The 72,089-nt window shown below is 38.2% G+C and overlaps 1 protein-coding gene across 2 annotated transcripts; it reads right to left on the reverse strand.

Annotated features, from left to right (window-relative positions):
• Positions 1-24,584: 24,584 nt before the first annotated feature.
• CNR1 (cannabinoid receptor 1) lies at positions 24,585-50,604 on the reverse strand. Of its 2 annotated transcripts, XM_088138387.1 has the most exons (3): positions 50,473-50,604; positions 50,048-50,228; positions 24,585-32,541 (listed from the first exon to the last, which is right to left on the reverse strand). In XM_088138387.1, the coding sequence occupies exon 3, from the start codon at positions 32,491-32,493 to the stop codon at positions 31,072-31,074; it is 1,422 nt and encodes a 473-aa protein (XP_087994513.1). In that variant the 5' UTR covers positions 32,494-32,541; positions 50,048-50,228; positions 50,473-50,604; the 3' UTR covers positions 24,585-31,071. The 2 variants fall into 2 exon arrangements, with proteins under 2 accessions (XP_087994513.1, XP_007436076.1); XM_007436014.3 differs by lacking the exon at positions 50,473-50,604 and having other exon boundaries at positions 50,048-50,454.
• Between the last annotated feature and the right edge of the window lie 21,485 nt (positions 50,605-72,089).

The raw sequence follows: 72,089 nt of genomic DNA on the forward strand, positions 1-72,089 counted from the left end.
AAGTGAGTCCCTTACAGCACATTACAGATAAAAGAACATTCTTGGTCTGGCAAATGTGAAGGAAACTATACTAAATTAGAGTCTGCCCGAAAACATAAGATATGATTTATTGTATGCCAATGAAGATAGGTGAGCTCACACATGGATTCTTAATTATTGGTATTGCAAAGGAAAACCCACAACATTAATTTCCCATATCATTTTATAGCAGATATAAAGCACATTTTTTAATGAAAGTGGCAATTCATAAATAAAAATGAAAGTAATCTGATGATGCGATAACTTTGTAGAGATACATATACACTCGTTTTAAAGAAAGCAACTTTCTTTAAATTATTTAATGCTAAAAGTGCTTTCCTGACAAGAAATTTGGACAGAAAAGCTTAACAACAAATAAACAAAGGGCAGAGAATAAAACAAAAACAAAAAACAAAGCTGTTCCTATATTGTGATCACAGGGGAAGTTTATGTGACAAATGTGGCCCAACGACAGAAGATGATACTGGCGACTCAGCATTTTGAAAACCATTCTGCTTATTTAGGTTGCAACAAGGCACTTAGGATTCTAATTTTAGGCATCCACCTTCTAAAATCTAGGTCTGTTTTGGCATTGGCTTATCGCAAGCCAATTGGCCTTTGTCCAATTTCAAACCTGTTTCATAACAGCCCTGCAGATGTAGCATTTGTCATTCGGAATGCTAGAAGCCTGAGAGGTATCTTTTTCCCCCTTTAATTTAAAGCAGGAACAAGGCTTATTTCCAATGCTAGAGTCCAAAGTTACAGCTTTGTGCAAGTTTCCCATCATATGTTGCTCGACAGTGCAGCAATTATGCTCATTGTTCATGAACCAGAGAAGCATTTGTGGTCAAATCCATTCTTCTTCATCAGCATGGAAAATAGTTTTGATGTGGTTGGTGCAGATATAAATAATTAATTCCACCCTGGATTCTGTTCAGCTCGAGATTCTTCCTTTCTTATAGTAAGAGAGAGGTCATTCTGCTTTCCCAAAGAGCTACAGGGGTGGCTGTCATGTTGAACTGGTTCCATTCTGGGATACCCTTTTCTGTGGATAGTTTAGAGCAGTGTTCCTCAAACATGGCACCTTTAAGATGTGTGGACTTCAACTCCCAGTATTCCCCAGCCAGCCATGCTGGCTGGGGAATTGTGGGAGTTGAAGTCCACATATCTTAAAGGTGCCACGTTTGAGGAACACTGGTTTAGAGCAATCTTCTTACACACAGATCATTTAACTCTCAAATGGCTCCAGTGAGATTTAAGCATCCTGTGTGCAGAATTCCAGCCAGGTTACACACAACCGGTCTTTTCTGCAGCCCAGCATAACAGTCTTTCGCCCAACTGTCCAATACAAGTTTGCCATATTATGGGAGGAAGCAGAAAATAATGAAAAAAGAAGGATTAATCTCTGCCATGTGTAAAACAATGGTAACACAAATGAATGGAGGAAAAGTCACTACTGTGCAGTTTTACCAGGCTTTCAGCTCTAGTTGAAGGTAGTTGAAAACCAAGTTTTATTAGCATCCATCTTGGGGGAGGGTTAATTCATTTTGGTTGATTTCTTGTTATTATTGCTTTTATAATTTTGATTTATTTTATAGTTGCATTTATCATTTTAACTTGTAACCTGCTCAGACCCTTCTAGGTTAGGCTGGCTATAAAATTTGCAAAATAAATAAATTCATCTTTTCATTTATTGCAGCATGTGCATCTGTAGTTAAAAATGCAATCATGCCAATAGCTGTAAGAAGAAGAGGAGGATTGGTGTAGCAGCAATCAATGTCACAAAGACACTTGCTCCATTCCCATCTTACTGAAATCGAATTTTTCACCACATGGGTGCTCCAGTTAAGCCCTGTCCCCATCAATATCCCTTAATGCTTGGAAAAAAAGAAATCTTGACTGGTCAAACTGTACAGTTGTTTGCTTTCTTACAAGCCAGGACTCTGTGTGATCAGAGCAGAGTCTTCTTACGGACAGAATTACTGAATGTGTGACTATCCCCAGAATGTCAATAATGGGAAGGAAAGTGTTGTCTGGAATGCTTACATGGTGAACACTCCAATTTTGGCAACATGCTCCAGCTGTTTATTTTAAAATACACGCTCTAACATTATAAAATATCATAATCTTCCAGTATCCATTTTCCAAAGAAAATCCATGTGAATTGTGTGTGTTTGAAACTTCTCACTGCTTGGGGAGAAAAAGTGGTGTAACAATAGTATACAAAATTGACAGACTTATTGTGTAAAACTCTGTCTCTGCCTGCCTGCCTGCCTGCCTGCCTGCCTGCCTGCCTGCCTGCCTGCCTGCCTGCCTATCTATCTATCTATCTATCTATCTATCTATCTATCTATCTATCTATCTATCTATCTATCTATCTATCTATCTATCTATCTAAGTATACAAAGAGGAAGCAGACAGCTTTACCTTGAGTTACTACATAGCCGAAAGAAACAAATGTCACAAAAGCTGGAACTGGAATTCATTCATTACAGAGATTTCTTCCCACATATCCAGGCTGGATTTATACAATATGAGAAGTAGTGGTTGGCTACCTTGTTGCTATGTATGTTGTGCAAACCCAGCTACTACCATTAATTTATGGTTCAGCATGTTATGCAATCCCAAGGCAATTGGATTATTCCTGTATACTATGAATTAATGTGCTCTGCATACTTAGTCACAATAGTATGAAGGCTGCTTTCTCATGTTACAATGATTTTGCAGTACATATAAATATTAGTGAACTTCTTTAGTGAAAGTGATCCAGGCAACAACAAGGGAAATGGATCTCATTCCATTGCAGGAGTATTTGTCAAGCTCATGAACACAACTCTGATTTCTAGTTGTATACCAGAGTTTTAAGGTGGAGTTGTTTTGTCTTGATAGCCAATTTTGGAAAGAACTTTCTGATTAACTGAGATATACAGTAGATTGGTAAAACATGGCATACCAGAGAATTTGGAAATGTTATTTCAATGTTGCATGATAGTTGATGGCAGATTGGAAGAGTTGAGTCATGGCAAGAATAACAGGGAGATGGTTTCACAGCCTTTTGTCCCCCCACCCCTTCTCTCTGTTGGCTCCTTGGATTCCAGCAGTGTGAAGCCCATGCAGACAGAAGCAATGAAGAGATCCCTATCCAGACCAGAGAAAGAACAAAGGTGAGATTGTGTTTTTACTGCAGCACACAAGGACCCATAAGAGTAGCTTGCCCTGCTAAGCTTTCTTGTTCAGAGTCAGCTGGAAAGCACTGCGTCTGTGGAAATGTAGGTCACCTAGGAAGTAAATGAGCAGACCACTCCAAAATTTTGTTTTTGGGAATCTTCACAGGCCCCCCTTCCCAATGCTCCACAGGGGGGTCCTCAGACAATTAAAGACAGCTCCAACATCCAATACCAGGCAATTGTAGTTTATTATCTCTGTTACTATCCACACCCCCACAGGTTCAAAAATCCAGCTCTCCACTCTTCAACTTCACAATGGATGAACCTATTGTGTGACAGTTTCACTTATCCACACAACAGCTGGAAAAGCCTATGCAAGTTGAGACAATCAAGGGCAGACTTCTGAGGTCAGCCCCTCTTCTGCAACACATGACTCCTCTGCAACTGAGGATATGGGACCACACAAAATTTGGGGGAAAGAAGCAGCAGCTGCTACTATTGTGTCTCCTCATAAGGACTGTACCATCAACTCAATATATGGAGCCCAGATCCTAGCTAAATGACAATATCCCATGTCTACCCAAGAGTCAGCAACTTTAAAAGGGTTTCTAGATAACAATCTAAAGAAAGGATTCATTTGCTATTCCTCTCCTGCATCTGCACCCTCATTTTTTATTAAAAAGAAAGATAATTCTTTTTTGAAATCTGTCTCTGATTATACACTTCTAAACTGTATGACCATAATGGATCACTACTCAAATGCCTCTTATTTCAGATCTACTGGACCACCATACACATTTCCACTAAATTGGACTTGAGAGGAGCTTACAATTTAATTGAGATGAAAAATGGACAGGAATACTTAACAGACTTTGACACTTGATATGGCAGATATGAATACACAGTAATGCCCTATGCTTTAGTTAATTGCTGTACCAAGTCCTCCTGATTAATGAATGAAATATTCTCAGATATTTTGGACAAGTATTTAATAGTTTATCTGGATGTCATTTTGATTTTTTCAGAAGACCCTTATTTACATTCTACTCATTCAGGAATGTGTTTCAGTGCCTACACAAAAACAAACTCCATGCTAAATTAGAAAAATGTGTATTTGATCTTCCTCAATTTGGGATACCAGATCTCTACAGAAGGAGTACAGATGGATTCTGCAAAAAATTATGTACTGAATTTATTTAAAAGATTTATATGACTACCCACCTTATATAATATAACCCCGTGTGACTAACAACATAGAAAAATAAAACAAGAACCCCACAGAACTGAAACCATCACACACAATTAAGGTGACATAGCACTCCCATGCCAAATACACATATGCTGGGCTCAACTCCCATCCTGGCCCAGTGTCTTGGCTTCAAGGCCTTCCAGAAGGCCAAAAGGGGAGAGGGTGTTCCATAGGGCAGGCACTGCAATGGAGAAGGCCCAGCTCCTAAATGTTCCTTCCTAGGATGCACCAGATGGCATCATTTAATGGAGGGGATTTGGAGCATACCCACCCTATCTGATCTGATGGGATGGGCAGATACCCTCAGGTTCAATCCATGCAATTTCAATTCATATGTGTATGGCAGGTGCCTAAAACTTTAAAGCTCTTAAATATTTTCTGGGCTTTGCCAACCTTCTAAGAAGATTCATCCCTGATTTTACAGAGTGCACAAGGCCACTAACTCAGCTTCTGAAGGTTGTCAATTTAAATGATCTACTTAAGAGCAAGCTTCCATCCCAGTCAGTACTCAGACATTCAAATCCCAGCTACTCCTTTGTTGTGCAAACTAATGCCTTTAACTCTGCTTTGGGGAGCTGTTCTTCTCCAGGGTTCAGTGGAAGTAGGGAGAGGACTTCTGAACATGAACTTTTTACTTGGGAATCCTCCTGCCTGAATGGAACTCTCATATCTTCAGTAAAGAGTTGCTGGCAGTAAAAACAGCATTTCAGCAATGGAGACAACTCTTCAAAGGAACATCCCATCTAGTATAAGTATTTGGACCACCAACAGAAAGCAGAGACCCTCACAGAACATCAATTCAGGTGGGTGCAATTTTTCTTACACTTCAATTTACATCGCTACTCACCCATGTTCCTGGCTTACAAATTAAACTACTGAATGTCCTACTGAACAAGTCTGAATTTGATATTCTTTAGTCATTCCATCCCCCCAATCTTGGTAATTTTGACCTCACCCCCCACAAAAAAAGAGACATTCCAAAGAACTTAGAGGTAGGGAGACAGGCAGTAGATCTGCTGGATCAGATCTGCTTACAACAGCAAGGCCCATATATCAAGGCTCAAGCGTATTACTTCCAGGGAGCCCCACAGATTGATTCTCTTTCTCTGCAGCTGAAGGAAAACTGTTTCACAATGTTCCTTTATATCTTCCTTTTCCTCTCAGGAACGACGTTCAGCAACTTTGCTATGACATTAAAACTGCGGAACATGGCCCAGTGTTCAAAACATTGCACCTTTTTCTCAAAGAGTTCTGGTGGCCAAGAGGTTAAGGAAACAGCCAGAAAATATTGCCAATGTTGTCATCTTGCTGGACCAAGGAAACGTGCCTTCTCTGTCATAGCACCTGTGCTACAGATGGCTCCCATCCTCCAAACATTCCAGAAGTCTCTTAAGACCTAACCTTGTTCCGAGGCCTGGGATTAGGGTGTCTGTGAAGTCACTGGTGATTTTTGGTTATTATTTGAGTGGTTCTATCTGGGTGTTCATGTTTTACTTCTTATATTATGTCTTCATTTAACATTGTAGGCTGCCCAGAGTCTTTTTAGAATTGGGCAGTTTCAAAATCTAAGAAACAAGTGAATAAATTAATAAATGAGTTATTGATCATACATTTTGGAATGTAATGCTCTGTCAGTTCATATTTGGCTACCTAAAGCATCCCCAACAGAATTATTAGCCACTTGAAATCAATAAGCATAAATTAGGTCAGAGTGCCCCAAAACACACCGACAGACCATGCAAACATTTTATAGCTTATATCCCACTCTTTATTTAAGGAGACAGAGTCAATAGACATGCAATACTTACCCATTTTCCGACCCTGTTTACCGACGAAACAGGAAAGCCCTGCTTAGGACAAAAGGCTCTGCAACAGTACCTCATTTTACCAAGTGGTAGTGGAAATATTTGGGACCCATGCTCTGGGACCAGTGAAACCAGTAAAGGTCCCTGTCACTTATGCACCCTGCCTAAACTTTGGAAAGGGAACAATGGGTCAAACTCCTTAACTTATACTGGCAGGGTTCCTCTTTTATGCAATGCCAAACTAGAAGGCTGGTATTAGTTTAGTGTGATGTGTGAATCCAGCCATTAATGGCTTTTAATGTTGGTTTATGCCTAATTTATTCATGCCTTGGCCATTATATCTTAGTGACCAAATCATGGTTAAAAGAGTAATGGCATAGCCTGAGGGGAAAACCTGCATTCAGCATTAAAAATAAGTTTCTTTGTTAATGTTATTAAAGGAGACATAACAGTGTAGGCAGAACTTTAAAAGTTAGAAAAGCAGACCAAAAATGTCAGTAGGACCAACTGCAAAGTGCTGTGAAGTGGAGTATTCCTGAACTATTCTTTCTGATGTTTTAGGTTCCTCTTCTTCCTCTGAGTATCTGTTAGCCCTTCAAGGTAGTCCAGATAAGAAGCACAACTATGAGTACTAACTCTATCTTTATTGTAAGGTTACATTAATAGAATCTTTGCAAGACTGAAGGTATTTCTCCCTTCCTTTCCTTTTACTCTCCGGAAAACTAGGGAGGGTCCCTTCTGAGATGTTTCTTACATCCTTTTGCTTCTGTGGGCTGAGATACCTTTTGCATGATGGTTGTCTAGTCTGCGGCTTTCCTCCTGTCTCCCAAGGTCATTCTCACATACCATTACAGTATCTGCCCATATAGACCCATGCTGGGTCTCCTTCCTTCCCAGTAGCTCCAATGCCGATTCCTCTTCTCTGGTCTTGAGTTGCCCCAGAACTTGCATCTTTTCAGTAGCCCAAGACTACCGAATGTCATCTTTGCTGGCTAGCCATTTTTTCTTTTTTCCCTTTCCAGCTTCAACTCAACTACCTCCTGACAGATTTTTCACTCATTTCAATCCCCTCCCTCCCATGACAGTCTCGTTCTGTATGTGACAGATCCTTGTCTGCTCTTCTTTCAGTTATTTCCCAGACTCAGGTGATCAACCACAAGTACAGTTGGTACGTCAGGGTAGCCCCATGACAGGATGGCAGACAGTGTTGGTCTTTTCCATTCTGTCCTGTAATTCATTCCATTTCCCCCTCATTCCCCATTTTCTGCTTGCTACCCCTCAAATAATCATCAAGCATTTCAGAACTGCTAAATAGGTTCGCTCCAAACTGGGATGTTCTTAAGGTCTGCCAGTTAGCATCATCTGTTTTCTTTCTCTTCCTTATGCCTGTATAGTGCCATTTTACAGAGTGACATTACCAACAACACTTTCCTCGGAAAATGAGAAACAGAGCTAAGAAATCTGCAGTGCCGTAAGAAGACAGAGAGTACATCCAGGCAACTGGTTTAATGAGTTTTCCTCCAGTCTACAAAGCAACCCAAAGTATGTCAGGGTAAATATAATCTCTACATGGCCAATTTCTAAGTCTTCCTCATGAACAGGTCTGGTCAGTGGGAGTGCTTTAAAGTTTATTGTGGTGAAGTTACAGGGACTGCTGGATTCCCCTGTCAGCAGGAAAAACACCCACCAATCACTCTCCTAAATGTAGGGTGGGATTGGGGAGGAGCTAAATTTTGACAGATGGCTAGAGTAGTGGGCTGCTGGTGGAGCCCACTATTGGAGGCTTTTCACTCCTGCATTGTCAGGAAACCCCCAACAACCCTGTGGATCAGCTGCTGGGAGATTGAGAGGAGAGGAGAGGAGAGGAGAGGCTCTCCTCTCCTGCTTTATAAAGATCCCCTACCTCCATGTGGATCACCTGGCAGCCTCTGTCACCCCACTCTTGTGGATTTGGTGATGCCCAGGGTGGGGACGTTCTCACAGGCAGACCTTGATCAGTGGGGCACCTTTGCTGCTGATAGCTTGGACAGTGCACAAGATGCACTGTCGATCAACCTGCCTGTCAAGGCTTTTATTTTCCACAGGGGTTGACCTGTACAGAAAGAAAAAAAAAGTCCTGCTTCAGGGCAGTGCAAGTTGCTTGCCTTGTGCCTTCTGCACAACCTGACAAAAGTGCCCACAAATGGCCGGGCAGACCTCAGCCCCCACTGGATCCCCAGCACTGTTATTGCCAAAGCAAGGTTGTATCAGCAAAAGGGAGAAAATACACCTTTCAAACTGGAAAAGAAAATTCCAGTTGGCTGGCTTTAGCCATGGGCTGAGGATGAGAGGAAGGCTGCATCCTGATGATGGGACCTTAAACAGTGGTTTGGGAAACAACCTCAACCTGAAGTTAGACGGATGTGTGGCTGTGCCCATAAACTGAGAAGACAGTAGCCAGAATGTTCCTCAGTACAATGGCAAAGTTGGAGATACAAGTGACACAATAGAGGTCAGCAAGATCATCACCACCACAATCACCGCCATCATGTTTGATTTAGATAAATCCTGAGTGACTCCTAATTAGTAGCAAAACATTTTGTAACAAGTTAAGCCAGTGTCCTGATAGCATATTTAAGAAAAAAGACAATTGCTGGGGATAATGCACCAGGAAGGTCACCTCAGGGCTACGGATTTCACCATTTGTTGTCACATAGGCTGCTGACAACAGGACCTACCTTTGTGCTCATTTGTGACAGGTTTAGCTGACAGCAGCATGCAGTGAACGCACATGAAAACAAGAAAGGAGGCTGTAGGGCTGCAGCAGTGCCACAACCCATCTGTAGACAGAAGCTGGGGACTGAAAGGTTAAGAGAAATGGATGGGGAATTTTTAGCAAGAGAGTAGGAGGTGGCTGAAGACAAAATGAGGAGAAGAAAGGAGAAAAAGGAAAAAAGCCAATCATCTTTTGCATGTGCCTGGATGGCAATCTGCAAAATCTTAAACATCTTCACTCATCAATGCACCAATAACTGGCATAAGAATCTCTTGAATTTCTTTCTTTGCCAACTTTCTCTTCCTGCCTCCTGAACATTCCATTCTATTACCATTAAATTTATTATCATCCGTCAAGAGATTCCCATGGGGGATCTCCTTCATTCTAGATTTATTTGTTAATAGACTCATGACAGCCGATGATGGCTCTCTATTTTTGTGAGATTATTAATTACTAATGCAGTTTTATCACTGCAATCACAAAGTTGCCAAACATGTATTCACTTCTTTTGAAAAGCTCCAGGCTAAATTACAGCTTCATCATCCAAGTTTCCATGGGAATAGAGAATACCAATATAATCAATAGAAAATAATGGAAGGCCATAAACTTAAGTATTGTGTTTCATCATTTTGGATGAGTCTGATCTCTTCATGTGGACCAGTTCTCCTTCTTCCTTGGATTTTTGCACACTCATTCCTCCTCTCCCTAGATTTATAAAAATAAGGCCATGCTTTTGGATCAAATTCTTTCTTATCGATTAAGCCTATTAACTTAAAAAATCACTCCCTTATTGCTTTAATCAAGAGAAGCTGAACATGCAGACTTCTAACCTCATGGCCCAAACACACCTTGGATGTGTTTATCTCAATGGATTTTAGTCCACCACAAATGTTATGGGACAGGATTTGTGACGGTTGTTGCATAAGGGCTGTTGTGCCTTTCCCTCTTTCTCTGTGTGTTTGTGTGCTGGGTTCAATTGTATTTTGGTGGCAATTGGGAGAAGTGTGAGCTTCCTGCTTTAAGCCTAGAGATGTATGTGTACAGAAAGGGGGATATTTCTATCAATGGAGCTGTTCTTCCCTCTTCTCAACAGTACACACAGGAGCCCTGAGCTCAGTCAGTCTCTTCCTAATTATATGTTGTGTTTTAACATCTTGAGGCATACATACTGTGGATTTCATTATAGTTTAATAGTTTTATAATAACACTTCATTTAATTGGTTAATTGACCACATGCTTAACTTTAAATGCATAAGCTGCCCTACAGGGAACACTGAGAATGATCTTAATGGCTCATTCTTCATATTGTTCACATATATATTAAACTTTCTGCTTTTGCTCCTGTTCTTGATTCTATCCCAGCTTCACTTCTTTACTTTTGTCCCAATGCACAGAACTTCATCTTGAATACAAATAAGGCCAAACCAGTGGTAAAACAATGCCAACACTTTTCTGTTCTCGTTAGAAATACAGTGAATTTCTAGGAGAACATTTATCTTCATTGCAATTATGCAAACAGTCATTTTCAGCTGCCCCAAATCTGAAATCCTTATTTGTAGCTGTTGAATTCTCAGTTAATAATAAACATCTTTATTATCATTATTCAATGTATCAGAATTTTATGTTGGCTAATTCTATGTGTGTTATATGATCACATTCATAGCAAGCAAGTAGCAGTTGATCTTGAAAAAGCTAAGCTGGGTAGGACTTGGTTAGTGCTTGGGTGAGAAACCACCAGGAAATCCCAAGCTTGTAGGGGAGATTGAGAAATAAAATACAATAAAACAAAAACAACCCTTCTGGAAGAAGACAAGGGCAAAGCATTTTCCAGCTCTCTGGCAGGCAGTTCTGTGCAGACCCTGTTAACTCTGTGGCGGTGTCTACAGGATCTTTGTCCTATGGTTCCAATTGTTTGGTGTCAGGGGGTCTCTATATTGAAATTGGAAGTATTATAAAGGAAGTTTGTTTTTAGCATATTTTAATTAATTAATTAATTAATAATTCTCTATTTTAATTCATGTTTATTCTATTTTTACTGTAAACCACCCACAGTCACTCCACAGTGAGATGGGCGGTGACAAATTTGAAATATAAACAAATAAAGATGAATAAAAGTAAATAAACAAACAAATAAATAAACAGTTGGCACTGGGAAGCAAACCAGGCACTGAATAGATTTGCTGCCAAGCGGGGTCTTTCTAGGGGCTGGTCCCAGTTGTCACATGGATTCACTGAGGCCCTTCAAGTAGTGCAGTGCTAGAAACAATTCCTGGAGCGCTGGTGGAAGACGATGAGAAGTGAATCCAGCCAAGCGCGGCTACATACCAATGTTTGAGCCTCCACAGTGGCAACAAAGTAGGTAAATGGGCCTACTTCTCCCTCCTTATTGAATCGGCAGGCTGTCATCCATACTGTGCAATAGTATGAAAGCAGTAAATTGTTTGTTACAGCATGCACTAAGATATTAAACAGAATGAACAAACACATGCAAACATACACATGCACATATAAACACACGTATATGCACATACATTTGCACATACACATTGACAGTTTAAAATTACTCCAAGACAGACAAAATAAAAATTAAGTTGTGATCAGTGAATAATCAAGTAGCCAGTTCACAATGTTACCTTGTGCTGGACTCTTCAAGATACTGTACAAAATGTATTGGCATTCTGTGTAACTGTCTGGGAAAATGCACCAGGAAGAACGTAAGGTGCTCGATTTGGTAATCTCTATAACAAATACGCAGATTAAGACAGGACCAGCTTTAGGCTAAGACCAGGTAGGCACTAGCCTAGGGTGCCAAAGCTTAGGGGGTGCCAATGCCATCACTCCTTCCAAATAAAAAAATCTCAACAGGTAGAAGTGGCACCATCAGTCAACGTGGCCTAAGGGTGCCCTGTGTCCATGAGCCAGCACTGGATTAGAGATAGGCAGCATTTCCTGGCATTCCTGATCCACAAGGGCAAATGCATGCCATATAAGGATTGCTCAGAAATCTACCCTGTAGTACTACCAATGGGATTTTTATATGTTCACAACATATGATATGCCATGTTATATGAGAAGCAGAGCAATGTGTTCCCAGTAAATGTGCAAAATCCTAGCTAAAGGTATTGGCTAAATCAGCCTCAAGACCAATCACCTGAAAAATTCTCCTCTTTCTTTCTCTTCAGCTGGAAAAATCCATTTTCTTGCCGTTTTTAGCTGCCTACTAGGGTTGTTTCCTGACTCAGCACAACCTCAAACCTGGTGTCCAAGAGGGTGAGTCAATGTTGTTACTGACTCACTCAAGCCATAGGATGGGGGTTCCCCACTTGCTCTGTCTTTGATTCATAATCCATTTTAGAGCTCTGCTTTTGAGATGCACTTCAGGAGCTCAGCATGCTGGAAAGTGTAGTGCATCGCAAGGCATCACACTGTGTGTGTGTTGGGGGGAGGGTAGTCCTTGGACAGGAGACCACCAGGGAGACTGTACTAAGCTGGGCAATCAAAACAAACCAACAAACCACCCTCAGAGAAGACATTTGCAAACCACTCCTATATTATTGCCAGAAAAACTACTTTGACATATCTGTGGAATTGGCAGAAGCTGAGCTTGATTCAAAGGAAACTTGATTTTACGACTATGTGCACTTGCTCACACAAGGCAGCAGTGAGAGGGAGACACACTGGATTACAGCGTGATCCTGGGAGAAGATGCACTTGGCTCCAGGTGATACTGTTAGGCTCTGCGTGAGAATTGATGCACTTCGTCCCCTTGACTCCAAAGTACTGTACAGCCCTAGTGGTTTGTTTATTTCCCTTTTCATTCCCCTTCTTTTTTTCCCCTTCCTTCTGCAACATATCCCAATATTTTGTTTGGTTGAAAAATATTTTTCTGGTTTATTTTACTTAGTCCTCCTCCATCATTCAGTTATCCTTCCTGAAAAGAGCCCTTACCTGTTATCAGCATCTATTTTTCAACTGTATCAATACATCTATTGGCTGTGTCGATCCTCTTTCTGACTTTTGTCCTTGTAAGGAGTATTCTCTCCCTAGTTCTGCCTCATTCTGGCTTTACCAAGAGGTATATATGTTAGAATGTCCAATAATGTGTCACTGGAGATATTGAGAATGAACAGGCTGATGATATCAGTCAAATTGTGCTGGCAAAAATTATTGAGAATGCAGTCTAAGCAAGCATTCACTACTGAAAGACTATTTATCCTAAAAACCCTGCACGGATTTCTATGAGATCTGGATTCTTCATCCTGTTTTGGAGAAAAACAAACATATAATACCATAGGTTCTTTCATAACTCAGGTAGTAGAAGAGTGTAAATCAAAGACTCCTGTACTGATTTCTAAGAAATTAATCAAACTTCATTCATTCATACTTGTCTAACATTCCTGCCAGTTTAGTTCCAATTCAAATCACTGGGTTATCAATTCTGTTCTGGGATGACTGGGAATGAGTTGGGATGAGTTAGTTGGGGTGCTTCTGAGCTGTGGATCCAAATGCAAAGCCAGCTGACTAGTTTTAGTTCAGTTCTCTACCATCTTCTAAAGCTCACATTGGAGTACATTTCTGTATTGCTACTAAGTATAGTAATATAAGGTAGGTGTATCTGACAGGTAAAATGGAGTTAATGATTGCAAGATAGATAGATAGATAGATAGATAGATAGATAGATAGATAGATAGATAGATAGATAGACAGACAGACAGACAGACAGACAGACAGACAGACAGACAGACAGATAGATTATACCAAATAGAAGAATTTTTGTGCCTGAATAGAATGTTTATCAAAGATGGAAAAATGAAGAAATATCAAGATGTGCAAATTCTAGAAGAGCAGTAGTGGATACCTTAGATAGGCAAGCTTATAAAGCTTGCTTGTATCTAAATATGATGTTAGAGACTGATGCTTTGTTTTGTAGCAGTGCCAGCTAGCCATTATTTTTTAAAATTAAGACATCTTAAAAAATTAAAATCAAGTGTAATAAGGATTTGGTTGAAAGTCAAAAAAGATGCTCACAGCAACATATCTGTAGCAAAGCAACAGTGTCGCCAAAATGATGACATGCATGCAATGACATCATCAACATAATGCTGTCATTGCATACTTGCCTCCCTACATCTGACACAAGCATGTAAGTCATGGCAATTGCATGAGGTCATGAACATATTGCCATTTACTCCCTCTTCCCCACCCACAAACACCCATGATCCACAGAGACAGTGCTGTTTATTCCTGGTTGCCCTTTTAATCAGGGCAAAAGACAATTTCTCTCTCAAATTTAGTTTTTGTTACAAATTTTCTGCAGATTCAAATAAATGAAAAAAAAAATCCCTCTAATAAAACAGGCATCTATGGGATAAACACTGAACAGATTTAACAGAAGTAAATATATGGAAAGCAATGTCTACAAACTCCTCCACAAACACTTGTTGAGGACAATCACCCTACTTCTCAAGCATATCACCAGCAACTATGATTGATATCTGCTAAGCTTGTTTTAAGCCAAAACCCATCATCACGTGCCATTTGCTTCTTCTCCTCATAACAGGGAACCTGTATCACTTCCAAGTTGTATTTATGTACAAGAAGTGCCTTTCATTGTGGCAATCTCAGAAGTTTAAATGTGATATCTACTAACAAAGCTAGGAGTGCTATTCTCAGAATGGAATCACATAGCTAATTTTCTCACACCATATGGTGATTTTTTTCCCCAGTCACCCCATGCTGATTGACTGTACATTGCCCAGTTATGCATGAAACCAAAGCCAGCTGCAGTATGAACTAAACTTACTTGGAATTAAATTCCAGTGAAATGATGAGACTTGCTTCCCAGTTAAATATGACCAGCAAGGGGGTAAAAGCCTCAATGGTCACTTCACAGATGGCACAGTACTACATTTTTTGGGGGGGGGGGTTTCACTTTCGGTGTTGCTACCATTATTGTGTTATTGCTGCTGCTGCTGCTACTGCTGTTGGTTACTTTATTTATTTATTATATTTATCATGTTTATATAGCTGCCCATCTCACATGGTATATTTAATGATGGATTTATCCAAGCATATATAAGAATATGTTCTAAAAAGTGTGTCAACTCAGCATCTTTTCCTGATTGTTAAGTAACTTTCTGGAGTGAAAGAGAGTAATCCCAGAAAGCTGTCTCAGAGGTAGTTCCAACATGGGAGGCTGGCCTGTGAGATGCAAGGCTCCCTCACGATAGTCCATACCTACCAAGTTGGTGGCTTAGAATGAAGAGCCACAAGACCCAAATTGTAGGACTTTTACTCCCAACACAGAGAAACCTTATCTGCTCTGCAGCACTTTACACCAGACCCTGATAACTCTGCTGGTTTGAAGATGGTTCTTAGTGTAAAGGTTCCTGAACCTTTTAATGCAAGGCATCCAAGAGAAGACAGCAGCTGCAATATTGAATTGATGATCAGAATTTGTCCACTTGTGGAAGTCATTAGGAGAAGAAGACACTGAGGGCAGAACTGGACAGAGGAACAGGCCTACCCTCCTCCAATGCCCTTTGCTAGGAGAGCGACTGAACTCTCTCCAAGGTACTTGAAGATTTTTATGGTTGTTATTTCAACAGGAAGTTGACCTGCACTTCTTGGAATACAGTTGGAATACAGTCCTGACCTGAGTTTGTTCTTTTTTCTTCAATAGAATTTATCTGATATTATCTGTTGGTTTGTTTTTATTTTGATTTAGTTCTGGTTTGCATGTTTTTTGACCCTTGAAAAACATGTTGATCATTCATAAGCTGTCTCAGATGCCTCATATTACCCAATGCTCTGTTCCCTTTGTTTCCGTTTTTCATCTTCCTCCCTGAGGCAATAAGAGTATTGTCAGAGAAGCCAAAAGGAGACTATAGCAAAAGCAGAAGTTTACAAATTTGTAAAGAACTCATTGTATGGGAAGATTACAGCATCTTGTGGCATTTACATACCCTAGTGGGTATAACCCCTTCTTATAATAGCCAGATGAATTTCTGAGATTATAGAATTTTGTCCATTTGTTCCAAGACTTAGGGAAGATCGTATATCCTTATTGTTGTGGTGTAAAGTATTCTGCAGGGCTTTTTGGATGTAGAATGTTATGCAGTCTTTATACTGTTTGTCTGATTCTGGGCATTAGGGAATTTGAGCAATACATGGCTTCATACTGAGAATGTTTTGCTGCAAGCTCAGCCATTATAGCTTTGGGCAGATGGAGTACTTCCTCTTGTTTCCTAGCCTAAATTCCTAAGTCCTCCTACTCTACAAGGTATCTGTAGTTCTCTTCAATAATATGCAGATGAATAATTAACTTTCAAAAATTATTTGTAGTCAAGGGTTGCAGGATCAGTACAGACAATGCGTTTAGCCAAGGAATGGGTTATGCTCTACATCCCCACAGATGCTGGTGGAAGGTTGCTTTCAAACAATGCACTTTGCTGAGAGAAAGAACTGTAAACAGGAAAGCAGATGGAGATGGAAGAGGAGGAGGAGGAAGAAAAGGAAAGGAGCAGCATAAAACTGGACTTTCAGAGTAGAAAATGAAATGCTGGATGTAGAAGTTGGTAGTTAATGTGTTTACTTTCTGCAGGGTTTGTTGTAATATACAAAAAAGCCCAAGGAACTCATTTCACTTTGCATGTCTCCTGGGGCATGTCCATAGTGCCAGTTTGCCCCATTGCGAGCCTGGGTCATCAACAGGTTCTGGCTTTTATTATAAATTCTTTTTTATTTTCCCATGCTCTAGTTTCCCGATATATAAATCCTTGTTCTTGTTTTTAAATCTCAATCCAGGATATTGCCAATGAGTTTAGCCTAATCTTTCCCTTTCATTAATGACTAAAGAACAAGTTTTAATTAGAGACCAGTTTATCTAGAGTGTAAGATTGGATATCAGAAGTACTGATCGTTCATTATCAGCAAGGTTTGAAAGACTAGGAATTAAAAGGGATAGCACATGACGGTGAACACTAGTGCTGTCTTTCTTTTCATCCAGCCAGTTTTATACACACCTACATGCGCGCACATGATTAGGCATAGAAGTTCCGTTTCCGAGTCTGCATGATTGTTAGAGGAAGCTCTAGAAATCTCTAACATGTTGTGACAAATAAAGGCCTTCCATCTGGGAGATGCTGACACATTGTACCTTTATGTTCCACTTAAATGAACTCAAGCTTGAAGACTGAACATTCTTTATTGGTCAAAATACATACTGAAGCAGAAGCTGACCTCCTTAGTCTATGTAAAGATTAAAGGAACAATGCAAATTCTAATTCTCAATCTGCCTTTCTTTTTCTTGGCAATAATAATTACTCTCACTGTTCTCAGCCAATATAGTTATCTTTAACCATGAAAGGCTGAGTTGGGCTGGATAATGTTGAGCCAGTTGCTATCCACAGACCAATCTCCCTCACAGTGTTGCTGTGAAGGTAAAAGGAAGAGAGGTGCCCTTATGTATGTAGTCTTGAACTCTTTGAAGAAATGCAAGTTATAAATATAGTAATATTAGCAATAGCAAGAACCGTTATTGGTTGAACTGGATAGAATGTGCGTCCTTATAAAAAAACCTTCCATTATGTCTTGTGTCACTTATGGCTCACTAGGGAAGTTCTTTAGAGCAGCCCTCACCAATCTTGGACCTTCCTGGCACGCTGGACCATAACGTTGAGAATTCTCAGCACCAGAATCATTATGCTAGACCAGTGTTTCTCAACCTTGGCAACTTTAAGCTATGTGGACTTCAACTTCCAGAATTCCCCAGCCACCCATGCTGGCTGGGGAACTCTGGGAGTTGAAGTCCACATAACTTAAAGTTGTCAAGGTTAGAAACACTGTTTGTGTCCAACAAATCAGAAATATACCATGTTGGAGGAGAAAGGCTCCTTGGGACACGTGACTTCCTAAACTGGTTGCATCCATTTTTTCCCAGATTTAATGGCTGTGTGGCATATTAAGAGCCTCTTGCTGTCTGTTAAACAAAATCTCTATATGCTTAAGAGGCTTTCTGCTCAGGTACATTCCACTCAATAGCAGTGATGGAAATGCAGCTCAGCTCTAAGAAGGAAATGCTGTACCTTGGAAAAATGACAGGTTTGAGAAAATCAGATCTATAATGATAATAATGCAAGTCAAACCAACCCCAAATGATCAATAAATAAGATGCAAAGTCTGTTGTGACCCTCATGGTAAACTAACATCTCCTCTATAGCAATAAGCTTTAGGGCTTACCAAGAAATGGCATTGGCAGGCTTGTACTTTAAACATGCATTTGTCACATTTGAGAGCAACGTGGCAGTGGTGAGCCATAATTTAAAGGTTGCAAAAGGAACATGGATAAAAATTCAGCACTCTTTTCCAAATGGGACTAGTCCTGGTATAGTAACCAAGCTGAAGGAAAGTTACCTTGCAGGTGAAGACCAGACAGGAAAAGTAGGTGCGGGAGAGTTCACATCATACAAACACAATGTGGTTCAGTAGTTTAGGTGTTGGTTTGACACGGGGAAAACCCAAGTTCAAATCTGCCCTCAACTATGAAACCTGATTAGGTGACTTTGGGCCAGTCTCTCTCTCTGTCAGCCCAACCTACCTCAAAGGGTTTTTATTGTCAGGAATAAAAAGAGGGAATGTAACGGACAGTGCCTTGAGTTCCTGAAGAAAAGGCAGGATATAAAGTTGATAAAGTAAAAAATAAATAAATAAAAACCTACTCATACACCTTCATACCTTACATGTAATTGGAGCCAACCTGCAGTTAAATTTACCACATTGGAGGGAGTTTGGCCCTTTGATTGAGACAGAGAGAAAAAGCTTATCTGTACCTTTAGATTTTCAGAAGTTAATTGAGTTTAATGTGAAAATTACTGTGGAATAGATGACTAAACATGGTTACACTGGATTTGTTTTAATTACTGCTGATAGTTTTATATTTGAGAGGGTGTTTATTTTTCTCTCAGCATTCATTCGCAAATGCATTTATTTTATGGATTTAGAAGAAGCACAATTTCAACGATAGCACAGATTCATTAACACCTTTCTGTCTTGCTCTCTTTTTAACTGAAAAGATAAACACTGTTTCCATGGCCCCAGTTTTAACTTTCTTTATTGACCTAGCAGGCATAATAACACAAGATGTCTTTGTTAGCTTTACTGTACTCCGTGTCTCTTCGTGCATTATGTCTTATTTTCTTAAAAGAAGATGTTGGCTTTTCGGGATTTGGTATTAAGCTAATTCATTCTGCCTTCTATCTTCATAAGCATTTGAAAATAATGTACGTAAAGCAATAAGTACATAGGAAGCTACTTTCTACCAGATTATCTTCCCTTCCATTCTCACACTGTATTATGCATTCTGCCTGTAACTTTTTGGAGTCCTAGCTAGAAGGCTTGCCCATCTTTGCTTCAAGCTTCCCATCTCTTGTTACTAGATGAACTGAAGATATTCTGGATGCCAAGCACATGTTCTGTCACTCTCCTATGGCCCAAGTGGGATCAGTCCCTGGATATAGTCATCTTATCATTGCCTGCCCTATCCTATTGCACAGTACTACCATTAGTAACTTCCTAGAATCATCTGCAGTACAGCTACATTTGCACCCACTATATTAGAGAAGGGAGAGCTGTATTTTTAATTTTAAAAAATCTTTTGCAAAAAGGGTTTTGTATATTTGCCTGTATATGAGCTGCAAAGCACTCTCAGTACAGAATTATGTGTAAGTACATATGTCAGAGAAATTCTTTGGCTCTCTATCTTCTTGCATAATCTTTTTATTTGTGACATTTCCTACATCTGTCATTGCACGTTGTCTGTCACTTGTAAGACTTGATGCTGCAAGCTGGTTAAGTAACTTTCCTCATATGACTGACCAGTGAATTTTAAAACTTTGCTTTAAAACTAATGTAATATTTTTAGAAAGCTACATTAATTCAGGCCAATGCAAGACCCAGTTCCAATGCCTTAAGATTAGATTTGTGCACAGATCCGGTTCATGAGATTGCCTTCCAGCAAATTACATGATGACCTTTTCTGATTAAATATTTTCATGTAATTCAGAAGGTGTAATGTGGAGATCAAGTATTCGATTAGAATTGAAGCTTGAAGGCTAAATTAGGCTGTCACAAGTGGACTTCTGACTTAATTGTTGTCAGTTATTGAAAAAAGGCTATGAGAGGCTGCAAGTTTTAGCAAAGAGGGCAAACGGTTGGGCTGCTTAAACTTTCCCCCCATGAGAAAAAAGATGTAGGCTGGGATTTTTCTCCCCATCCTATAGGCTGAAAAACAACATAATGCTTTTGATAGAACAATTCTGAAATGACAAATGTTATGGGGAGAGTGTGCATAATTTCTCTCTTCTGCTCAAGGCCATGTATTGTTTTTCATTTATAAATATCAAGACATTATCTACGAATCTCCCATGTTATATCTAATCTGGGACATAGGAGGTTGATATGCACTGAATCAGAGTATTAATCAATCATTAGACTATCTTGATTGGCAGCAGTTTTCCCAACAGCTCATGTAATTTCCATTTCTGGTTGCCTGGGATTACTTTAACTTGGGAATGGACAAGCTTGGCCCAGGATCAATGAATCTCTACGCCTCCTTTTTCCAGCACTACCGCAAAAAAATCAATCATGTACTTTCATTTCATTTTGAGGCAAAGACAATACCAAAATTATAGTGTAAGTTTGAAAATGAAATAATAGCAATCATCATCATCATCATCATCTAAATATTTCTCCCCCCTTCCTCATCATCCAGAGAAAAAATAATCTGCAAACCCCATCCTTGCCTATACAGATGACATGACCCTATCAACTCTGCAGCACTTCCCACACTCTCTGGCATCCAATGCCCACCCACCGCTACCCCCCCCCCCCCCAGCCACTAAAAAGATTGCATATCTATACATTAACTGGAAATTGCAAGGATTACCATTTGGACTTTTGCCAAAAAGCATACACACATACACACACAAACCACTAAAAATTATTTCACTAAGGTATTCTGTATGTTGTAGCCCACTGTGAATGTGTTAACAGTCTGTTAATACTATAAATAAATGCTCTCAAAAATGTGCTTTTTATTCAAAAATAATGATTGAAACTTTAACTGATCAATGCAATTAATTACTAATTAATATAGTCTCATTAATTGGTGGGATGATGTCAAGTAGCCATGAAGATCAGATATCATCAAATTTATATCATCAGATTAGATGAAGAAGAATGGTAGGAGTGATATCTATTCAGACAATAAACAAATGGATCATAGAAGGAAAACAATCTTTTTCCAAATCTATTTCTTTCCCTTTTCACTCTAATATGTAGCAGCCTAACAATGTGATCTTTTAAGATTGTTATAAGAAGATACTCTGTCAGTACAATATTTATAATGAACATAATCAGAACACACTCAATAGTCTTGCTTATGACATACTTACAGCATGTCCTCAATAATAGCTGCTTCTAGGAAATACAGTGATACCTCGGGATACGAACGCCTCTGCTTGCGAATTTTTCGGGTTACGACCAGCTCTGGCCCCAAAATTTTACCTCGGTTTGCGAACTCCGCCTCGGGGTACGAGCCATTTTCCGCCCGTGCCACGTGGTCCTCGGCCATTTTCTGCCCGTGCCACGTGGTTCACGGCCATTTTTCCGCCCGTGCCACGTGGTCCGCGGCTGTTTTTCCGGCCCTGCCGCGTGGTCCGCGGCCGTTTTCGCGCTGCGCCGGGCTGTTTTCGCGCCGCGCCGCACCCGGCCATTTTCGCGCCACACCACGCCGCGCCCGGCCGCTTTCCGTGTGGTCCGTGGACGCCAGAACGGATTAACGGTAATTACATTGAACCTTATGGGAAATTGCCTCGGGTTGCGACCAAATTCGGGCGGAGGGCGGAACGGATTAACCGGATTTACATTGAACCCTATGGGGAAATTTGCCTCGGGGTGCGACCAAATTCAGAGGGCAGAACGGATTAACCGGATTTACATTGAACCCTATGGGGAAATTTCCTTCGGGTTACGACCAACTTGGGATACGCCCAGAGTCACGGAACGGATTAAGTTCGTATCCCGAGGTACCACTGTACATTGTAAAAAGATATTTTGCCATGGGCCTTTGGGAGCCTCCCTCAAAAGACTGTTTGTACTACATTAGAGTGCTTCCAGAAAACCTTGAATAAGATGTTGATCAAGCTAGCTTAAGAAAATAAATCAACAGATTCAGATCCATCTATGAGTTCTTAAAGAATTTGAATGTGAAATTGCTGATCTTCAAATCAAAATGTTAGATCAGCCTCTATAGCAGAAAGCAGGCAAGTGGCCAATATAACACCATTCTTCAAAATTGATGTGGATAGAATTCAGAAAGCATGTGGCTAGAAAAGGTCTTTGACAAAGACAGTCACCAAAGTTCTTCAGTAAACATACTAATCATAGGACAATTGAAGAGGCTCTTTTCAGGTAATAGATTAAAGAACAGAAAGAAATGAACAAGTGATTGTCTATCACGGTGAAATGATAAAAAACATGAGCTACATCAAAGATTTGGATTGGAACTATTACTTTTAACTTGCTTGTAAATTATTATAAGTTAATAGTTTTGCGTTCTAAAAGGTTTTTAATAAAATGAAGAACAGCCAGTGAACAGTAGATAAGATTAAGTATAATGCTCATTTGGTCAAAATGATGCCTAGTTACAGATATGTTGATGGAGTCTGAGCAGGCAAATACTAAAAAAGGAAAGTAATTTTTGCTGCTGGTGAATATTTTTTCAATTCTGTTGAAACTTCTTGTGAAAAATGCAAATTTCATGCTGGGGATGGTTAGAAAAAAACTGGAAACGAAAGAGCTAATATTCAGCTTTTAGAAAAGTCAATGGTATGGTTACACTTGAATACTGTTCTAGTCACAATAAGCTAAAGAAGATTGTAAAGCTGGAAAACATGTAGAAAGAAGTAGCCAAAATTATTGAGAAGCTGGAGTGATTTCATTATGAGTTTTGGCTTTTTAAATATAGATAAAAAGCAAGAATAGGTATAAGTATATAAAATGATGCATAATTCAGGGAAAGTGAATAGGGATAGGTTTTTGTTCCTTTCTCATTATATTCAAACTTAGGATCAGCCAATGAAGTTGGATGGTGGGAGGTTCAAGGCAGATAAGCGGGGAGAACTTCACACAGACAGACTTCTGCATGCTATGACATTCTGGTTTCAAAAAAAGCCATTTGTATTATTTTGGTACATGTTGCTTCCTTCTAATGAGACATTGCTCTGAGGGGGAGAGGGGAAGTCATGTAACTCATGCTGGAATGACCTTACCTACACTCCTTCCACTTTCCAGAAGCGTGTCCTACTCAGATTAATGAGTCATCAGGACAATGATCAAAACTGGGAGTCTTTTCATACGTTCATAAAAATATATCTAATATCCATGGAAAAATTCTAGGATCTGTAGAAGCAATATATTTCCCAACAGTTACTTCAGATCTGCAGCAATGCAAAACAGAAATGTGTTGTCCAAAATGTTACATAATTAAGCCAATTGCACAAAACAGGAAAGCAATATCAAGCTGCTTAGTAACTGAATTGGGAACTATGATGAGCAGTAATTACATTGCAAGATACAAAATAGATGGTTTTTGCTCTGAATGGGGAATATGATGAGCATGGTTTAGATCGGATGGACAATACATAGCTGGACTTTCAGTTAGAAACCTTGCACACTTAGGATAAATATGAGCCTTTAGTTCACAATCAGGAGAAAAATGAGGCAGAAATTCAGTCACATAGGGAAACACAGTTTGGACCATCCCCAGCCTTGAGAATGTTGTGTTGATACTTTGGCAGGTCTGTCCTGAACATCCAAGGTTAGTTTGAGGAAAAAAATATGTAAAGTTTTAGATACAGGTAGTTCTCGCTTAACAATTGGGAGCAGGAACTCCGTTCTAAGTAATGCGGTCATAAAGCGCAATGTCACAGGACTACAACTTATGACGGCAGTTGCAGCAGTTGTAGTTGCTATTGTTAGGTGAATCCTGTGCGGTTGCAGCATCCCACAGTCATGTGACTGCCATTTGCGACTTCCTGCCAGCTTCCCCATTGATTTTGCTTTTCAGAAGCCAGCAGTGAAGGTCACAAATGGCAATTGGATGACCGCGGGATGCTGCAACATAATTGCGAGCTGATCATCGAGCACCCAAATCGCGATATGCAACTGTGGGGATACTTAATGGCTGCAACTACAAGGAATGGTTATAAGTCCTCTCATTTAGCACTATTGTAACTTTGGTCACGTGAACAAGGGCTACCTGTGTCCCTAAAGCAAAGAGAAGGAGCAGCCAGCTTTCTATATGACAAAAGTCTTGTTATCACATTGTAAAATTTCCTTCATAATCTCGAAATTTCCTCATGGTTAACTTAGAACAAAGCCAGAAAATGTATATAGGACTTCCAAAAGCAGACCATGTAAATATGAAGAGGAGTCTTTCAGGATCTTCTCATAAAAATCTCAAAATCATTTCACATTCAAATAAACAGGATAGTTGATTTCAAATAAATAAGTTTAATTACATTGGAGAAATAAAATGTGGCATGGTAGTAACACATTTGTAACATTATATACTATTCCGCTATAGGTAGTTTAATGGCAGAAGCTACTTTTCATAACAATCTTACCAGTACTTGTGTACAAAGTAATATACAAATCGCCAACAGAAACGTATCGCAGCAGTTGCAAGGGGTGCTACCAGCTCAAACAAACATCTAACAATACAGTGTACTTTAAAGAGAAGGTTATAATGTTAGATTTACAGACATTGTGAGTTTCAGGCTCTTCACTTGGAAACAATTAAAATAAAAAGCTACAGAAAACCAACTTTGCTATTATGAGGAAAAACTTTCTCTGACATTGCATCCCTGGAACTTTTCAGATGTCATAGCAACCTCATTGCTCCATTCTGCTGTGACAGATATCCCTTTTTCAGGCCACTGCTTGTATAACTGACATTTTAAATGTTTTTATTTAATTTTATTTACATACATTCACCACAGGAAGGAGTTTATTTATCATACAAGAGGCATTTTCATCAGTGCAAGAAAAAGAAATTCAGAGTGATTGCACAGCATCAAATAGGAAATATACAAATGTACATTAAGATGATGGAGATTCTAATTTCCACATAATAACACAGATGTTTCTGGCACAGATATACACAACATTTAAAGTTAATACACAGAATTTTTAGTCATGAAACCACTCACTTTGTGAGAGTGGGCAGGTGACTATGAAGGAATGAATGGTTAAGCTGCTAGGCCATTAGCAGGGAACATCAGCATTTAGGAAGAGCGTTTTCTAAAGGAAGAGTTCTTCTCATAGCAGACCTTCTTAAAACAAGGCATCCACTTCTTCATGCTGCATAAAAGCAGGGGAATTGATTGGGTGGATTAGTCTAGAGCCCATCTGGTCTAATGCTTTGTTTTTCTGACAATGACTGGCTAAATGGCTTATAATAGAGGAGAATAGATGTAGCTCAGAGTTGAACCAGGAGTCCTCTCTGCTCTCTAAGCTTGGTTATTTGTTTGCAGACATTTCATTACCCGACTAGGTAACATCAACAGTGCACTGATGCACTGATGTTACCTAGCTGAGTAATGAGAGGTCTGCAATCAACCAAGCTCAGAGAGCACCAAGAACTCCACAGTAAATGGCTTATCTTGGAGGATCACAAGCAGGTTATCAAGGGAAACTGCCATCCTGCTCTTTTCCAGCCTCTATCTAGGTGACATACACTGCCTCTGGGAATGGAAATACTCCATTTAGGCAGGCATGTCTGGTGAAATGTATAGAAAGCAATTAGCGTCTAAGAGGAACATTTGGGACACCCCATAAAGACCACCAAGATAAGGGCATGCCTAACACCAGGTGGCTGAATGATCAACAGTGTCCATACCGAGAACAGTTGGCTGTTCATTGCCTGATGGTACCCAAACTATGTGCTAGAAGTGCAACTGTATTCAGCTGCCCTGAACCTCACTTGCCTCCTTCAGGTACATTTGGGGAAGAGAGTGGAACTCTCAGTCACTGCTTTCTAGGATGCTTGTGGTCACTGTGCAGAAATAAGAGTTAATGGCTCTTATTATCTCAACAGAAACTACAAGAAAGGCTGCAACCTCAAAAGGAAGGTAAGAAATTATTAAATGCACAAAAAATAAAACAATGAACCTCTTCATTCACAGTATAATATTGCCTTAGGTGTAGTTAGAAAACTCTGTCTTGTGTGCACGCACACCCATATCCTGTATAGATTCCTCAGCAGGTGCATGGGATTTCAGGACACATGCACAGAGATACACACAGAGAACAATATCCAGTCTTGGAAAAGAAGATCTCATTTGCAAAGCTCTGTGAAAGCATGTACTGAAGCACATGAAGCCCTGGGGTGGGGCAAACTGACAATGTTTACATTTTCCTCACCCTAGATAAAACCAGAGAGAAAGAGAAAGAATAAAGAAAAAGGAGGAGACTTGGCCCCACCAATGTTTAAATCCCTAATTTAGAGTCATGGGAAATCTTGCATTCATCAGAATGACTAGCTGTACTGATTGGAGAGGAATCAGAGGAGCCTGAAGTTCCCCATGCAGAATTGAGCTTGCCTTCCTAAGCATTTTGAGAACAGCTGTCCTAAAGCATTGCTTAAATGCAGCTAATCTGAGTAAAGTAATAACAGCTATGTTTAGCATTCACTTTGTAGGGAATTCATAGCCAGCTCAGTTGCAAAATGGTGTTATTATAATGTACATAGTTAAAAAAGAACCTTTTAAAGGAAAAAAAAAAACCTCATTTACTTTAAATGAAATATATTGATGAGGACATAATATTTCACAGGAAGTTGTTTCTTTATCAATAAGCACCATGGTAAGTGCCATGACAGCCCCATTGTCCCAAAGTTTATTTTAATCACAAAAGATAGTATCTTGAACACGTAAAACAGAAATCCACACAACTTTACATTGAAGCCACAAGAATTGAGTTTAAAAATGGCTCTTAAAATGCTTTTATATTTTATACTTTGGGTATTTTTTGCTCCCAAATTTTTAAATTGAAAACTGTCCTGTTGTTGTAGAAGACATTAAGTTCAAATTACATCAGTTTCCATCCAGTCAGTAGTGGCTGCAGCAGGTAGCAAAATTTATTCCCCACTCTCCGTTTAATGTGTGTTACACAATACTCACACTAATGGGCTATTACAGGAACTTACATTCCCAAACAATGAGCAAGACATAGGCTGAACAAGGATAGAGGAAGATAGTACATGTCCATTGTTCCCTGTATTTGCCTGTATATATTTTAAAATTAGGGACAAGGCTCTATTATGTCTTATGGGGGATCTCTTTGGACATGAGCCCAGAACAGATACCTGGAGATACCTAGGACATTACTAGGTTTACCATTTTAAAAAGGCGGAGAACATTTCTTATTCCATTCCATTCCCATTGTCCTACTAAAGAACTATTATCAGACTATTGTATGTGTATCTGAAAGAAGTCCCAGTGGATATTTAGAAAAAACTCGCCTGCAAATATTTACTATTTACTCAATAGGCCTGGACAGCTCTGACCACAGAGTAAGATATGCAAAGCTGCCACCCTTTTGTGTCTTCATAAGATGTGAAGGTATGAGGCATATTTATTATGTGCCAGAGTTCCATGCATGCATTGCCAAGCATTGGCTTCGCCCCCCTCAGTTGTCTTGCTGCCTCTCTCAGATTCAAACAGATTCTGTTTTATCCTCAACCCAACAGTAATTTGATAAAATATGAACCAATAAATACAAATTATATTGATTGTTTAGAGGTACCTTTCCTGTTTCCCCAGGGGCTGCTGCTGGTTGCTCATCTGAATGAAATTCTTATTTATCATAGTGACCAGCTAATTAACAAGATTGAATTAACCATATTTAGATCTCCATAGTCTTGGAGTCTTTTCTATCCAGTTACAATTTGCCAATACCGTAAATACAATATATCAGCCTTCCTCTTATCTGCTTCCCTCTGGGTATACTCTATGAATTCCTGTCACTGTGACCAATGTATGTGCTACTACTACCTACATTAATTACTATGTGGAGGTAACAAAGCCATTTCTAATTTTAGTTTTCATGATTATTTCATTCTGCCAAAGAACTTGTGTGATAAAAAATAAGGCACTATCAATGTAATCATGGCCTCTTTCATTTGCTAGATCCCCTTTTGTCATGGAAACATGACACAGCTCAAAGAAATGTCACTAGTAAAGTATGTTTCTTCCATTGTCTGTGCCTTTTCTTGGATAGACTGAAAGTTCCTCAAAATACTGACAGAAGCCCAAAACAACAGCCTTACCATTCAAAGCTATCAAAAGCTCCTAGTCTGTAATTAAGTTCAATATCATACCAAGCCACAATTTGCTTAATCATAATTTACTGGGGGAAAAAACACAACTGGCTGGATTCACAAATGCACATGCAAAGCCATGAATCATGATTTACAAGCCAGAATTGCTGGGCTCATACAACATAATAAACCAAGAAACCACATTATGGTTTCTTCTTAGCATAAAGTGTGTATCCAGCCTATGTGTGAGTATAATTGTCTGATGTGGGGAGAAGAGATCCCTTCTAACAGATCTTCTTTAAAAAGCAGAAATTCCTGACAATGAGAACGGACAGAGTAGGCTACTGAGGTGCTTTCCTTTTCCTGAGACTCAAATGTTCTTTTGGGTCAGCTTCCTAAAGATTTAATCTGTGACAATGAATGTGGTACTTGCGGTCATGTCAAGGATTTTATCAAGGATGGAAGGGAGAAGGAAGGAAGGAAGAAGCAGAGGAGCCAACCATGTTAGGACTATGGATGGAGATGAAGTTGAACCCATTTCTTTTCTACAATCCTGGAATAAAAATCTTCCACACAAACAGTGTAAGGAAAAAAGCTCCCATCACCATATCTGTATTCTGGAAATTTGATATCAGTGGTTAAGCTCTACCTTTGGCCTTAGCTCTTTATTTTGCTTATCAATGCAATTAAATTCGTTTAGTTCCAGTTTGTAGTATTTTATGTTTCAAATTATCTATGGCTGACCAATCATCTTTCCATATGGTAGCTATACGCCCTGTTGCATATAAGGATCTGAATTTATATACCTGCTACGCTGACAGCGGACAGCGCTGGGTTTAGTATCCTGCCGTATAAACACGGCCTCTAGCTTCCGGATGCTATGGATAGGTTCCAAACCACCAGTAAGGAACCCAGAAAGGGAAACTACCCGTGCAGCATCTTCCTCTACATGTATCACCTGGTCAGTAAGAGGAGTCACAACCGGAAAACCTGCTTCCACAGGTAAGTCATCTTGGCCAGATCACAGTGACCTTGAGAATCCTACTTCGTTGTGATCAAGAATTTAAGGCTTGTATGTTTTGTTTTGTTTTGTTTTTTAAGGTTTGGCATTTCAATTTTGGTCTCTGCATTTTTAATTCTGGCAGAGATAGTGAGGACTTGAAAGTCTTCAGACAGGCTTCTCCTGCATTTTGCTGCTATGGTGGCTTAATTCTGACCCTTGCAAATGTCTGTTTTAGGTTTTCTATATTTGTTCACACTGATATTCAGCTTATTCAATCATTTCCATAGTTATTGTGACTAAATACATAGCAAGCCAATCAGTCTTAAAGTGTAATAGCACTTTTGTCTTCTCAGCAAGGCTATCTGTTAATACCAGACTATTATTTTTCTTTAGGTATCAGACTGGATTTTCTCCAATGCAAAGCTGTATTTTTGTTATGGATTGGTTGGAAGAACTCACTTTTAAAAACAGAATTCATGTGCAAAGAATGCAACAAGAAATATAAGAAAACATTTGGTCACAATTTCTTATCTTAACAATATTAATGTAACCTACAGTTATTTAGAATTCACACACAATTCACACAAATACGTAGATAGTAATTATATATGCACATATTTTAAGAAGTACAATGGTAATATTTTATCCATTTGTGACCAGAATTAAAGTTTGGCATCTCAGCTTTCAAATGCACTGAAACCAGGGACTTAGGAATGCAACACATTTCAAGTATATATCACAGTGATAACTTTGTACACTGGTCACACGTTGCCTTTGGAGAACCTCTGCTAGCAACTGGCCAGAACAAATCGTTTCCATTTAAATAAGCCAGTGCCTGGTATCTTGCCTTTTGCATCACAAACCATTTCCAACAAAAACCCAATGATCTGTTAAAAACTACTTTTTGCAGTTTGAACCACTGTATTATTTTCTTTTGCAAAGAAAAAGTTGTTATAGTTTGTTGTTGTTGCTGTTCCCATATACAGGAGTTTCATAGGGATTTCAAATGTGAGGAGAATAAATATAAAGCCTTTCCCTTTAAGTTCACTAAAAACCACTAAGAACATAACATTTTCAATATACCTCACAGAAATTCTTCAAAATACAGGAAGTATTTTCATGGTAGGGTGAGAGGGTTACATCGTCACATACTTTACATTACTTCTACACAAATCTACTTAATCACTTTGATTAGACAAATATCAGTAACATACAGTAAACATTATACATTTCACAAGACATCATACAAAATGTTTACAATCCAGTACTGCCGCATTTGGAGGAGGGGATGGTATGAAAACTTACTTACCATTAATGTATTTCATACCAAAAATTAAATGCAATTATAAAATTAGTGTCAGATCTGATTATACTATTGTGCATATTTCGGCTCAACTTCTAATGTTTCCCCTTAGTGTATAGACCTTTCTCATTGATTGAGATGTCTTTGTACATGGCAATAGGGTTAAGCAATTATTAGTCAATTAACATTTTGCCAATTGAGAAATCTATTTTTAAAAACAAAGCTTGAGTCCTTGTTTATAGAACTTGGGGAAGGGGCTACTACTTAATTTTAAAAAATCACTTAGAATAAAATTTTAAATGGTACATTTGAGAAAAAACACATTTTTGAAATCATGATTTTCTTTTGCTTTCTCTCATTTTCTTCTCCCATGGAGCAGCGGTCTTTGTTTTACAATGCCTCTGCAGTAGTGTCTGAAGAGACTGACATAGTCACTTTAGCAATCTTAACTGTATTTTTAATGCATCTTTCAGCAGCCTTGTGGACATTGCCTGGATTGTTAGCATGTCTGTGCTGGCAGTCAGACTCCAAACTATTATCAAGGGGTTGTGCAGTCCCTTCACAAGATGGAAACATGCTTCTGAAAGCATGTCTCAGGTCCTTGCTCCTGAGAGCATAGATAATTGGATTCACTGTAGAATTCAGCAGACATAACATACTACAGAAGGCAAAGATAGTCTTGACAAGCTTGTTCATTTTCCCAAAAACATCATACAACATAATAGCAAGTAGGGGACCCCAGCAGATGATCAGAACCACAAGAATGAGGACTAAAGTTTTGGCTAACCTAATGTCCATACGTGTTTGTTCTGGCCTAGTGATCTGCTGCACTTTACCGTCCCCTGAAGTATGAATTATTATGCTCTTTTGAGTTCCACGTTGGAGCATCCTAATAGCATGGCTATGAGCTTTCCAGAGTATATACATATAGGCATAAACAATAAAAAGCAAGAGTACAGTGGTGACCCCAATCCAGAACAACAGATAATTTTCATCAATTAGAGGAAATATATCTGAGCAAACAGAATTGAGCTTTTTGCAGTTCCAACCAAGCAAAGGGAGAACAGCTATTACAATAGCTATGGTCCACATCACACAGAATGCTACAACAGCCTTGGACCTAGTAACAATCCTTTTGTAAGAGAGGGGCCTGTGTATAGATATGTATCTGTCTATTGCTGTGAGGAAAAGACTGCCAACTGAAGCAGTGAATGAGGCTGTAACTCCACCCAATTTGAAAAGGAACACGTTAGGACTATCTTTCCGATGGAAAACATGGAAGTCAACAAAACTGTAGACAAAAATTACACTGCCAAGGAGATCAGCTACTGCCAGGCTGCTAATGAAATGGTAAGAAGGCCTGCAACGAAGGCTTCGAGATTGCAGGATGACAATTAAGACCAGAAGATTTTCTAGAACAGTAAAGGTGCCCAGGGTAAGGGACAGGACTGCAATGGCCAGCTGCTGACTAGGGTTCAGAATCATGAAGCATTCCATGTCCATAAAGTTATCTCCACACTGTATATTCTCCTCATTCTCCTTAAATGGGGACAAGGTCTTGTTGTAAAAATCTGTAAGATTGATTTGATCCGATGGGTGTGCACCTAAAGAGGCATCTTCTCCTGCAGTCATTTTGGGATGGAAATCACCTCGAAAAGAAGACAGAGGAAATTTCTGTGGGTAGTATCCTAATTTGGAGGCCATGTCACTTTTAAAATCTTCGTACTGGATGTCGTTAGAACCCATATAAAGAAGGTCTGTTGTAATTGTTCTGAAGGTTGTATCTGCAAGGCCATCTAGGACTGACTTCATAACCCCAGATGTCTGTTATGCAGAGTTGGAAAAAAATATGAAGCAGTCCTGTCAGAGAGGGAGAAAACCAAACTTCAATAAATATATGCAAAGTTGGAAAAGACAAAAGAAATAATAAGCAACTTAACTGAGTAGTGCCATTAGCTCTACTTAATATTGAATCAGTTTCTCACATTTACAGCAGATGAATATTAATTAAGTTGCAGAATATGTAGAATATTTGTATATGCAGCGAAATGATTAAAAAATTAGGGCAGAAATACTGGAATGCACATTTGTTTTAATTAAATCATTCTAATACTGTTGTGTATGTTTAAAAATGTTTTCCCCCAATTCTATTTCACAAGCCAATGATCTCTCCTTTTTAAAATACAATTACACCAATGTCTGCTGCAGAATACTGAAACAAGGACAGGTTTTCAATTGCATACTTCCCATATGGAAAGTGTACAGCTGTTGATAGTGGCTGGGATCAAGAGATACACTTGCATCTATTGTCCAGTTTCACTACACATGTGATAAGCTGTTTTCAGAAAGCTTAAAATGGTCTATGTGGTTCAGATCATTTTACTGAATGTCACATAGGGATTGTTGTCCAATGATTGTCACTGGGATACTACCAGATCCAATCACAATCACAGGATGCCACAATATTATTGAAAAAGAAAAAATACAAATGAAACCTATTATTCATGTATCATTGTGGCAGAAATCCAATCAATTTGATAAAAACTCTTTCAGTTACACAAGTCAAATTTTATGAACACTTTCAGCATGAAAGTTAAGTCTTTGTCCAACTTGGATCACTATGTTCAGACTTAAAATAAATAAATTCAGGGTTGCTGGATATTATTAATTCTCAACTATTCACCTCATACAGAATCTGATCTGAAAATATATAACATTTTTAAAGCAAATCTAAATATGCAAACCTAGTGAAAAAATATGTTCATTCCACATAATACTTTGTACAATAAATAGGAAGAGAAGATGACTCCACGGTTAAAAACTGGTTGGGAAGAGCTACTTCAGACCACACAGAAGCACAACATTTTTCTCCTATTCATTATATAAATCTGATTTTTTTTTCCAGCCTTCTCCATGAAATTAAAAAAAAAAAAGTTGCTTTTTAAAAGGAAGCCATTCATTAAAGGGTCTTAAAGGAATGGCACCTTTTCTCAGGGGTGTGTCAGCATTCAGGGAGCATATTAATCCTCATGATCTAGACCAGAGGTTGAGAACTGACTGTACCTTGGCACATCCTTGTTATGCCCTGACTTAATTTCTTTTAACTGATTCTTTTAATTAAACAATATGGGAAGCAGGCATGCTGAAAAATAAAATCCTGCCCTCTAGCATGTTTTTTTATTTACAAGAATGTCTCTTGGCTCTACATGAGCCCCATACTTTTTCTTAGAAAATAAAAGTAATGGGTGGCAATGTTTTTTACACATCTATTCAAATAGTTCTCTGCATAAATTATCCTATTATTTAAAACCAGAAGGGATTGTATAGATTTATCTATCTATTAAATCCTTTCAATTTGTTTTTCTGAACCAGTGATTGTTTCTAAGATTACCTTATAGAACGTAACTTAAATATCACAAAGTGCCAGTTTTGGAAAAGACCCTTTCCTCAAAGCCAAGAAGGTGCAAGGAGAAAACAGAAGGGCTAAATTAGATGGCTCCTGCTGCTCCAGTAATGATTTCCTCCAATTTATTATTTGCATTTCTTTACATATAAAAGCCCTGGCCAACTGATACTATTTACTTTTTAAAAAACCTTCATATGTCAAGTATAAATACATTCAATGCCCTATCCAAACATAATACTCTTTCTCTCTCCCCCTCTCTCTAAGGAACTTAAATGAACTATCATTTATTTGTCTTCTGCAAGACTTAATGGAAGGCATACAAAACTTTAATAAAAAGGCTGCAGCCAGAAATCATCAAGCTGGTTCAAAATCATCAACCGGGTTCGCAGTTATATTATGTAATGGTCTGCTTAATCCTGGTTTGAGGAAACCAGAATTCTTAGGTTCACATATACTCAACTGTAAACCAGGATTTATTAACTATATATATCAACTTTAGAGTCATGCCTAAGCCACAACCAAACCAATCATCTTACAGTATAGCATGATGTGGGAATTCAACCAACATGTAAAAGTCAGATATCATATGCCCTTCAGTTCTTTTTTACCTCTGTTCCCATCTCATTTTTTCATCTCTTCAAGCTTTATCCTCCTTTAATAAACCTGTCTCTTACATTTCTGAGGCCATAGCTTCCTGTCTTATTTTTCCCTTTGGAACCCATATAATGCTTTTCTATTTTCAGCTGAAACGGCAATTTCTCTTATTAAAGCTGTAGTTCAAACTTTGCTACATTTACCTGTCACATGGCATAAATTAAATATCACCTAGCAGCAAAAACATATTTTTAATCAATTGAAATAATAATTGATTTCAAGGAGAATTTTTAAAAATCAGGATAAAAAGTAGGTGTTAACAATGCACAAGAGAAAAGAAAACTCTGTTTATACTATTAGAATATGTTTAGTTATGTAAAATCATTATATAAATAACTATTAATATTATTATACTAATGGTTGTTTTATTTCACCCATATCATATTGCTGCTTTTTGTATTATTGCAATAATTTTATTTAATTACATTTTAAAGAGAAAAGCTTCTCATAGCTTTGTTTCTTGAGAAACACCACCACCACCATTCCAGCTCAGTGACTAGATTTTACATATAACTGGAATCACCATCAGTCTAATGTGGATCTGAGTAAAATTTAAAATATGTTTACAACACAGAAACTTGGTAATGTAAGTGGAAGAAACTTCCCAATAAACTGACTTAAATATGTAATGGTGAATTTTTAGTTAAATTCTCAAAACTAATTTTATGAAACTTATAGCATACAATCACATTTAATTTCCTTAGAACATATAGTTAACTCTAAAATATGCCAATTATTGTAACAATATAAAGAAATCCTTAACAAAAAAGCAATGTAAGTCATTATGTTAAAAAATGGAAAATCTCAGAGTTGTATATAATGAAAAGAACATTTTCTGTAAGATGTTCTCAATTAGCCCTATAACATTTATAAAGGTGACTATATATATAAATATTTTATTAATTGCACTTCATTCCATATTTTTATGAAGCTAAACAATTCAGTGACAAAGCTGCAATGAATAGTGTGCCAACCAACTCTTCCTTACAACTTTTCCTATTTTAAAAGTGCAGAAAAATATCCAGACAGTATCTTGGTTTAAAATATATGCATATACAAACACACACACGCACAGATTTTAAAAATCTATAAATTGCTGCTTCATATGCATTTACTATACAAGTACCTTGGTCAACCGTATTGTGACAAGCAAATCCTACCACGTATTTCAATGTCCCATTTCTCCCATATTTTACATTTAGATTATCACAGTAATTTTGAAGTTGCTGTATTTTGTAAATTCAAATTTCTTTTAGAATACAAGGGAGCTCATTAGTAATAGAGTTTAGTCTTTTGGGAATGCAGCTGGATTCTCTTCTGTTTGTTTCTTTGTTTGCTTTTGAGAATATAATAATTGCAAATCACAGGCAATATGTAGTTGCACCTATTAAAACAGTGAAAACTACATTAAAGTTAAACCAAAACAAGTAATTCAATTCCCACTGAAATCTATTTTCTTGGAATTTATTTGTATAAATTAAGTATATATACCATGCCAACTATCAGTGAAAATATTTGAAGTTTGATGATTAACTGTACAAGATGGCAAAAATTCTGAAGCTCTAAATATACTTTTTAAAAAGTTGCATAGGACAATGCTTTTCCTAGTCCTATACCCATGTAATGAAAATCTACAGATTGGATAAGAATAAACAGGAAAGCCAAATACAGTATAAATTTGTTGTTTCAACAATTCAAAACAAACCCACAAACACATCTTCAAAGAATTAAAAAAAAAAAAAAAAAGGAAGGAGAAGGAGATTGGATCCAGAAGTGCTGTTATGTGAATAGAAAGACTCCTCTATAGGACCTCCGGGGAAGAAATGGCAGATTGAAGACGGCCCGTGCTTTGCAGAGCCAACGACTGTGGAGAAAGAGAGGATGTGAGATTGCCATGTTGTGTTCCATATGGTTGCTCCTCATGAGGGGACTGCAAGGCAGAGGTCTCTGGAGGGTGGGAAAACCAGGAGACAAGGGAATTTGCCATTTTGCTCCAGCTGCAGTTGGAACCTTCAAATGACACTAAGTTCGCACTTACTTTGGTAATCACCTTCAGAAACTGCTTATTAACTGCTTTAAAGAAGTTAGACACCTTCAAAATGACAAAGGTGGAAACACTCGGTAAATGTCTTCAATCCTTAATATATGAAAATGAAACGGTATCTTTATAAGCTTTAAGAATTCAAAATAAACAGCAAAAAGCAAGACAAAGTTATAGCTATAGAAAGTTTTAAATGGATTAAAGGCTCAGAAAAAGTTGGAATATTTGATTTTGAATATTAAGACCTTGAAATTAATTTTAAAGAATAAATGCATTTTTGTGGGAAAGAAAAATTATTTTCGATATTGGAGACATAACAACTTATAATGACCTTCAGAGATATTGTTGAGGAATGGTAACAGGACTTTGAATCAACAATGTCAGCTATGTTGTGTGTTTTTAGGAACACCTTGTTCCCAGAAGAAGCTGTTACACCAGAAGATACTGTTAAAGAAAAAGATTTGGAACAAAACTTATCTGACATGATTATGGAAAACAACATGAACAAGAATTTATCACTGGATATACCAAAAAAAATAAATAAATCAAATTTAAAATTTAAGAAGGAAATAAAAATGCCAATTCAAGAGAGTAATTGGAATAATTTTTTCCTGCTGGACTTACAAAAGAGGTTTGTTAAAGTTTTGAAGAAATTTGAGAGAAGGGATAATGATCATTTGAATGGATTAAAGAGGAAGATTGTTTTATGTAAATGGAACATAAAGTTGGCTTATTTGATCAGGGTTAAAATGGGATACTTTGTTATTTTGGGGGATTCTTTCTGGTCTTGCTGAAATCTGGACTGGAAAAGATGTTGTGTATTGGATTTGCTTACAGTTAAGAGTTGAGATTTGATAATGAAGCTCAAGCTCAGATACTTTGATCACCTAATGCGAAGAGAGGACTCTTTGGAAAAGACCCTGATGCTGGGAAAGATTGAAGGCAAAAGGAGAAGGGGACGGCAGAGGACGAGATGGTTAGATAGCATCACCGAAGCAATGAACATGAAATTCAGCAAACTCAGAGAGTGTAATGGAATGGAATTATGAAGGCCAGACTCAGGGAGAAAAACATTTTCTTTCATCTCCTGAGGCATGAGGGAGAGATAAGAGGATGAGACTGGCACCTCCCTGAGGAATTCACAATGTTGTGGCTGGCATTACTTGGGAGCTGGGGTTTCAGTCTGGGAAGATTCTTCCTAGAGGTTGTAGCTAATAAACATTGCTGGACTGAATTTACATGGTCTCATGGAGTTCCTTGGGCTAGGCCTGACAGGGAGGCAGTGAAGGGCAGGAAGGCCTGGCACGATAAGGTTCATGGGGTCATGAAGAGCCGGACATGACTTAACGACTGAACAACAACAACAAAGAGTTGAGATATGGAATGATGAGTTTTTTATGTGTTAATGAATATGATTATTTTAGGCTCTGTTTGAAATTTTTGCTGACACCTGGATTGGGAAAGACGTTGCTTATTGGACTTATCTATAGTTAACAGTTGAGTTATGAGATGAAGGGTTTTATATACGTTAACTAAGAGGAGGTGAAGAGATAGTGAAACTGTTTATACTTGTGATGAGGGTGGGAAGTCACTTTTTAAAGTTTTTTTCTTTTCTTTTTCCTTTCTTTTTGGCTTTCTTGCACCTTTTATTCTTTCTATTTTTCTTTTTCTTTTTAGTTTGCATTATCTTTTATTATTGTAGTTAGAACTTTTAATACAAATATTATTAAAAAAAGAAAGACTCCTCTATAAATGTTTCCAATGTAGAATCTAGATGTAGATGATTCTACAATGTAGATTCAATATAGAATTCTTCCATAAGAAAAAGACAGTCTTTTGCAGTCTTTTCATTTTATTTATTTTTTAGGCTAACGTTAAGAGTTCACTGTTCAAAATAGCAAACATAATGAAGCAATGCAATGAAAGAACAAAACCTACTAAAATCAGCATAAAATCACGAACCTTTAAATATATTAATTACAAGTAAAATCAAACTCCCCCCCAAAGAAAATCAAGAAAAAAGAAGTTGGAACAAATGAATCTTTGGACTTTTCCTGAATGCTTACAAAGAAGGCATCCAGAAGCTCATTTCAGAAGTGCAGGATGCTTACTCAAAAAATATTCTATCTTGCATTAGCCAACCAATGCCCTTTGCAGCAGGCAAGTGAGAAAAGGCTCAGTACTTCAGAGTATACACAGACCAGTACAGATAAAAGCAATCCTTTATTACTTGGGTCCACTTTGTTTAAGTCTTTGAAGCAGGAAAGGACAGCTTCAGGTTTCATAGCCAATGGTGAGAAACAATCTGCAAGGCTTCATATTCCCCATAACTGATTTAAAGCTTAAAAACAAATTTTTTAACAAAAAATTAAATTGGACTAACAAACACCAGTAACTAAATGTAGCTGACATAATATTGGTAATGCTTGAGCCAGCTGTCCAGCCTACTTAAGTTCAATCAGTTGCATTCTTCATGAATTGCACAGCCTAAACTATCTTTAAGAATTCCAGTTTCTTTCAGCCTGGCTGTCACCATTGCACAAATAACCAATACAAAGGCCTTGGTTACAATTTCAGCTGATTTACTAATCTAACCCAGCACCATCTGAACTTTCACATTTAACACTGAGTTCAGAAAGACTCCCAAACTGTAGATTTGCTCATTCAATGTAAATGCAGTTCTACCTTCAACCTGACAAATCTACTAGCTGGAAAAGGATTCTGTTCATCGATTGTGCATGTGCAGAAGCATCTTCTGGCACTTCCAGTAGCTCCTTGGAAGTACTGGAACAGGCTTTGGTGCCTCCAGAAAGTATACATAGAAGACTTTTCCAGCTAGTGGACCTGGTAGAAGCAGCAATCAGGAAGCAATATAGCAGCTTTACTTCACTCTTTCGAAAGGAGGAAGTGCACTATTTTGCAGAGTTTTCACTACTTTGAGTGAAAGAGACCTTCAAAGCTATCCTTCAAACCTTTCTACTGCCCTAAACTCTAGTTTATTCAAGACTTATCTGGTCAGGCAAACACACCTCTTCAAAAGAGGATGGGAAAGCCCAGTGGAGTGTACTGTATGCTTAAGGAAAGAAGACTAGGTGTTCCACAAAAGACTGGAATAATATTTAAATCACTGGCCAGAGATGAGAAAGGAATAGTTTTGTATGAGCAGGGGGATAAAGTTGAGGTTGCCAGATAAATTCTGTTGCAGCTGAAAATTGCAACTTAGGAAAGGCTGTTAGACACTCTGAAATCAATGAGAACTAAGTCATGACTAATTTTTTCCGCTGATTTAGAAGGACCTAGATATGATGTCTTCACATATAGCTTTCAACATGCAAGAAGTGGCTAACAGCCCACCCCTCTCCAAATTCACAAATGACATCAGCAAAATGCTTGTTTCCACAGATGGAACACAGTGGTCTGAAGAAGTTATCACCTAAATAGTTTTTGCGGTATACCCATTATATTTGTGCTGTCTTTTACTATTAGGCAATCTAATTAATTCATCTTTTGCACATTTCCTATAATGCGTATCTTTTGTATTCTGGGCTCCTTTTACCTTTTGTTTTTTCCTAAAAATGAAAACATTTAAGATATAACACTACACACAGTTGACTGGGAGTAAACCTCCCTGAACTCAGTGGGGCTTGCTTCTGAACAGATACAGGATTATATTGTTATGAATTAACTCCAGAATTGGATCTTCTTTAAGAAGTTAGGCATAGATTGAATAAGGTCATCTATTCATAAATTAAACTTTAATCAACTTGGGGTATAACCCCTCTTGGACAAAGGAGATCCACTGCAGACAAGGTTTTGTTGGGTGGGTTTTCTGAAATTTGGTGTTATTCTTTTTTTGACACACCTGGCAGATTAAATGGAATGCTTTTCCTCAGCTGTTCTAATGAAGATGAAGGATTCCCAAGCTCAATTCCCTACAATCTGAAAAGGCATTTTTCAGGGATCATCATTTATTAATTCATTTAGTGGCAGTATTTCTATATGATTTTCAGGGCAAAAAGCCCTCAAAATAATTCATATTAAAAAAAAAACATAAAATGCTATTCAGAGTCAACCACATTAACATTACAAATTTAAAATAGGAATCTGAAGCCCTTTCTAATGCAGCCCAGTAAATCCACTAAAGTAATTTAAAACAGGAGGAAGCAGCAGCATAAACAATTAAAAATCCATTGTAGCATCTTTAACTAAAAATCAGAACAATTTGCTATGTGCCCTCTGTGACACTGAATGTCAAGCACTGCCAAGCATGCAGCTTACTATTACTCACTCATGAAGTAAGTTTAACTCCTCAAGTGACAACAGAATAACAAATACAACATTATGCTAGCTGGCTATGTGGGTACCATTTTAAATGCGAAAATATGAACTAGTTATATTTCTAAAAAATTAATAATGGCAGAAGTTGAAGTATTCAAAGTACAGCAAAGGTTGTATTCGATCTTAATAAAACTGATCAGAACATAGTATTATGAAATGGACACTTGACTAAGAATGATTCACATTCATAAACTTCTGTCTTGAAAGCAACTTCACTTACAGGCCTGCCCATACATATCTTACTGGCCATGGTTAAACTTTATATTAAAATCTACTGTATGTAAGCTTAACTCCATAAATTCTGTATAACCATAAAACCCAGATTCTGTAATTGTTCCTTTTATACAGAGTACTTAAGCAAAAAGCAGTGTTTCTAGAGAGTCTTCCAGAGCAAAAGGCCTTCTCAAGGCAACTCACAAGCAAAACCAAAAACATAAAATGCAATTCAGAACTGATTTATAATCACCTAACTTACCTAAGAATGCTTTCATATTGAAATACTGACTTTGGTTACTGGGAAAAAAAATCTTTACAAAATCCAGTACCAATGTCTAAATGAACTGTTCAACTTGAGTTATTTGTATGCTTATAGATTTATTTTCCAACCACTCTTCAATGGCTCTGGACATATTTAACTCATACACACACAATTAAAATTTTCTAAGGCTAAGATGGAACACAGATAGCAGATTCAACTTCCTCCTTTCTTCTTTCCATTCTATTGTGTCCTCTACCCTTAGAGGAGAAGACAGCTTCTACCAGTTGCTGACTAGCCAAGGTAGAACGCAACCAGGTTTAGCTTGGTAATGTCTTTCTGAAGGGCAAGTAGTCTATGCTGGAGATGGTGGCCTAACTCTCATCTCTGATTAAAGTATGAATATGACTTAACATTTATAAAGTTGTTAATATATTCTTTTGACAAATGTACACAGATCATAATTCCATTAATATTAAGCAGACACAAATAAAAAAGACATTGTTTCAGGCAAGTTATTCAAATCTTTTTTTCACTACCAAAAAGAAATAAATGTTTCTAAATATAATTAAGTACACTAAGAGCTGCTATTCCATTCCTTTTTTGAAGAGCTGCAGTGAAAGAAGTTAAATACAGTAGATCTTTGCTGGTTTTAATCCTCCTGAAAATTGTATCATGAAAATATCTTTATTTATTTAACTTAGGTGATGTAAACAATTAAATTAGTATCCCTTTCTTTAGAAAGAAATCCTATTGAGTTCAACAAGGTTTACTTTATTAATTTGGGATTGCAGCCTCAGTTTACACATGATGTCAAGCTATAGTTTGAATGTAACCTAGGTATGCTTAGTTCCTGCTGTGAATTGGACTTTTATGTTGGATGTTTTGTATTTTAACTGTTTTTAGTCTATGACTGTACATAAACTAATACTTAAAAAGCTATATACTACTGAATTAGCTACAATTAGGGTGTTCACACATCCCATTAAGCCATAAACCAAGTTTTAAAAACCACAATACCTGAGCATACATTGCATTAAGCCAAAAAACATGATTTACAAAGTTACGGGTCTACAAACATACTAAGCCAAAACAAAACAAAACACAGCTTATTTTACTGTGGTATGTTAATTAAGGTAAAATGGGATCCTGTATCCATTTACCTAGAAGTCTCTTTGAACTTAGTGGGGCTTTAAATCTAAATACTATGCTGTAAATCTTAAAAGAATCTTAGAGAAATCTAAAAAATCATATGGCTCTGTTCCAAATTAAAATTCTAAATAAGAATCAAACCCTGCTTGTTTCTTATCCCATGATTTTGTTGCTTCTTTCCAAGTTTTACGGATGTGGCCTGACTACAGAATTATTACAAGACAGAAACTGTTGAAATGGCTTCAGAATACTGTTCATCAACAAGGGCTCCTAAAACAAATCTAGTAAGATCCAAATACTAGAAGGAATCTCAGAATGTTTTTTTTTTTTTAATTCAGAATATTTGAAGCTTTGTTAATGATATTTCTCATTTACTTATTTATATTTAAACTACACTGGGATATAAACTCTCAAATGCATTAATATGTCTTATGAATATATATATTCAATAAAAAGGGGAAATGTATACATGAAATAAGATTTTCTGGATCAATTCAAATGCCTATCCACTCTCTTTTGTATTCTCCACTATGGCTAATTAAACTTTCAGGAAGACATGACCACCGTACTACCAACTTCACTGTGTTTCCTAGCATCTGGCATACCAGTTTACTGTCCCTAATACTGGCAGTAAAATATGCCCATTGGCTCAGGTAAATCTGGAACCATTATTAATGATTATATTTACTGGCAGTGAATCTTACAGTTAACTGTTGCTATTTGAGAGAATACTTCCATTTAACTTTCCAGAATATCAACCATTTGTAAGGGATACAAAGTTATATGTAATTATTCCCCTTTTAATAAACTAATAAAATAATTATAATGATTATACTTATTTTCCCATTCAGATTTGGCATGGAAGATTGACAAGTATTTGTACTTTGGCCTCTCCTATAGAATAATATACTAAATGTAGATTTGTGTGGTTAGAAAATGGGATCTTGTGCAATAGCCCAAAGAAGCTGAAAAATTGTTAATACATTTGAGAAAGGAAGGAAGGAATAATCTGAAAAGAACACCAGAATAATTAATATGCAGTAGCAAAATTATTGTCATGGTACAGTTTTGGAAGTAATCCAGAAGCATGAAGTTAAAAGTTTATAGCAATGAACAGTGTAAAAATACATGGATTTTTATATTTGAGAAATAAGTAAATCAAGAAAATATAATTTTCACATGTATAGTTACAGAATTAGGAAAAGTTAGAAGGGTAGTAGTGGCTAGCATACTAATCTACATACTACAATAAAGTTTCATCAGCAAGTTAACACAGATATTACCTTCTTCACCCCTCTTTTACTTCTAGGTTGCCACTAAGTATTTTAATCACATCTCTTAGGAGGTAGATTTAGCTCATAGACAAGTTGCTGATGATCCATTTTCAACACTACAGAACATGGCAAATATTCAACCCAACTTACAGTAGTTTGCAAATGTACACTGATATATAAATCATTGCTGCGTTATTGTGACTGGATAAACCCTGCCTTTAAGAAGGGAAGCAAACAACGTATTAAATGTGAAATCTACACATGAGCATATGTGAGAGACCCTTCCACAAATGAGCTCTCGTATCTAACTTTAATCCAAATTAAAGCTAAAAAGGTGTTCGTGTTTGTGTGTGTGTGTGCATGTGTGGCTATCTCCTAACTGACTGGGGGGAAACAGATTCTTTCATGCACATTAAGATGTTACACCATATCTTCAAGGTGTTCACCTTGAATCATCATTGTGCAAATGGTTTTGCTTAAATAAAAAGAAAAAATTGAGTAGAATAAACTACTGTATTTAAGAATTACAGAATTTCAGCTGGTTGAAGCAGTTAGCTACTATAAGAAAATAAATAAATTCATTTTTGTATTCAAAATAAATATATTTTATATAATAAAAGCTACTATTCTATATGTTCACTGGATTAGTGAAAAAGGCTTACAAATATTGAAGAAATACTTGATATCAGCAAATCAGAATTCTTAATACGAAAGGGTAGGTAAGGAATGTTACAACAACATATGTCATCAGACAGCACTGCATGTTTTTTGGATATGCATTCCAGTGAATTCAATGGGCTTACTCCCAAGTAGGTTGTATAGGATTGTGGCCTAAAGGTGTTTTAATACTTACCAAATGTTTCGTGTGGAGCGCCTACTCTTTCTGAAGCCTATATATAAACTATGTGAAAAGAAGGAATGCAAAAGAAGATAATGTGAAAGAACACTATCAAAATAAATGGTTTGGTACCTAAAGATTTAAAGCATCATGTCCCCCGACACCCTTTAACTTGTGCACTAAGACCAGCTATGGAAGTACTTCGCAGGGTAGCACTAGTGGGTTTAGTTCACAGTGTAGTGGGCAGCAACAGAACTTTCTCAAGGATAGCAACACAATTTTTGAAATCCATGGCTTTCTTCTTTCAGAAACAGTGGAAGACATTCCTGCTTGCCTACGTATTTATGGGATAAAAACTAATCCAGGACCAGAGTGCCTCTAAGATAGCACTGTATTTTGTTTGTTTTACTTTTCTGACTTTTTAAAAGTTCACTTTAAAAAGTTTATATTTGCACCTTTTATTTTTAAACAATGTTGATTTACTGTGATGGTTTTATTTAAGATTTATAAATCATTCTAAGTTCCTTTCAGAAGAGGAGTGAAGTAGAAATTAATTAATTAAATACATAAATAAACAAATCAACTCTAGCTTTTCTCTCAGCACTCTAAAAATAAACTTCATATAATTTTCTTAGATGGTGGATGTAGTAGATTCATCCCATTAGCATTCTATGTTAAAACAGGCTGATGTGGCTAAAAATAATAATTCCTTACTAATTTCACATAGTCATCAAGGGAAGGAAAATTTTACCAGCTTTCCTAAAATGCAGGTGTGAAAATTTACTCCATCTGACTAAAATAGATTTTTACTGTGTTTCTTAATCAGTATCTTCTATTCCAGCCTTTATAATGAACATGACTAACTCAGTAACCATGACTGCTAAAGACATCAAGTGATTTCCAGATCATGCAAAGCTTGAGAATCAAATATTGTATCTTAGTTATGACCTTTTACTGTGAAATCATGACAATATAGAATTAATATTTAAATGAAAGTATCTAATTTGTTTATTAGTGATATACCATCAGGACAGATGGAGAAAAGATTGAGGATCTTGAGGCTTCAACACCAGAGGGAATTTAGGCAAGCACAGCTTTTCTCATCCTGGCACCATTATTAGGCTAGCTATATTGCATAATAGTAGTTCCATAAGCAACTACTATAGGAGAGAAAGCTTGTTCTTTATTGTACCTAGCTATCCTGCCATTATATCAAGACTGGACACAGTAAGGCCACTTGAATGTCTAACAACATGAGTGTGTGTAAGTACAAAATGTACTCTGTCTTAATATTCTGGCTGTACTCTGTCTTAAAACGTAACAAACACAGCTTGTTTTAGCTGTATTTTTTGTCACAGTGAGGAAAAAGTCTTTACAAAACATTCTTCAAGCACAAAGAATCCTAGACTTTGGGATGAAAAATTGTTTCTTAAATTAGAAGGTTCAGACATTGCTATTATGAGTAATAATCATAGTTTGCATATGTTAATCTTGTAAGATTTTATTAACATAACTATATACACCACAGCAATAGCTCTAAGTAAACATTTGCATGTTCAGAGTAACGGGCAACAAAGGTGCCCTGTATCAGTCAACAGTATAGGAATAAAGCAAGTTAAATTTTAGCAGAATTTCTTTCACACCAAAAACATAATGCCAATTTGAGTTGCCTTGGCATGTTTGAAAAACTGCTTTTAATAGAAAGGCCTGGCACACAGATCATTACTAATAGAGAACCAGAATAGAAAAAGGATCTATTTCTTTCTGGCTTTTGTTTTCATTTCTGCAGTTAGGCTTACAACCATACACTGGGATTGCTGGCCGCAAACCTTTTAAATTAGCAATTAGCTGGACAATGTCAACGTTGCAAGTAACAACATCCAAATATTCAAGTTGCCTGATTTATGGATGCAGGGCAGATCCACGTGTTTTTCTGAGTTTTCTCTTTTAATTTATAAACATTACATAAAGCCACTAATAAAACTAATAATACAGGGATGATCAAAGAGGAGAAAAAAGGCCCACATACCTAATGGGGACAAAAATGAATTCCTCATCTTTGAAGTATGAGTGATTTGCTAGAAAACATTCATGAAATAAGTTATTCTGAAACAGACATGAATCTTTTAGGGTTCTTTTTTAACTTTTCCCATCAGAAATTAGTGAGATGTAGGAAAGCAGATGCAATAGTCTTGTACACTCAGGAAAAAAAAAAAAACCTCTGGAAAAATGAAGTATTAATCTGGCTAGGATTTTTGCTCACATTTTAATATTTTACAAATCTTTCTTTAAATGCTAAGTTAACTAGTCAAACTTTCAAGATAGTGGCAGCATTAACTAGATTGTCTTAAACAAGTTTATGTCATGATATGAAATTAAGGAAGGTTTAAACATTCTTTTCATATTCAGTTGGCTAATTAGTTATCGAAGTTCAACAATACAAAGGAAGGTTTTATTTGGGGCACATCATCCATGTAGTACAGGATTAATACCTTTAATTGATCCTGTATGCAACTGAAGTAACTTTATGATCAGAGAAACAACCTCTAAGAAAATCAAAGACAAGGTGCTATACAATCTTGATAGTAGGTCCCACTTATACTTGATCTCATGAGTGAATTTAGAATTGTGGTTAAATTAATAAAATATTGGATCTTGTCCAGCTTTGATCCATTTATTTACTTATTGCATTATTTTCCAATATATTTGAGATGTTACCAGAGGCTTTATGTGCACATTGGTAGAAAATACTCTTCTATACCTGGATGTTTTTAGATCTTTTCAAATGCTTATTAGCATTAAATGAAATTATTGTTTTTGAACATAAATGTATTCTCTTTCCAGTAGAATTAAAATGATCCTCTGCATTTCCTACATAGCTTCTCTTAAGCTAATGTGATTTAATATGTGTATATTTGGCTTTAAACTAATTAGATGCTTATGCTTTTTCTCCTATAGTTAATTTACACCCACTGCAGAATATAAGCTGTCATCACACTAATGAGTTTTTCTCTTCTTGCAAAAAGGCAAACCTATGTAGTTTGAACTATATGTAATCTGTGAAAAATAATATTCTCAGATAATTGTTCCAGTGCTAACCATCTTATTATTTAAATGTCACTAGATGTAAACATGCTACTTTGATCACGTTCTTAGGTCAAACAACTGCAGTAATACAAGGAGCAAAGATACATGTTCTGTAAAGTGAAGAACAATGACATCATAAGAAGATACAAGAAGAGTAAGGAAAAAGCACACTATAATACCTAAGCTGTTAGAAATAAATAAATAAATCTTTGTACACTGATTTCTTAACTTGTAGAAATAATTTTTCTGTCAAAATACCTGATGCTTAACACTAAAATTTAACCTTACTTTACTTGTATTTTGAATGCCAGTTTTGAAATAAAGATTCTGAAATATTTTTCCAATATTGGATTCTCAATGTATTGGGCTTGTTTTGGTCTTTTAATCCCTTACTGAACATTTTTGCACCCAGGATAACCAAAGAGCAAAAACTATTGTGCTATTTTTCTCCTTTTTAAAGTCTTGGGAGTTTGGTAGGGAAGGGAGAACAGAGGAAATACAGGAAAAATCAATAACAATGTCTTCCATTATTAATCACCAAAGGCTTAGGATTAAAGATGAAACCCTCTATGTCTGACAAAGTCCTAGGGGAACCTAGAAGGTTGACTGCTCTGCATGGAGAAGAATGAACACATATTGTTAACCACAAAACTACCGGTCTACAAGGGTGGCTCTTGTCATATCTTGTATTTTTCCCACTCTGTTAAAATCATGCTCATTTAAAAAAAAAAATTAAATTGAGAGAATATAAAATGTTATCTGCTCAATCTTGCCTTCTTTTATAGTCACATTGTCCTGATCTTATCTGAGTAGCACCAATTATACTTCAATATAAAGGGAAGAAAGGAGCAGTATACAGTAAACCATAAAGGTGAACAACTGTTGTTAAGACATATGGCATCTATGAAAAATTTATTGCATTTCAAAATTTCTTGATTCGGGGTGTTAGCTTATTCTGGCAAATAGATCCCAATAACCATTTTACATATCAATAATAAACAGGCATGTCAAAACCTAGCTAATCCAAACAAGCATTCTTTGCTATTTTCTTCTCTAATACATGAAGTACACTAAAGAGAGAGATTTGAGGCACAATATCAAGAAAAGGCTTTTCCATTAATCAATAGCTAATTCCCTGTTCATTGAGGTAATGTTCTGTCTGTTTATGTTTCTGACTAATTCAAGAAATCCCAAATATCTTGACAAAGGGCATTTGCATGGGGATTTAGATTATAGGGCTGCAAAAAACTTTCATGGTTCATCAGGTACTGGGAGATTTGGTTAAAGCAGCAATGCATTATTCTGAATGTCAGTTGCAAACTATTGTTTAATTCCCATTGATAGTTCCTATTGATTCTTTATGGCATAACTGACCAGTTTCCAAATGCTTGATACTATATTCAATTTTTCCAAAATATCTATGACACAGATGATCTACAAACTGCCTAGAAAGCAGCTTAATAGGTGATATGTATGCATTTGTGTGGCCAGATAGATTGATAGATATCACAAGGCACATACACAATGAGCTTGCTACAGTAGACACACATGAGCTGTCTGAGCTCCCCTAAAGGAAACACTTAAAAAAAAAAAATCTACAGACTTGGAAAATAAATCATGCATTACTTAATTCACTGGTACCCCGAGGACATTACTTGCCAGCAAGTTCCACCGATTAGGATGCTTAGGATCGGAGTTCAAAGGCACAGTGCACAGCTACAATTAAATCAGTCGAGACTCAGTCTTCTGCTGACTGGCTCCAACTGTGTGTGGGCTGAACTCTCAAGTGTTTTCTCTCTGCTGCTGAGAGTAGAACAATTAACTCGCATTACCTTGAGAATGATCCAGTGAGTTTTTCGTCCTTAGAGGAGCTCATCACGCCTGACTTCATGGAATGGAGTGAAATGGGCGGGTGCGTCTTATCCCTAACAGGGCTTCCATCCACACTGGGCACCATCCATAAGGGCAGGTTCCTCCTCTACAGCGCAGCCCTAGCGAGTCCTGTCATGGGCTGGCTGCTCCTCACGGCCAGGGCAAGAGGCAAGCCCATACAAAGCGCCCCCGGAACACGCTGCCCCAAGCGCCCCTTTCCTTTCCTTACCTTTCTCCACCCTCACATGGCACCGTCTCTTCCCGACCCGCGGCCGAAGGGAGAAAAGCAGGGCGCTGGTCCTCGTTGGCGGCTGCCGGCGCCTCGTGCTCTCCTTGACGGAACCTCACTCCCAGCCCGAGAGAGGTCGCTGAAGAGGGGTGGCGGGCGACGACCTTCTCGCCAGGCGGTGCTGAGGGGAGAAGAAGGGTGGTGGGAAGGCGGGTGAGAAGGCGGCGGTGCAGCCGAGCAAGGAGGGAAGGAGAGAGCAGGCAGGTGGACAATCGCTCGCTTTTCCTCTCAGCCAGTCAGGACGTGCGCCAGCCCCTGCCGTCCGCGCCCCTCGCCATGTGCTTCTCCCGTGCTTCTCTTCCTGCCGCTCTGGGAGGAAAGGGAGCTGCGCCCACCGCCCTCCCCTGCGCCCGAGCGGTCTCCACCTCCCCTTCCTGCTTCACTGCTGCTGTCGCTACTAATGTTGCGGCTTGCCCGACGTCCCCCTTCTTCTGAACGGTCTGTCTCCGCGCGCACACCCCTTCTTTGCCTCCTGGTCCCATTTATGAAGCGCCTTTGCCATCACGTGTTAATGTGCCTTTGTCCTGTCGTTGGCAGCCGCGGTAGCAGAACCCAGCAACAGCGACGAGCGCGAGGGCGGGAGAAGCGGGGGAGGAACGGGCAGAGACCTGAGCTCCAAACTTCGCGCGTGCGGCAGGGGCTGGGGCTGGGGCCGGAGCTGCCCCAGCGCTTCGCGGGGATCACTTTGGGCAGCGGGAGGCAAAGGGCTCAGCTTCTTCCCCAAAGGGGTCGTGGGGCTGACGGGGTGGTGGGCCACCCTGGCGACCAGGAAAGGGGCATGTATGGAGTGCTGAGGGAGAAGCTGCTCCGATGAACTTGCAGGGCAAGGAGAGGCTGCCCAGCGCATAAGGCCATGGGGGTATCTCCGTGTATGTGCTGGGGATACTCGCCCTCAGCTCTGCGGAGAGGAGCCCCTTGGGGAACAGGACTATCCTACGGCGCTCCCGCCCAATTCACTTGGTGTTTTCCTAGGTGGCACAGCACCCGTGGCAGTGCAGCTCGGCGCCGTGAATTCACGAATAATACTACACGCGCATTTCAGGGCAAGGGGATGCAGGCGGGGCTGACGGAGGGAAGCAACGTTTCTTCGCGAAATAAGAGCTCAATTGCTTGCTCTTTGGGAAGACCCGAGGCATCCTGCATAGTAGCGTTGCCATCGTGGAAGCACTGGAGCCGCGCAGGATGTCCTAGGGCAGCCTACCTCAACTTGACGTCGTCCAGATGCGTTAGGACTACAATTCCCTGAATTCGAGACAGGGCTGAAATGTGGGAGTTGTCATCCCAAGGCATCTGGAGGGGTCAGATGAGAGAAGGCTGCGCTAAGAGATCGTGTGATTGAAGCTTAAGGAAGGCGGCTCTGAGGAAGGGCTTCTCTCTCTTTATTAGTTATTGTGATGTCTTGAAAGGCAGCCTGGGTGAACCCTCGCCCTGGGGAAGACGACTGTTCTTCCGCCCCCAACGACCTAGCCTAGACTCTTTTCCCTCCTTTCGGACAACTCCCTGTTTTGCAGAGCTCTTCTCCCCATTCATCTAGTTGCGGGCTTTCAATTATTCACAAGCATGAGCCCTTCTCCCTGAGAGCTCTTCTCTTTGGAACTGCAGAGATTTTTTTTTTCTTGGCCACCCTCCCTGGAGTGAAGTGCGACTGCCAACATTTAACTTCTCGGGGCGGGGTGGGGGAGGCTGCGCTTTTCTGTATCGTCAGGCGGCTTAAGGTGCATGTTGGCTGGCTGCGACTCTCTTCACTGCCAGGGCGCGTGGCACCCTGCGCCATAGTCCGTGATTATCCGAAGAGTAGAAGTTTCATGGTTGATCCTGGGCTTAAATCTCAATGCGAGGGTTTCCTTTCCCGCCCTTTGGAAAACGCGGGGCTCAGCTAGGGGAAATTGGAAGGCCAGTGAAGGGCGCAACGCGACTGTTGCAGCCTGCAGCAGAGTGTAATTAGAGAAAAACTGGACCCACCTCGCCCAGCCCATTCTTACTTCAAAATGCACTGATTTGCTGCCCTTTATAGGCTTTACAAAGCCACAGGCGCTATGGAATATGAGGTGGCAGAAGTGGGAGCAGAAGGTTGCTAAAAATTAATGTTGTCTCTTTAATAGCTGGATTTCCCTCCTCTTCTTAGGTGATCAGTGCTGCAAATACAAGCGCATACTCTGAAGACGTGAAATATCTACCATCTTCCTGATTTTCCCACCTGTACTGTATTTAATATGATCTCAGTCTGGGAACCCTTAATAAATCATATTCATGCAGTTCTTGGTACTGCTTTGCCACAGGATTCTGGGATGGCATTGAATCATTTTAGGCTTCTGTTACCGGATGCTTAGTGAACAGTGGCTTTTCCAGGACCACCAGGTGATATAATCCAGCCCTTCCCACTCTTGAAGAAGCGCCCCAAGGTATATTATCCATGGGCATCTTGAATGCACTCAGATGCATATCACATGCAGTGGTATCATGTGCCTATTTTCCTGGACAGAATATCCCCTCTCCAATATAACTGATTGCCAGGTAAGCTTATGTATAGGACTGCTGCAAAATGAGGATCATCCTTGTTCCTTGTTGCCTTATTCCCCCTCAAATGTTCATTTATTATTATAAGCCTTCATTGCCTGTATATATTGTTTTACCTAGGTCAAGAGATATGCTGGCCTATGACCGTAATAAAGAAAGTGCAAGATAATTCATTTTGTTATAACAAATGCTGGATTCAGACCTAAGACTTTCACATTCACATTTTGTCTATTAGCTCTTAATGCAAATATCTCAGAAGTCCTGAAAGGAAGACAACATACAAACTGATGAAAATGAAATAGATTTTCCATATGTTCTTCCCTAAGAATGGTAATACTACACCATGATTTGATGAAAAAATATTGTCAATAATTGTGTTAAATATTACAAGGTTAGTAGCTGGATTTCATGGAACCAAGTACTGGGATTGGTGCTGGTGTCATTAGAATCTGGAACTGATCACCAGGATTTGTTTTCATGCATTCATGAAACAGTCAATATTTCATGAATGCATGTGAGCAACACTGCCAGGGAGGGAGAAAAAACAGGCTCTCTCACAATTCGTCACAAATCTCTGCTCCTGCTAGGAAAAAATAAGCTGTACAACTTTGTATCTGGCTTTTCTGAAAGTAAGTTTGGCTGCTCAGAGAAAAGAAGAATTTGCACTAGATGGTCATAGCTAGCTAGAACTGCATAAGCCAGTGGAATGGCAATGGTTGTAACCAAGCCATTGTTTGTACTATGAAGCTATGGTTAAATATTAGAGAAGATTAGGGCTCCATATAGGTCATAGTAGAATATCTTCAAAACTTAAAAGGTGAAAATCTATTTCTAAAAATTTATATCTAATACTCCTTACTTCTACTAAAGTATGCTTTCACAGCTTGGAATATACAGTATGTCCTCATACATAGAAGATAATAGTCAAAGTTGTACCTGTAAAATCTGGGTTTCAGTTACATCTTGACAAGAAATACAACATGCAAGAAGATGGCAGGTGAATGCATAAATATATTGGCAATATGCAGAAAGTAGAATTTCTTCAGAGAGTAATGTCTTTAAATATAAACTTGATGTTTGAAGTGTACAATTTGGGGGTTCCAGTTCATTTGCAATTAATTTCAAGGTACATTTCTTTGCAAAAAATGTAAAGGTGCCCTCAAGTTGAGGTTAATTCTTGCTGACTGCTCCAATACAGTTTTATTGGTAGCGTTTCAGAAGTGGGTTGCTATTGCCTTCTTCCAGGACGTTTCTTAATCTTTTCAATTTAGCCATTAGCCCTGGAGTTCCAAGATGGCCACCCAGCCAAGTACTAACCAGGTCTGTTCCTGTTTCATTTCCTAGATCAGACAAGATCTGCTACATGATGCCACCACCTCAAAATACTTTAAGCCTATAATGCATAATTTGGGCATAAACCTCACCAAACACACAATTTTTCTGAGTTAATATACATTTGGATTGCACATCCCACTGGAAGAATACACACACATTCATTCATTCATTCATTCATTCATTCATTCATTCATTCATTCAGTGGAATGTGCAACAGGATCTTACATGGTTAGTCAGAAGAGCGTTGATGCTCTAGAGTGCAACTTCAACTATAACCCATTTTAAAAGTTGAATTAAGGGCATTACCTGAAAATCAATTCCTCTGCATCCAATGGAGTGTTTTGCTTATTGGTTAGATTTCTGTCCCATCTTTCCTCTAGCTGCTCAAGACAGAGTATACAACACTCCCTCAAGTTTGTTTCTCATAAGACAATCCTGTGGAGGTACTTTAAGCTGAGAAATAGTGTTAGTTCAAGGTTATGCAGTATATAAATAGTTTAAGATAATATTTGAGGTAGGCAACCTAATGGCTGCAGCACTGCAGGTGTGCAACATGGTAGCCCTCACTTTGGATCACTGTCCTACCTGCTTCAGCAGGAGTGCCTGCAAGGAGGATCAACAACATCAAAATGGTGGGTGTGACTGAGTGATCAAAGCTTGGACTCTTTTTATATATCTGTGATGCATGCAACACACATTAAAAAGGGGTTGGGTTTCAATTGCCCAGTCACACCCACCACTTTGGGGCCATTGATTCCTTCTGCCCATTCCCTTTCACTCCAGCCTTCATCCTTCCTCCAAAAAGTTAAGTGAAACCTGGCCACCTCAAGGATGATAACACCTGTCTTAATAATATCCATCTAGCAGTATTTAACTTGCTAAGACTCAAAAAAATATCCTACAGCAATTTATACTGAGATGGGACAAACTAAGAGAAAGATTATTTGAGTTCTCTGAATCTCAGCAGATGATTCTTGATATAATTTAAATAATATTACTTTTTACCATTAAAGTTTATAACACTGAAGCCAAAGAGAATTTGGCACTTAAGAAAGTAGCATCAGAGTTACATGGTTGTGTTAAATCAGTCCCCTCTAGAAATAATTATATTTTCAAGAAGAAAGATATCAGAATTGTCCTTTTTTCTTCTTCTTGGTTTGCCACTAATCCATTTGAAACTGACACAGCAAATCAGCACCAATAATACAGTACTAACCGATCTGAAGACTTACTTGTACTAACTCCGAGGCACTTGCTCTGTGGTTCTGATTTTCTACAGGCATTTCATATCCTCAAGCCTCTTGCTGATTGATGGTAATCCAATTATTAAATGTGCAATGAAGCATATTTATTTTAGAAATGGCTTTCCTACCTGGAGGAGAGAAGAGCTGATTGTATTTGTGCTAAAGAAGAGTGTTTGTATATCTGCAATTTTTCTAAGACTGGTGTGCAAGAAAGGATCTTTATTTAACATTTCAGTAGATCATACTATATTTCTGTGGTTTTATGCTCCTTATTCTCCTACAGGGACTCCTCATTCTTATTTGGTTCTTTTCTTAAAGGAGACTGCCTGCAATGTTTCTGGTTTTGTTTTTTAATTTAAAGCCATTAGGAGCTGTGTACCTCATCAGGTCCCACCACCTTTTGCCTTCCTGAAGTAAAACACATTCAGTGAATATCAACAGACCAGAACCAGCCCACAGAGAGAGCTTAAGGGCATGTTTCTTTCCAGGGCTCATCCCTCCTCCATGTTTACAGCTTGTTAAAAAGCTTCAACCTGAACTGATAGGACAGATTTCAGCAGGATAATTATTTTCCCCCCTCTCATTTTTAAATAGCGATAAAACACAAAAAGCTTTTCACTGAAAAAAGAATAGGTTCAGTAGTTCTTTCTTACACTGGAGGATGGTTTAATAAAAATCCATGAAAGGCAATGCAAAAGAGAGTGCTGGAGGAGGGAAACAGACAGATCTAGTTTACACCAGTGTAAGATAGGAGAAAGGTTCATGTAGAAGATTGAATTCCAGCAAGTAATGGAATAGCTTGTTTTCTCTTCCTGTTGATTCCAGTCTCCGTCTGACATGGACATTCAGTGTGTGGCCCTCCAGAGGTTGCTGAACATACTGGTCACAAAGGCTTGGGCTGCTGAAAATTATAGTTCAACAACATCTGGAGGAGCATTACTAGATATTGATTTAACAGGATTCTGATTTATTATGGCTCCTTTGTAAGATTCAACATAGTCCTGCAGTCAGGCTTTGCTTAGATCAGATGAAAGGCTATGGAAAACCTGCAAACACAATTCTACCTACTTATCAGTTTGTTCACTATGCCTGAATACAGTACGCTTCAGCTGTGATACATGACTAGCATAGTAGTATGCTAGTGATAGTACTACTAGTATTGTTCTGTGTTAACACTAGACTGCATGCGATAATTTCATACATTCTGCATTCTGTAGAATGCAGCCTTGGTGCAATCACAGCCCTGGTAGCTTAGTTTTTGCCACTAATGTATAGCTTTTACTATACATTAAGGCATACTATATATGTGCTGCAGAAATCTGCACAGTAAAATCTCTTTGCTGTCATCCAGTGGTCATCCAGAGTTTTGCAGCCCAGCTATGGTATGACTTAATGTATATTGAACATTTTTCAGTTTGGTGCTATGTGTGTTTTCTAGGATATCTGTGGATTTATTCTCAGGTTAACAATCAGGTTTCTTACAGGGTTAGGCAGCCTGTGGTCTCCTACATATTACTAAATTACAACTGCCAGCATTTCTAGGAAGCCAGGATAATTATAGTTCAACAGCTGAGTTGTCACAAATTGCACCTGTTTGGGATCTTCTGCCGAGCTTGTTTGAGAGTACTGATTTCACTTTCAAGGGTGTGTCCATGCTGCAACTCAGCTTTCCCCAATCTAATGTCCTTCAGATGTGATGAGACTACAGGTCCCTGAATTCCTGGCAAGCCTAACTAATGAGAGTTTCGGAGTTGTGGTCCTAAGACATTTGGGGAGCATGAAGTTAGGAAAGGTTTATAGAGCTCTCATCATAAAAACACAATGTGTGCTCTTCTAGATATTGCTAAGCTACAATTCCCAGCCCACAGGATCAGCAGTGAGGGATAGCTGAAGATGATCTGGATAAACATACACTGTGCACTCATAAGAATATTCACTCCAAAAAGATCCACTTCCCAAAGCCTCCATTGTTTGCTAATGAAGAATCATCTGAATTACAGAGAAAGAGCTGTTGTAGCACAGGGCAATTCTGTTGTCCATTAAATAAAAGGGTATTTTTCTAGGGTCTACAAACCAGCAGACAAAAATCTGTTAAATTTAAGCAGAGCATGGGCTCTGGAATTAAATGGCCAAGAATTCATTAAACAATGACTATTAGCTACAGTTTCTGGGTTGACTACTGCAACTGTCATGGCAACAGTCAGAAAAAGGCAATTTGTAAGGTACTATTCATTTTAGGTAGTCTACTTTTTTAGCCACATGGCCTCTTTCTACCTCTGATTTAATGTATGAATTAAAGAATAATACTATGTGCCTTATGCACCATTTGGTATCAAGTTGGCTTCCTTTCTAGGTGGTTACCAGAAAACAAAAACCAAAACCGACTAGATGTGACTGCACCCCCCTCCCTACCCTTTGAATAACAGAAGTAGAATTTTTTGTGAAAATCCATGAGGACTGCAGTAAGCAAAATTATCCTTGAGATTACCCAGTGGCTTTATGTTTTCCATGTTCAGAATCCTGTTGCAAATTCTATCTTGGAATCTGTTGCTTTGCTGAGAATTTGTCTCAAGCTACAGGTCTAAGCAGACAGACAGAATTCCATCGGATTTTTCTCACGAATCTGATTAGGTTTGGGGAGTTGCTTGTACAACATTTTTGGAAATAAGTCTGACATATTATTTGCTACCCAAGCCCAAGTTTAGACTCTGGGGTCTTTATTACTTGTTCCTGTTTGGCATAATTCTTGTTTGGTAGCCCTGTCCCCACGTGCTGTTTAACACTTAGTTTTCTGGGCTACTTTCATATCCATCTCCTCTCAATAGGCAAATTTGGAATTAAATTCTCTCCAGGCTTCCAGTAAAATCAAGGAGAGCAGAACAAATCCCTACTATTACATTTGGGAAAGAAGAGGGGTGTCCAGAAATAATAAGGGAAGTTGAACCAGGCGTTTGTAGCTTATTTGCCATTTCCCTATATTTGTTACTTTTACTCTTCAACCCTCCCCAGAAGTAAAAGATTCACCAGCTGCTCGTGTTCAGTTCTGCTGTATGGGACAGGTAGTTGTACCTTCATGGCAGGTCTATCTCCTTCCTCTTTGGGCTTGTCTCTGTCTTGGTGTCTGACTTACTGGCAACAAAACTAGAAAAGAAAAATCAGCCTGCTTATAATGACTAGTACATTCACAAATCGGACAACACCATTTGGTAGTGACTCAGAATGCAACCAAGGCAGGATAGCGATTGGTAATGGGAACAGCAAATTGAATGCTGGCATTGATTTCTGCTAATTCAAGGATGGATGGATGGATGGATGGATGGATGGATGGATGGATGGATGGATAGCATTTTAAATCAATAGTGGGGAAAAGTTTTAGTTACAATATTTTGAACTATTCTTGTGATAGAAGTAGCCAGAGCAATCCAAACCAATGTTTTGTTGTTGTTGTTGTTCAAAAGTAACTGTGCTGTGATGTACTGTTCCAGAAGTGCACACATGCAAACGTGCACGCGCACACAAACACACACACAGACACAATGAAATAATGATCCCACCATCCAGGATCTGCCTTGATGAATAATTTAATTGCATAAAAAGCTAAACAATAAGAAACCATTTGCATTTTGTAAAGTGCTTTGAAATGCCCCTTTCTGTCTTTTATCTAAGTTTAATTTTTGTTGAAAGTGCTCCCTTAATTACTTTAGTGCTCGTGAACTGTCACAAACATCCAACCGGTGTTTCAGATGGCTTTTCCATGCCATTCTGAGCTCTCGGTCCTCCTCAGACTGGCGTTGGGAGGAATGTAGCTCACAGTGCAGTCCACAAAGAACTACTATTATGCAGGTCAGATTCTTTTCCTTTCAGCAGAGCTGGTACCACAGCAGCGTGCACAGTGGTAGACTGAATTCACTGGCGATATATTTGAGGGCTAATGCTGTCGCAAAGGTGCCAATTAGGCTGGTAAATTTCGTAACGTGGATATCAATGTATTAGGACAAAGACGAGACAGTAAACTCATAGAAAAAGGAAGAGCTACCATATGTTAATGACTTCCTGCCACTACTGACCTGAAACAAATTAAAACCAGTGATGCAGGCATTAAAGCTTCTCTTTCCCATCATTAATGACACCCTGAAGCTATCCCGTCCCCCAATATTCTCCCCTCCTATCTTCTTCTTTTGCTTTGTCCTTTTAAATTGGACCTGAGTGATAGTATACCAAATTAGCCGTCATTCTTGATCATTTGGGTTGTGTATTCAGCAATAACAGAAACCGTTTTTTTCTTGGCAGAACTGTTAGATAGGTTGATCTAAGTGTGCTTAGGAATAAACAGTTACCATTTAAAAAAAAGAAGTCTGAGTTTTTAGTACTGGTGGTTACTAACCGAGGGTTTTCTGCTATTTGGATCATACTGTGATGATGTGTTCTGTTCTTTCTACCACTCCCCTCTCGTGACTCATTCTTTTATAGATAGGAAAATAATCTTACACTTATCTGAAAGTAAAACATTCTTAAAAGAGAAAAGGTTGCCACTTGGAATAGTTTTAACAGGAAGCTTTCACATGTTGCCTGCTTTTTTTTTTTTTTAAGAGAGAGAGAAAATGCTTGTAAAATGTTACATCTGGGACTTTGGGCGTTCCTCCTGTTTCTTTTAATTTCTTTCTGTTTCCATTAGATTGAGTTCATATGTTGGAAGGAGAGAGCAATGCAAAATTAGTACTGTATCAGCTTTACAATTTGATTTTTGATATGTGCAAGAAGAGATATTTATTTTATTTTATTCCAAGGTTTTGTTTCTTTTCTTTTTTTTCTTTTTGTTGTTTGGTTGATTTAGATTTTTTGGTAATTTGAAAGGGATTTACTTTCAGCCCTACCCAATCAGGGATCACACAATGAACATTACGATATTATTACCCAGCATAACCTGTCCAGTTGTGTGGACTTCAATCCCCTGAATTCTCAGCAGTGGTGCTGCAGATTAAGGAATTATAAGACTTGAAGACTACACATCTGGGATCTGCCCAGTTTGGGAAAAACTGACAGAGCAATCAGACTTTGTTTGTATGCCAAGCATATATGCCATATGCTAAGGAAGCCTATTATCCTCACTATGGAATGGGAAAGAAAACCAACTCATTGCCCTTATAACTGGGCTAATGTTTTGCAATTCATGTGCTTATGAATTTTCATCTAAATGTAAATCTCATTGAAAAGAATTGCGCCGTGGTTTATATACTGATGTATGCTGCGATGTAGATATGCGTCTGTATTGTTACTTCCATTAAAGTGTATATTCAGTTTCACTGGATCAGGAGAAATTCACTGGATCTACTGGCTCAATAATCTCAGCAGTAGAAATGCAGTGTATGGAAAGGACCACTCTGATCATGGAGTCCAACCCCTACACAGAGGAAGAATCCAAATTCAAGCAAAACCTGAACGATTGGGCTTCTGCTTGAAAACGTTTAGTGAAGAAAAGCTCACGTCTTCAGTAGGCAATCTGTTCCAATATTAAACTGATATTACAGATGGAATCTGCCTTCCTGTAACTTAAAGCTATTACTCTGTATCAGTGTTTCTCAACCCTGGCAACTTGAAGATGCGTGGACTTCGACTCCCGGAATTCCTTGCTGGCTGGGAGTCAATAGGCTTTGATCTTCAGCATGGTACCCTTTCTAGTATGGAAGAACTATCATATTCTCCCCCAATCTCAAGTGAAACGTTCCTAGTTTCTTCACTGTGTCTTTACAGGACTTTGTTTTTAATCCCCTGATCATCCTTGCTGGTCTTCTCTAAATCTGCTCTAGTTAATAAATCCATTTTAAAGCATGGTCCAGTTTCCAGGTAGTTTTATTCTCACCAAAGCAGAATAAAATGGAAACATTAATTCCTACGAGTTGAAAACTATATTTCTGTTAATGCAACCTAAAACTACATTGACCTGTTTCCAGCCATATCACACTGTTGACTCATTTTCAGCTTGCTATCAACAATTATTCCAAGCTCTTTTTCAGAAGTACTGTTACCAAGCCAGGTACCTGTCATCTTAGTGTTTCCTAAGTGAAGAGCTTTGCATTTGTCCTTGTTAAATTTTATCCTGTTATTTTCAACCCATTTCTCTAACCTCAAGGTCAATTTGAATTTTATTTCTGTTTCTATTATTTGTTGATTTATTCAAATTTGTTTTAGCTGTCCAACTCCAGTGGACTCTGTTTTCTACAGTGTTTGCTATTCCACTCAGTTTTGTGTCACCTGCAAATTTGATAAGTATCTCTTCCTCTAAGTTATTGATAAAAATGTTGAAAAGTCTCTTCCTCTAAGTTATTGATAAAAATGTTGAAAAGTACAGGACCCAGGACTGAAGCTTATAGCAACCCACTCAACACCTCACTCCATTTAGATGAGGAACCATTGCTAGGCACTCTGTGAGTAAAATTTTCAAGCCAGTTCCATATCCCCTGAATAGTCATGCCATTCAGCCCACATTTTTGGCACTCTAGCTGAGTGTTTTCTCTAAAACATGCCTCTTGCATTGTCTTTTTGAGCAACAGGTAACAGTGAACTTTTCATCCTGAAGCTGGGTTCACACATTGTCCTAAGTCAATTTATTTCAATTGTAGTTTGTTAAATAATACCTGTACATTTAACCCTTTGTAAGCCACCCAGAGTTACTATTTTCAAGTTGAGAAGCCATATAAATTATTTAAATAAATTTTAAAAAACAGTATTAAATCCCCAAGTCAGTGTACTACAGGACTAATTCGTTCTCTAGGATTTTGCACCTTCATACAGACCACTGACTAATAGCTCAGAAACAAATCCATTAACATTTTTATTTTGTGCCTTTGAGTCAGTTTTTTAATAATTTTTATTAAAGATTTTCACATAAGTAAAAGATAAACATGAAATTATATAGAATGAAATTAAAAGAGAAAGAAAGATGAAGAATAGAAGAAGTAGAAATGACAGTGCAGGTAGAAAAAGAGAAGAAAAATTATATAAAGAAGTGGCTTCTAATCTTCTTTACAACAGTTACAAATCCATTCTCTCTCCTCCCTCTTTAAAATTACAAGATAGTTCTCTTCTTCCCATATTCAATCCTTTTTAATCAGCAAATCCAAAAATCATCAATTCATTTTTTTCATTTTCAGCAAAAAGTCCATAAGAGGTTTCCAGTCTTTTATAAAAGTATTTGTTGTCTTATCCCTGATCAAACAGGTTCTGCAAGCTCTGACATCTTCATGATCCACTCCATTGTGGATATTTCAGTATTCTTCTATTTTTGTGCATATAATAGTCTTGCTGCAGTTGCCATATACAAAATCAATCTTCTGTAGGTCTTATTTAATTGGCTATCCATATGTTGGTTGAATCTGAATATTGGTCTTTAAAATTCTTTGTATCATTGTATACATTTGTATCCATTTTTTTTTTTTTTTTTGCTTTTTTGCAAATCCATCATGCTTGGCAAAATGTCCCTTCATGTTTTTCACATTTCCAGCATTGATTAGAAGTACCTTTACACATCTCTGATAATTTCTCTGAAAGTTATCTCATATACATCATTTTATAAAAGTTATCTCTTAAATTGTAACACAATGTGAATTTCAGTCCCTTTATCCACATTCTCTCCCATTGGTCCATCTGTATGTTATAACCAAAATTCTTAGCCTATTTTATCATGCACTCTTTAACTTGTTACTCTTCTGTTCAAATCTCAGCAAAAGTTTATACATTTTAGCAATAACATGTTCATCCTTTGTATATAATTCAGTTTCAAATTCCAACTTATGTTGTTCAATACAATAAACAGTTTCTTTTCATCTATATTAAATTTCTCTCTTAATTGTGCATATGAAAACCATTGAAAACTAAATCCCTCTGCAGTCAGTTGTTCTCCTGACTTCATCTTAAGTTCTCCATTTTCTTTTACTAACAAATCCTGATATGTTAACCATTTGTCTTTGCCCATTGTTTCTTTTCTATAAAATGCTTCTTGTGCTGAGACCAATAAGGTTATTTTTGGTCACAGCCTGGGTTTATATCTGTTCCATATTCTGTCAGGAGTTTCTCAGGGGAAGAAACTCTTCTCTGAGAGTTTTTGGCTAGAGGCTTTATGTTTGAAGATAAGTCTTGGATGCTGAATTTATGAGAAGATGTGTTTTTTCCTATATTTTGTATACAACTTGTATTTTATGAAGTTTTGCATTTTTATCAATAAACAACCAGATAGTATATATTTTCTGGCTGAGTTTCTTTGGAGAACAAGATATGAACATTGCAGTTTGTAAACCTCTTATGCTGATGTGTATTTTTCCCTGGGCATAGTTTTTCTGGGAGCATTGCTGTACTCTGCACAACATATTCTTGATATGGCACTCCTAACATAATGATTTTTGAAATCTACATTAACTTTACCTTTATCATACCACAAAAAACCATGCCACCCAAAGCTCAGGTTGTGTTCTTCTAATTCTAACATTCTCTTATTTCTCAACAGCACCCACTCTTTCATCCAAACCAAACAGCAGGCTACAAAATACAGTTTAAAATCAGGCACTCCTAATCCTCCTCTTTCTTTTGTATCTTGAAGAATTTTCTATTTAAACTTTGGTTTCTTCCCCTGCCATATGAATCTAGACATATCTATTTGCCATTGCTTAAAAGATGTGTCATTAGCTGAAACAGGTACTGTTTGACATAAAAACATTATTCTAGGTAGTACATTCATTTTTCCACAGAAATTCTCCTGAACGGTTTCCCATCTTAACAAATCTTTCTTAATTTTATTCCATATTTTAACATAATTATTTTGAAATAACATACAATTCATATTAGAGATAGTAATACCCAGATATTTTAAATTTTTCTCAATCTGAAAGCCAGTTTTTGCCATCAATTCTTTTTGATCTTCCATACTTATATTTTTGTTAACATCTTTGGTTTTTTATTGTTAATTTTAAATCTAGCTAACACACCAAATTCTTTTAATTTTTCCATTAATATCTCTATTCCTTCCATAGGATTTTCCAGAATTAAAACCAAATCATCTTCAAATGCCCTTAATTTGTATGTTTCTTTTTTAACCTTCATCCCAGTGATTCTCTCATTGTGTCTTATGTCTGTGTTCAAAACTTCAGGAGTTAGAATGAATAACACCAAAGAGAGCAGGCATCCTTGCTTTGTCCCTTTCTGTATCTCACAGGGTTTCATCTGATCCTTTGAGTCAGTTTTGACTCCTGGTGACTCCCTGGATTAGTCCCTGCAGTTTTCTTGGCAAGGTTTTTTGGAAGCGGTTTGCCATTGCCTCCTTCCTAGGGCTGAGAGAGAGTGACTGGCCCAAAGTCTCCCAGCTGGCTTCATGCCTAAGGCAGGACTAGAACTCACAGTCTCCAGGTTCTAGTTTAACCACTACACCAAACTTCTTACACATTCCTTGGGCACTAAACCGTAGACATCCATGGGGTTTTGTTGGGACATCATGACACAAATTCTACTCCTCATGTATTTGTACATGTATCAAGTACAAAAGAGTAGAGTTTACATTGTGACATCACAACACACATTTTGTCATGTTGTCATCATTGTGGTTAGGAATGGATGTTTATGCACTAAGCAAACAAAAAGGGTAAGATAATTAAGTCAGTTTCCATTGGATTCTAATAGATTCAAACTTGGGATGAAAATTACACAAGATACACAACTGTTTCTGCTGCACCATAAGTGGGGATTCTGTGAACTTGAAGGTGAAGGTTTCAGACCTAATTTGTGCAGCCGCCTGACACAGAAGAAGTTCATACAGCTCCTAAGTGGTGTTTCAGTGCAGAGGAACACCCTCATTAGTTTTCCTCACCTTCTCACCTGCTTTCATTAGAAGCACATTCTATACAGTTCCAACTGAACAGCAGGGAACATTATGAGCTGACTGAGAGGCATTTCCTTTGTTAACATGCTTTTCCCCCATCACTGAACACTACAAGAGTAATGGTTTTATATCATCTTTTCATCATAAATCTGCAGAGCAAAATATTATTTGTTTGTTTTTAAGTTGCTTTTCAATAAATTGGCAAAGCCACTAGAGACTGAAGAAATAACAGAAAACGAAATAAGATGACAAAGGTTTTTTTTCCTTCCCCCAAATGTATATAAATTGCATAGACATCAAAGTTAGGAAGTTCCCCAAATGGTTTTGGGGAGCAGTGAATGCTTCCTTTTCTGAAGCAGCCTTAAGAATCTTAACTCAAGCATTAATTCAAATATGTAATATATGTCTCTCACACAACATTGTGACAACAAATGTATATCCTGAAGCTTAGGAAACCCTAATGTAGATTGATTTTGTAATTGAAACGCACAATTTGTTTTCTTTTTGTAGATTATTCTTTACAAGTGTTGTCTTCTTGATGTGCAGAAAAACAATATCAAATTTTCAGAGGGAAAATGTATCTCAGTAAAGACCTCAATCCAAAATTACTTTGCAAAATAATATACTTGATTGCATTCTTTCTAGTATTCCAAATTACTTGCAATGTTAATTATCTCCAGTTGTAATGTCATTAATGAATTAAAGCAATGAACAAATAAGAAAGGCATTTCAGAAGCTGACAGAAAGACAACACATCCAGGGAGATAAGAGATGGACTCTGCGCCCTCTGCCATCAGCCAGAGGACCAGAGCTGCTCTCTCCTTGGATGAGTACCGTGCACAATATGAGGAAGACCCTTTGTCCAAATGATATGACAGCACATTTTGAAATGCAGGTACTGGTCCTATTCTTATACTTAGAAACTTCTTCAACCCCAGATTGCATTGCAATTGTGAGTTAGAAGATCAAGGACTGAGAACTTTCAGCCTCATTCTTCTCATAAAATAATTTCACCTTGGTGATCCTCTTCCACTACATTATGCAGTCTGGCTCCAAAGGACTGTTAGCTTTTGAGAAGCTATGTCCATTGTTTCCAAGAAAGGACACCATAGCAAAGGGGGAACATTCCCAGAGCATTACATCAGGTAGAAGAAGAGCAGCTGCAGGAAATCTTCCACCATCTCTCCCTCCACTTGATTCCAGTGCAGTCACTCTCTCTCAACCTAACCTACTTCACAGGCTTATGTAATGATAAAATAAAAGGTGGGCAATGTTGTTTCAACTGCCTTGAAATGTGGAAGGAAAGATGGGATACAAATGCAGCAAATAAAGCAAACATTCTCCAGTCTATTCCTAGTACCCCACAGGATATTCCATTTTCAGCATCCCATGGTGACCAGCCAGCACTCTCTGGTCACTGAATATAGCCAGCTCCTGTCAAACTGTTTGAACAATTCTTTTTTCCCTGAAAGGTCCTGTTGTTCTTGTTCAAGTCTTGAAGTTACCCAACCCTACCAACACTGGTGTGTGTGTGGGGGGGTGGGGGGTGGGAGAGAGAGAGAGAATAATCACCATCTATATCTATGTTCCCCAGCTTTGGCAATTTCCAGATGTATGAACTTCAGTTCCCAACATTGCCCATCCAACATGGTCATTGCCAGCTTGACCATGGGAGTTAAAGCTCATGTATGAAGGTTGGGAAACTGATCTGTATTACAGACTTTATCAAATTACCCATCCTACATGCCTCCTTGCAAATAAATTGAAAGAAGGTTTCCATACCTGTCTCTTCTCTCAGACTTTCTCATCTTCATACCTGTGGCCTACCTTCCACTGGCATTAGCATCCCACTGTTATGTGAAGCTTCCCTATCCAGGTCTACAGCTCACACTGGAAGCTTTTCATTCCATCAGATTTCATCTAACATTTCTATACCTCTAAGCTAGCCTTTCTTACCTGGTGTCCTCTATATATGTTAAACAACGGATTGCTAATAAGCATTGCCATGCTGACTGGGAGTTCTGGGAGTTGTTACACACATCAGAAAGGAAACAGGTTGGAGAAAGTTCCCTAAGCAATTTTTCCTCACCTAAAATGTTTGCAGCGCTACAGCATCACACCTCTTATAATCATCTCATTTCTTTCTATACCTTATTGGTCTACAGTGAACAGAGTTCTGCTGTTCTGACAGCCATGTAAGGATAAGGGCTTAGTAAGTAGTTGTTACAGGAGCTGTGAATTCAGTAGGAACTACTATCATTATTTCAATCTTTTCTTGGGTATTGCTGATACACTTTTGAGGCCCAAGCCAAACATAATAGCAGATAGCTATTGATCAATGCAACCTAAGAAAGAAAATCTGTGGAAAAACAGTGTTTGATGTGATCTCGTAATTTCAGCATCCCCTACAAGTAACAGAGAATGAGCACAGCAAAGAGTAGAGAAACTCTGAGTGCAATGACATTGTACCATACCTAGTTTTTACCTAGATGCTACCAAGAAGGCATGAGTCAGAGACACAGATCAGCAGCAGTCACATGTATCTTGTTTAGTTCTTTATCTTGTCCATGAATGTAGGATACTGATTGGCTGTTGGTAGTTGCAGTCTATACAACTGCAGTCTTGCAGGTCTAGCATTGAAATAGTTCTGTTCCTCTGTTCCTATATTTGATTGCTCTAAGGCACATCAAGTTTGTTGGCAAGTTATCCTTATAAGTCACCTTGGTTACCAGGCAGTCTCTAGGAGATGAAACTTTAAGACAAAGGACATAAGTGGAATTTCCTTGATAAAGGATGTGGTTGCTTCATTTGTATTTGTTTTATGAGAATATACAGACCTAGAAGGTAATTTTGGCTACTGCTATTAATCATGAAAATAACTGCATCAGGAGGATTTTTAGGTGTCTGAAATCTGACTGAGCAAAGCAACCTGAAAATATAATTAAAACAATCTATTGCTCCATGCTTGATTCTTCTCTGAGTTCTTTTCTCTGAAAAGGACATTTTGTAGGATTTAAGGTGAAATGGTACTCAAAATAGAGTTGTCAAAATTTAGTTTCCTGCAAGTGAACATTAATCTCTCCCACCAAATTCTGAATCCCCAAAGCGCTGCTCACTACAGGACTCATTCTTGTCTGTCATGACTGGCCAAGGACTGCAGGAAAAATTGGGGTCAGTTTTTGTAGGATGTTGGGAGAAGATAATGCTTACTGTACTGTAAAGTGTGTCAGCCAATTAGATAACTATCATTGGAGGCAAATGATCAATATAATTACGGGTCATTTTCTCGCATAGTTTCTCTAAATGGTTATGATGAAAATAATGGCTCTCTTGAGAGAGAGCTGGTCCTGTACTGCATAGAAGTTTGATTTAAGCCAGGAATGAAAGCCAGGTTCTGCCAGCTTGTATGGTGCTAGTTCTGTCCCAACTGGATGCATTACAGGTTTTCCATTGCTTCTATCAACAAGGGGTTTCGCATGACTGTTAGTTTTTTAATAATGATTGCTACTGCTATTAGGCATAGTCTAACCACAACCAGTTATTATAATAACTATACCAGTTATTACTGGGTACTACTGGCCAGAAGGTCAGAAGTAGACTCCTTGGATATTTGCTGCCATTACTTTCATTCCCTAGCAGCACTATTGGTACTGAAGCTTGCTCATTATCATTATTTCCCATTTCACCCTGTTCCCTTCTCCATGTCATCTATCAGCCAGGTTATATTTGAATGTGAGTTTAGTGCTCTTTCAGAATAGCACTAGACCTGTGTTCGGAAATAGACCAACTCCTTACAGATGCAAAAGAATAGCTGTGTCATGCAGGAGCATCAGGAGATCAATCTTCTGCTTCCCCCAGCACTTTTCCTCCATACTTGTGACCTGTTCACCAACCTATTTTGGACACGTGTTTAATGCTTTTTCAGAAGAGTGCTAGATCTACGTTCAAAAATAGCCCAATTGACAAGCCATAATGTGAAGGGGTTGCACCCAGCATTCCACCCAGCCTTCTATGCCTGGAGTCAATCAATTAGGCAATGTGACAGGCGGCAAAACCCACCATGTTCACACAATCCCACTTCACCTTAGGGAGAATGATTGGTGGGAGGTGAAATGATGTTGGGGGAGTCTACCAATCCCTTATCTTTGCCTTGCCTGCAATATGTGCACTAGGACAGTTCTCTTCACCAACCTAGTTATTTTTGCAGAATAGGGTTTTGCAAAATAGGGTTTGCAGAATGGGGACAACACAATTTATGCCAGCATACATTTGTATGCTCAAAGACCAGTGGCCACCATGTTGGCTCAGCTGTCTGGAAGAGAGCTACTACTGTTATTGTCAGGGCACCTATATACCAGTAAGCACACTTTAAATCAGGCAAAAAAGTTTCAAAAGTTTTGGAGTTTGCACCCTGCAGAGTAATGCAGGAACAAACCCTTTGAATTGCTATAAGAATTGAATCAATAATAACATTGTAGCACTCTGAAGTCCTTGAACAGAAAATACAGAAAGCAAAATGCTGCTGCTGTTATTGTTAGGATTTCAATCTGTATTCTCCTGATGCTCTGTGAAGAGTCATTGTCAAGGCCAAATTATATGAAAGCGTGCTAGTCTAATAAGACAGCTTGTCTGTACAATTGGATAAAGAATAGAGAGATGCCCCTCCCTGAAAAGGCTCTATTTCCATTATGTCAGAAAAACAGACCTTTTGTATTCAATTTTTCAGCACTCATCAACTGTGTACAATTATACTATATGTTCTGTACATTCTGACTGCATGCAAATAAACTATGAAGGTTGGGATTATATACAAAGTATCTTGCTTTTCAGTTGTTTTTATTTTAAAAAAATCTGTGCTGTAATTTAAAATGGGGCCGCATTAGAGGGGGTGACTCTTTCAAAGCAGTGGCTCTTGTAGAATCACAGATGTTTCCAGAGGGTGCACGCAGGGAAGTAGGAGGCGGGTGATGTTCTTTCTTTGTAAAGCTTTATTTCTGTCTTGAATTTTAAAGTCTGGATCTTTCAGAGTTCAGGGTAGGAGGGTGTTGTCTGAAATGGAGGAGTTGAAAGTATGATCCTACAATTGCTTGGGCTTTCAACAGCCTGCCTGTTAGGTTGGTCTGAAGACTCTCATACATCTGTGTGTATGTGTGTTTGTGTGTGTGTATGTGCATGTGCATGTGCCTTCAACAGTGTTGGCTCCTGGCAACTGCAGTTTTCTTGGGGAGGTTTTTCAGAAGTGGTTTGCCATTGCCTGCTTCCTAGGGCTGAGAGAGAATGACTGGCCCAAGGCCACCCAGCTGGCTTTGTGCCTAGGTGGGACTAGAATTCATGGTCTCCCGGTTTCTAGCCTGATGCCTTAACCACTAGACCAAACTGGCTGTCCTTCATATATCCTGGGTACCCATTAGTACCTAATAATAACATTGTGCCTGAGACAGCTTCCATGATGACATCAGGGACCTGCCTATGCAATTTATTTATTTATTTTATATTCTTTTAATTAAAAAAGGAAATGGAAGACTGTTGCAATGCAATGCCAGCCAAGCATCATCTTTATTTCTACAGACCCAAGAGGAGGCATTCTTAGCAAATAAAAATGGGCAGTTGCTGCAGACAAATGCTTTGGTAGGACCCACTCACCCAGGATAAAGATAAACTGGGATAAGAAAGAGCAGCTGAGGGGCCATATGGCAGGTTGGTGTTTTACAGTTGACCACACTAAAATGGCAGTCATGGTATCAGAGTTCCCATGATATATTCCCATATTTTCACGTGCATCTACTGGCCTATAAGGTTTGGGGGACCTCTGCTCTACATGTTTGAAATAACTATTTTATGTCATGTCTTGCCTGCAGGCCCATCAGTGATCAAAACTGTAATACTAGATTTGATGTACATAGATAATTGTATAATAGGGGAAGAATATAAATCAATACGGGAAAAGTACACATAAAAATGCACATTCTGATAAAAAATAGCACATAAACCTAGAGGGATTGCTTGTAGAAAATCTGCATATCAAGACTAGGATATATGAAAATGAGTATATCAAGAGAATTGTCATGTAACTTGTTTTTTTAAAAAACAGAAAGTGATGGTTAAAAAGAAAACAATGTAGGTTAGAAAAATAAAACATTAACAGGAATCAAACTTTAAAGATTCATCTATCCCTAACACTCAACTGCACAGAGGTTATACTGTCTCCCTTCTGTCTTAAAACTTGCTGGTTGGAAGAGAAAGACCAAGAATTGATTGCTGCTATACTGGCCTATAGGTATAACTCTGCCATCTACCTTAAGAGACATGAGTCATGCAATTGAGAGGATGCACCTGTGTTGTATACATGAAACAAGTCTTTGCATTTCCGTAGCTCACATCCTCCTGCAATCTCTGCTTGCTTACTGTGACTTGACTTATCTTCATAGCATAGAGGCTTAAAAGTAGAACACTGCAGGAAAGAGGACACAGCTGCACAGAATAAAACCACTGGGAAATAGTATCTTTACCTTTGCAAATCGCTAGTTGAAACATGACATTATCATCCTTCCCATGCTCCATGGCTTATGGTCTAAACATTTTGCATGACAATAGTGATAGGAAGAAGACCCAAAAAGTGGTATTTGAGGAGAAAAATAGATGCAACAATCCATAGAATGATTCTTCTGGGCAGGCTAAGGCAAGTGGGAACATCCCACTAAAATGCTTAGTTGTTGAGCATCAAGTTGTGATTTAAAAAGAAAAAATAAAAAGTTACATGATGTACAACCACTAGATGGCAGCAAATTATTAGAATTTTTTGTCTCTCCTTGTTGCCATCTGGTGGTCCTTGGGAATTTTGCAACCCACATCTAGTAGCCTTACAAACCAGATGCCCTCCAGATCTGTTGCATTTTATCTCCAAGAGATCTCAACCAATATGATCAATAGATATGGATATTAGGGAGGACTATTTTAAAATAACTAGAAAAGTTTGGATTAACTTATTTGTGGGCTCTTACATTCTGACAGAAACCAATAA

This window comes from Python bivittatus, unplaced genomic scaffold, assembly GCF_059951505.1.
Source record: "Python bivittatus isolate LINGU-HERP-01145 unplaced genomic scaffold, Pbiv_v1 ctg000020_np1212, whole genome shotgun sequence".
NCBI lineage: Eukaryota > Metazoa > Chordata > Lepidosauria > Squamata > Pythonidae > Python > Python bivittatus.

Bases quoted from the DNA above. Each gene is read 5' to 3' on its own strand.
- CNR1 (XM_088138387.1), bottom strand. From the start codon at position 32,493: ATGAAGTCAGTCCTAGATGGCCTTGCAGATACAACCTTCAGAACAATT.